General features: G+C 39.6%; 1 protein-coding gene across 1 annotated transcript; it reads left to right on the top strand.

The window, feature by feature from the left end:
• Nucleotides 1-30,963: 30,963 nt before the first annotated feature.
• Nucleotides 30,964-55,612, top strand: LOC137294558 (uncharacterized). The gene is made up of 4 exons (XM_067825603.1): nucleotides 30,964-31,072; nucleotides 54,293-54,427; nucleotides 54,876-54,987; nucleotides 55,569-55,612. The coding sequence occupies exons 1-4, from the start codon at nucleotides 31,030-31,032 to the stop codon at nucleotides 55,576-55,578; spliced, it is 300 nt and encodes a 99-aa protein (XP_067681704.1). The 5' UTR covers nucleotides 30,964-31,029; the 3' UTR covers nucleotides 55,579-55,612.
• The last annotated feature ends 16,477 nt before the right edge of the window (nucleotides 55,613-72,089 follow it).

The raw sequence follows: 72,089 nt of genomic DNA, 5'->3' as shown, positions 1-72,089 counted from the left end.
TACCAAACTGATCATCAAGAACTACCATGAGAAGTGTTTGCACGGAGGAACCAATGCTACTTTAGCAGCGATCAGTACCAAGTTTTGGATAGTGTCAGCCAGGGAAGAAATTCGAAGATGGGAGAGAGAATGCTCTTGGTGTCGCAGAAGAAAGGCCAAACCTACACATCAAATTATGGCTGATCTACCGCCTGTTAGAGTGAAAGCATCATGTCGGGCATTTGAACAAGTAGGGGTGGATTATGCAGGTCCTTTTATTACTCTCCAGAGTCGTGGCAAGAGTAGGCAAAAGAGATATCTTTGCCTGTTTACTTGTTTAGCAACCAGAGCTGTACATCTTGAGATTGCTTTTGGATTAGATTCGGATTCTTTTTTGAGAGCATTGTTTCGCATGGCCGACAGACGTGGTATGCCAAAACTGATCATATCAGACAATGGCACAAACTTTGTAGGTGCAATCAAAGAAATGAAGGGGCTGATTTCGGATCTAAAATCAGACAATGTCAAATCCATCTTGGCAAACAAAGGTATCACTTGGCGATTCAATCCACAACATGCTTCACATTTTGGTGGAGTATTTGAATCAATGGTAAAATGTGCCAAACGAGCAATTGTCGCCATTTTGAGTTCCAGCAGTATTTCCGACGAGGAACTGATGAGTGCCTTCACTGGTGCTGAGGCCTTCATCAATTCAAGGCCACTCACGTATCAAAGCTCTCATCCTGAAGACATTGTGCCTTTGACTCCCAATCACTTTATCCATGGTCAAATGGGAGGGGAGTATTCGCCAGATTTAGACGCCTGTGATCGCCATCCACGTAAGCGTTGGAGAAGGGTCCAGGAACGTCTCAGGCACACTTGGCAACGATGGATGAAAGACTGGTTACCATCACTGAATGTTCGCAAAAAGTGGTTCACTCCAGCTAGGGATGTGCGAGTGGACGATGTTGTGATGGTAATTACCCCAGAAAACCCAAGAGGAACTTGGCCTTTAGGTCGGGTTGTCAGGACTCATCCAGGGAAGGATGGTCATGTCAGAGTGGTTGGTATTCAGGTTGGTAAGAGCAACATTACCAGACCAGTGACAAAAATCTGTCCCCTTCAGTGGGCATAGACAGGGACAGGTGACAAAATGTATATATCAGTGTATATAGCTTACGAAATGGTAGTGCAGAAACATTTTAGTTCGTTTCATATTGATAGTATGTTAAGGTTGATAGATATGAATCTATCATAAAGGGGGGGGGGGGGGGGGGGGATGTTCGGGAGTGTTCACAAAAACGCATCTCGTTCAGTTAGTGCTTATGGAATAAACAAACATTCGTAGGAACACATCCATTTCGTTCATTCCATAGACACTGACTGCACGAGATTTACATGCGAGTCAACTTACAGGATCCCAGATTCAATATTAAACATTTTGGTTAGTTGGTTTTTCAACATCGCAGATGACAGACGTTTTGAGTTAGGTTAGGTTTATATTTTGGTTTAGACAATCAGTTGGGGTTTTTTTAAGTAAAGAAAGTTAGAAGTTAGACATTTCGAGGTTAGATTAGTGTGGTATTAGTCGGGTTTGGAACATTAGCAGAGTTAGCAATTAGATACTAGGAGTTAGTAAATTTAGCTAAATTCCTAGAAATTCATCAACAAAAAGTTTGATCATTTAATGAGTCCTTCACACATTCCTGTTTACGCATAGGTGTTATCATATTTAGTTCTTCAGCTGCTCATTAGAAATAATTGTTATCACGTTTAGTTCCTCACAGACAATAAGTGTTATCACGTTTAGTTGATTAGATATATTCACACAAGAACCTTCAGAACACAGTGTTTCATATAAAGCCCAGTTAGCCTTTTTAAAATTCAGCCTTGATGATGGAGGAACATCCGATGGAGTTACAGATTTTAGTATGGTAGGAAAATGGTCACTTCCAAAGAGGTCATCGTCGACTGTCCATTCTAATTCATTTAGTAGTTCTGAATTTGTGAGTGACAAGTCGAGAGCAGAATAGGGCCCTGTCCCAGGGTGTAAATATGTGTTGGAACCATCATTATAAATACATAAATCATCGTCAGAACAAAAGTCCTCCAACAATTTACCTGTAGCGTCTGTAGTTACACTACCCCAGAGTGGGTTGTTCCCATTTAAATCTCCCATTATAATACAAGGCTTCGGGAGTTGGTCACATAGAGCTTGAAGATCGGTTTTGGCAAACGTCGAAGACGGCGAAATATAAAGAGAGCATAGCGTAAACGCTACATGTAATGTAATTCTCACTGCAAGAGCCGGTATATTAGTAATAAGTGGAACAGGGCTTTGAATAACGTTTTGTCTGACTAGAATGAATGATCCGCCAGTGGCCCTATCACCCGGAGGTGAAAAACAATGATATGCATTAAAATTACGAAGGTCAAATGTATCTGTCTGTTTTAAATATGTCTCTTGGAGACATATTGCTGAAGGTGTAAAATCTTGGACTAATAGATGTAATTCATGTAAATTAAATTAGTCCTCAATCCTCTGCAGTTCCACTGTGCAATATTAATGGAATAAACTATCTTTTGGGGGGGATTTATTGGGGATCTACCTGCACTCTTTTGGAGGGCACAAGCTAGGCGCCCTAGAATGGACGTTTTCAGAAACGTCCATGTCTTCAAGAGACACATATTTATTAAACAATTGAATTTTATTTTGTGATCCTTTAGGAGCTCTGCCACTTTGTTGTTTTAAAGCATCAGGCATCAGCTGTCGATTGAGACTTTGAGTGTGACTGAAATGATGATGATTTGTGATCAGAAGAAGACTTTGATGCACTAGGAAGTGATTCCTCAGTCTGAGATGATATAGCAGGGTGTAGCATCTGTGGAGAGTCGCAATTTACCCAAGTCAAGGTAGTCTGGCAGCTTGTGGATGATTTTGTTATTTTAGAGCTAGACTCTGATGATGTTTTTGCTACTGTAACTTAACTCTCTGGAAGGTCAGACCTCTTCACCAGTTTTTCTTGCCTCAGAATAAGAGATATTTTGAGTAAACATTATTCTGTGTATGTCCGTTTGCTCTTTCCAAATAGGACACTGTTTCGAAGAAGATGAATGGTCGCCTGAACAGTTGGTGGATTTTTTGAAATCACTGTCACAATCTTCTGTTGTGTGTGTTTTCTCACCACATGTACAGTGAGCACACACAGCAGACAATGTGCAAGTATTTACACCATGTCCTTATTTCTGGCATTTAAAACATCTGAGCGGGTTGGGGATGTAGGTTTCAACTTGCATGTTACAATAACCTGCCTTTACTGATTTAGGAGCATTTGGACATGAACAAGTAAACAGATACGTATTTGTTTGGAATGTTTCATTGTTTTTTCGGGTTGAAAATCGCTTTACACACAGCACACCTTGATCTTTCATTTCTGATGCAATGTCAATTTCGAACATATCAGCAAACAATCGATTACGATCTTTGATGATACCTGTACTTGTATTCAAGGTTTTGTGTGTAGAGACCGTGACCGGAATGGCCACGAAAGATTTAATGTTCATCAGATTTGTTGCTTGCTGCTTTTTCCCGCACTCGACTAGCAGGACACCCGAACGTAAGCGTGTTACGTTCTTCACATCCCCAACAATACCTTGAATACCTTTGGATACAGCAAAGGGGTTCAACTTTAACGGTGTCTTGTGAGGAGTCTCAATCACAATGAAACGCGGCCAATACTCAATCGATGCAGACGGTCTATGGTCAGTATCAACAGGGTCAATATCAAGTGGACGTTTTTTTTTTTTGTTGGAGTTTCATAAGCCATAGTTAGTGTAATATGGTTCATCATCCGAGCTCCCCACCCACGACGGATGATCACAAGGACAATGCTAAAGCAAGCGGGCCTCCAGCTTGCAGCACCAAGGATACCCGGATGATATACTCCAGCAGAAGAATTATAAATAATTAATCTACCAGACTGGCCCATGAGCCAACGCCTTCTGGGCATACGACTCTAGGCAAAAGTTCAGAACTTGAAAAATGCATTTTAAAATCAGAAAAGCTCAATGAACAAATAGGCCAAGACCGAGAGTAACAGTCCAAATAAAATTTGTGCAATGACATATATACATATGTATATATACACTCCATGCATGACCAGCCGCTTGGTTGAACCGGGCCCATTCAACTACCCGTCTAGGCGAAGTCAGGGCCAAAGTGGTGTATTGAGCAACAGGAACACGGTTGCTAGCCCCTATTGCCCTCAACCACCAGGATCCCCTCCTCCGCCGACACAGGGCCGCAACCCACGGCAAACGGGTTGGTGGACCACAACAGGGGTGTCGGCGAGCTCTTAGCGTTACCCAGCACCCACCACGAGGAGGTGGCTCGCAACGGGTGCCGAAAATTGGAGTGAGTGAGTGCACTCAGCAATATTCCAGCTATATGGCGGCGGTCTGTAAATAAACGAGTCTGGACCAGACAAGCCCTGTGATCAACAACATTAGCATCGATCTTTGCAGTGGAGAACCGGTAACATGTGTCAACCAAATCAGCGAAACTGACCACCTGGTCCCGTTAGTCGCCTCTTACGACAAGCATAGTCGCCTTTTATGATAAGCATGGGTTTATGAAGGCCTATTCTATCCGGACCTTCACAGGTCTTGGAAATGGGAAACGCACAAAATATAGAGAGGTTTAGAAGGAAAAACTTCATTTCTCGATCAACCAAACGTGGTAATGAATGACCATGAATGTAGTTCAGAACAATTTGCCCAAACTGCAGACAAATATAATGAAAACATTGTGTGAATGCTGAATTTCAGGGTACATTGGGACCTTTTGGATGAGAAATTATGACATGAAGTTGGCAACCCTATTGCAACCATATTTTCGCTTCTTATTGGGTACTAGTAATTGTGATGTTTGGAACTTCTGCAACATTGTTGTTTTGGAGCTCAAAATGAAAGTAGTGGTGTGTGCTATGAGGGGTGCCACCGGTGGTGCACTATTTCATAGTGATTCATAAATACATTTTATGTCATCGTATCGCATGTTGACAATCACAGGATCGTCCGTTCCAAACAACGTCATACAGGTGTAATATTGCTGAAGGAAACATATGCTTATGGTTTAGTAGCAATGGAAAAGGTTGCCCCACCTTTGTTTATATTGCCTCCTGATGTACCGATGGTCTGATACTGTACAATAACGGTCCAAAACCTTCTCCCTTCCACTGAATCACTCACTTGAAATACATGCAATCAGTGAAACAGCTGTAGAAGTACCATCTCTGGATCAACGAATAGAGGTACAAAATAGTCTTTTTTACTGTTTTTGAGAGCACTTTTGATATAGAAGGAGAGGACTGTTGTTATGGATATGCGACTTCTTTACAGCGACATTAGCATACATTGAAACGTCGCAAAAACAGAACAAAGAAGTTGTATGTCCGTAAGGTATTCCTAATTGTCATCTACCCAGTTTCTAGACTGTGAAGACACTCTTGATATGCCCTCTATATGACGCTGAACCTTGTTTATGTTATATATTTTTATTTGTAGAAACGTGTCAGTTCAACCACAGGCAAACTGTGGCGCAAATAGCGTTGCGCAGCGTAGAGGATATTACCAGTCTTCTTATATGCGAGCGAAGCGAGCAAAGGTTGGCAACCCACTTCCCTCGCCTCGTTTAAAAAAATAACTTTTTTCATGTCAAATTAAATATCGCTACCATCGAAGGTACACTCTCATTTCCTCACTAGGTTATGCTCTCAGATTTCCATCCCCATATTTAATAATCACTCACGTGAAATATGTTTTATTCAACATTTTAAGCGCAACTCGTGGTACATCCCTCCATTACCCCTACCAGCTTCCGGTTCAACGGAGTGAAGGAACAGGTTATTATTCCGTGTGGAATAGAGTTACCTCCCCTGGTTCATACGACAATTGCGTCAGCAGTGTTTCTATTGTAGAATAAATGTTACAAAAAAAACTAACAATAAGGACCACAGTTAAGACACATAAACCCAAACAGGGTCATGACAGAATTCCGCAATATGGTATTTCTTTTTTATTTCTGCATATTCTTGTTCCTCCACTCCGTTGAACCGGAAGCTGGCAGGGGTAATGGAGGTAAAGAATGATCTCAATACCACGAGTGGCGGATAGAATGCTGAATAAAACATATTTCACGTGAGTAATTATTAAATATGGGGTTGGAAATCTGAGAGCACAACCTAGTGGGGAAGTGGGAGTGTACTTTGGATGGTAGCGATATCTTATTATGACATGAAAAATATTTTTTGAACCGAAGCGAGGGAAGTGCGTTGCCAACATTTGCTCGCTTCGCTCACATATAAGAAGATTGGTCACAAATGGGCCATTAGTAGAAGGCTATCTGTGTTTATCTGCATGTTATGACTTAACCACTCACGGGAAGAAAACTCTTGCATGCAGCTGTTGTACATGGAATCACAACATCGTGACTCTAAATCTTGGGATTGGCGTTGGCATCACGAGTCAAAGATACAATATAAGAGGATCGACAGTATGACGACTTTACTCTGAAAGCATTTGTTTAACCCTCAGACATGAAAGTTACACTGTTTCTCGTCATTGTCAGCGCCTCTGTTGGTGAGTAAAAGATAGTAACTGTGTGTATGTTTTAGGTAGTGAGATTAAATATTTAAACACTTTATAGAATAATAGTGTCTCTCTATTGCTCGTTTTAGGTGGTTTATGTCAGTGAATAGATGAGAGGGTGAACATTTGGCGTCACAAGGGCAATATTCCAGTCAAAACTGACAGGAAATTATGAAATATACATCCTGGATAATAAGATTAAGAAGCCAGTAATCGATCGACAGTAAAATACCTGGACTATCACACATTAATACGTAAAACAAGAATACTTAGATACTTAGATCACCATGCTAGAGACCATGGGAACTTACAGTGCTTTGCTACCTGCATCGACTTTAGATGGATTTACACTATCCCTTCAGATGTTGATAATTATGACCAAATTTGCTAAGCATTAAAAAGAAGAAATATTCTACGAATAAAAAAACCGAGTTATAAATTATATATACTTTGATTGCTCTGAAACTGACATATGCTTTCGGGAGAACAATGATTTTATAGTACCTTAACCCCATTTGAGGCCACAGCCACTGACAATAACAATTTCAGGTACAGGCACAAATGTTAGTTTATCAGTTTAAAAGAAATCACTGACATGTTGACAATACATATTTAATTAAAACTTTTAGGTCTATCATTAGAGGTATTGACATGATCATATCCAGGGTGTGGTATAGATACAGCTGTAGCATCACGCCAAAATGAAAGAAATTTACGAGATGTTCAAATGTCGTATAACATGTCCAACGTTGTCTCTAAAACTAGTATTTTGAAATCTCTTGGTGAGTGAGGTAGGACCACATGAGCAACAAACATAATAAAAAATATCTTATTCACTTTTGGTTTTGGGTTTGTATAGCTCTCGCAGGATGTCGGTGATAGCAAGGCATTTATGCAGCAGTTTAAACTTCGGCATTCTTATAATCTCAAACAATCATGGTCTGCCACTGTTCATAACCTTTCAAATTCATTTGCTTGTAAACGCATTAAATTATTACTGCACGAAGAAAGGCACCTATCATTACCAGTCTCTCCAATGTAAATCTCTTCTAGCGAGGATCATGTTTGGCAATTTTGGGTTTGGTATAGGAAGATATAATGACATACCAATGTCTGACAGAGTTTGTTTTTACTGTAAATTAAACTGGTAGATATGGAAATACTGAACTAAGAGACAGACTCTGTATTTACTGTGAATGAAAAGGGTTGGACTATATTGAAAACGAATGGCATGTCATATTTTTGTGTAGTTGTTACAAAGATTTAAGAGCCAAATACATTGCTAAATATATACAAGAACCCGATACTGTACACACTATGGTAAATCTGCTTCAAAATGAACATTATGATGTTATGCATAGCATCGGTTTGTTTTTGTCACACGTAAACAATATTATAAAATGTAGAAACAAATGAGCGCTATATATACATCCTATTTCATGTGCACGTGAAAGGTGTAAACTATTATCTACATGTATTATGGGCCAGTGGCCTCCTTACTGAATAAACTGTCTGTCTGTAAATTAATAAAACAGGAACTGTTTTGAAGATGAAAACATGGCCTTTTGACTAAATAATATAATGATGCTAGAAATGGGTTTATTGCTCCTTTCTGTATGAAAACGTCAGCAAACAATACAAATAGTATTACTCAACACTAAAAGTAAAAGTATTATCATAAAGGTTTGTAAAGTTTTCAAATGTACACATAAAATTAGAGCTGCAATTTAAATTGTGTGCTATCAGGTGGCGACGGAAATAGTATTCATTTTTTTCTGTTCCTTCCTAGCTTATATGAGGTCATAATTAAACCTTGGATTACATATATGTGTATTTGTAGAGAGGTTTAGAATACATTCATCGGCTATTTTGTTTACTTCATCATAGAATAATAGTAGTGATTAAGGGACATCAATAAAATGAACTCAAACAATTCGGAAAATGTTCACTGCCAAACAGATGGTTGTGGACTGGCCATATGTACGGGTATGGGTGTATATGTACCACTATAGTCCATCTCATCTACACGGGATGCTCAAAGCACTTCTTTGTTTTTCCCTCGACGACTGGATGTCAATCTCAACGGCACATCGTAATTTATCAACTCCCTGGGGATGATACAACTCTTGCAGTCACTAGGCACGCCAAGTTAATGTGGCTTTCCCATCCGTTCGAGGTACCCACTGGTGGACTGGGACGTATGCAGTACTTACTTCATTCTAATTGTCCACTAGGACGTGGTGTATTTGGACCAAGCTTGAGTGACTGGATGACGTGACTTCTTTGTACAATGGCCATATTCTATATTCAGTTTCGAAATCTGCGCGGGATATTTGATTAAAATATCATTCAGTTTCAGATTGCGCTATGTTTAGTCGCGAGTGGAATAATACTGTAGACAACAGTACACTGTCACAAGTAGTTGACGCAAATAAAGTTGCTGAAACAATCGATGACGTGACTCTCTCACAAACAATGAAACCTAAATCAGCAGTGTTACAGTGATTGTTCGAGTTATTATTGTTGAAGACGGGCGACTGTAACAACACTGAAAAAATCTGCACACAAAGTTGGGATATTTACACCCGATCACACTTGGGCTCGATCACGTCCCCAAGCTCGTCGGTTCACAAGCCTGGCGCCCAAGACAGCTCGACCAGCAAGCCCACCGCGGCCCAAAATTCAAATTCATTTAACCATTCAAAGGTCTGCGTAGTGTGAACGATAAATCCACCTTCCTTTACTAGCATGTTAATGTGCTTTTTTTATTGATAATTAATTATACAGAGATGGTTGTAAGACATATAATCGTCTACTGTCTTCCCATTTCTGTTTGTGTCGAAAGTACCCCAAAGGGGTTCATGAGCGTCCAAGTCACCCATGATGATACAAGTCTTCAAGGGGTGGTCACAAGAAGCCTGAACAGCAGGCTCCTTAATTCCACATGACACTGTTTGTTTTCGAAAACCTTTGCATTATGTATTTCGTGTTGATATATGAAGGTATTACAGCAATTGGCTGTGCGCCAACAAAAATTAGAAGGCGATTCTATAGGATAGTAGTTTTGTTAACAGCTGAATAGGGTTTCATTTCTGTTGTGGAGATCCTATTCATAACGGTTCGGCCTCATGAGTGAGTGAGTGAGTTAACATTTAACGTCACATCGGCAATATTGCAGCCATATCGTGACGAGAACATACGTGTCAAAAAGAATATATATGTATATTATGAAGACCCTGTCGATGAAGGACAGTAAAACCACTAGACTATCACAGTTAGTATTAAAACTAGCGTGGAAACTTAAAAAATGATTGTATCATTATTTGGACAGTACATTATAAAAACAGGCCATAGATCGCCAACAACAGAGGGTAGATCACCATACCAGGGACCATGGGGACTTACAGTACCTCTGCTACCGGCATGGTCCCTGGCTGGATTTACATCATCCCCTCAGCTGTTGGCGACTGTATGCAAGATTAGCCACAAATTAAAATGACACATATTCTACGATTAAAAAAGTGGAAGATCAAATCTGACTTAAACCGTTTTGGGACTTACGTACCCTCTCAGGAGGACAATAATTTTACGGTACTTCAACCCCCTTCGAGGATACAGCCACTAACAATCTTAGTTGCTAATTCAACTTCCAATCATAAAATATTAATCTATTTACAAGTCATGTAACAAGTCTAATTCTTTTAAAAACGCAATGATTAAATGAGCACTGACATTACTAAAAAGATCATTCATAGTTCTTGATTTAAAATACTGATCCCTTGTGATGGAATATTCCACACAGTCAAGCAGGACATGCTTGACTGTGATTCTTTCATCACAAGGGATACAAAACGGAGGATCTTCACCTTTAAACAAATACTCATGTGTATATCGTGTGTGGCCAATACGACATCGTCGCATGATGACCTCTTCAAATCTGGACTGACAACCCAAGTGAGTGTAACCAATGTAGGGTTTTATTTCATGTAGTTTGTTGATACCTACTTGAGTGTCCCACTTCTTCTACATCAGATCACGGATGTAAGACCTAATGTTAGCTTTATAATCAGTGTACGGAATAAGAAGTGGTGTCACAGATTGTTTGAGTGCTGCCTTAGCAGCAAGGTCAGCCAGTGTATTCCCAGAAATGCCCACGTGGCTGGGTAACCAACAAAATACGATGTCGTATTGGCCAGTAGCAAGATCATTATGCAATTCAATAATTTCTATTAAAAGTGGATGTTTGCAAGAAATATTTTTAATAGCCTGAAGGCAAGAAAGAAAGTCGAAATAGATTATATATTGTTTACGTTTAGGGTGTCTTTGAATATATTTAAGAGCCGTTAGTATGGCGTTTGCTTCAGCTGTGAAAATAGAACTGTTGTCTGGCAATCTAGAAGATATTGTTCGGGATCCAATGACAGTGGCACAAGCTACTGCGCCACCATCCTTGGACCCATCTGTAATAAGGGTTTGTAATTGCTATATTTAGTTTTTAATTGGTTATATTCTTGTTTATACTGTAATTCATTAGTTTCTGATTTTTTAAATGAAGTTAATGTTAGGTCGACTTGAGGCCTAACCAACTGCCAGGGAGGAGAAGAAAGAAGACGAGAGGGAGCTATGTTTTTCAGCTCGATGCCGGCCAAAGAAAGAAAGGGTTGAATTCTGTGCCCTAGAGGTGGAACCAGAGAAGACTTCTTGTCATACAAATCCACATAAAGTGGATTGAACACACAGTTATATGCAGGGTTAGATTCATTAGAGTATAATTTAGTAATGTATTGTAAGGATAATTTTATACGACGTTGTGTCTCAACGTAGAGACTGTCAATAGGTGAAGTGCTGAAGGACCCAAGACAAAGTCTTAGACCTAGGTGATGAACAGAATCTAATAGTTTCAGGTTGCTTTTGCAGGCTCCACCATATACAATGAAACCATAATCAAGTTTGGATCGCACCAATGATCTGTATAAATGAAGGAGGGTAGTTTGATCCCCTCCCCACTTAGAATTGGAAACAACCTTCAGCAAATCTAGTGCCTTCAGGCATTTAACTTTAAGAGATTTAATGTGTGGTAAGAAGGTTAAATGAGAATTGAAAATTACACCCAAGAATGTAGCCTCCTTTACAACTTTGATTGGAGTGCCATTTAAAGATAGTTCTGGGTCTTTATGCGGTTTATATTTTCTACAAAAGTGTATACAATTAGTTTTTGTTTGAGAAAATTTAAAGCCGTTTTCAAGGCACCATTTATTTATTTTATTTAAACACAACTGTAATTGCCGTTCAATGGTGCGCATATTTTTACCACGACAAGAAATATTAAAATCATCCACAAAACGTGATCCATCGATTGAATCAGTTAAAACCTTTGAGAGACTGTTGATCTTAATACTAAACAGAGTGACCGACAAAATACTGCCTTGCGGGACACCCTGATCCTGAGTATAATGGTCAGACAGGGTTGAACCCACGCGGACTTGACATTGCCTGTCATTTAAAAAGTTGGATATAAATTGAGGCAGGCGGCCTCGTAATCCAAAGTCATGTAAATCTTTTAAAATCCCATGTTTCCATGTCGTGTCGTATGCTTTTTCTAGATCGAAAAAGATTGACACAGCGTGTTGTTTATTAATTATGGCATTCTTAACAAAAGATTCTAAACGCACTAAATGATCGATGGTACTTCTATTTTTACGGAAACCACATTGTATATCTGTTATTAGGTTATTAGTCTCCAAGTACCAAACAAGTCGATTATTTATCATGCGTTCCATGATCGATGGATCAGTATGATCACGTCCAGGTTTAGGGATGGGCACAATTATGGCATCTCGCCACGAGGCAGGAAATTTTGCCCTTGTCCAAATGTCATCAAATATATGCAAAAGTGTCTCTAAACAGGATTCTGGCAAGTGCTTCAGAAGTTGATAACGAATACCTCCGGAAGCAGTATCGTGAGCTTGGTCAAGGGCAGTATGAAGTTCATGTATTGAAAAGGTTTCATTGTAGTCTTCCCCATTCTCTGAAGTAAAATTAATATATTGCTTTTCCTGCTGTTTTTGATATTTTTGGAATTCAGGTACATAATTTGACGAGGAAGAATGTTTCGCCAAAGTGTCACCAAGTTTATTCGCAATATCTGATTTATTAGTCAATAACTGATTCCAATCTTTAAGATGGTGAATACTAGGTTTAGAGCCCTTACCTTTTATTTTCTGGACCATGTTCCATACCTTTGAAATTGGCGTACGTGAATTTATTTTTGAAACGTAATTTTGCCATGACTGGCGTTTATTTTGTTTAAAAGTACGCCTTGCTTTAGCATTTAAAATTTTAAATTTGTTTAAATTATGGACCATAGGATGGCGACGGAAATACTGTTCAGCTTTCTTCCGGGCCTTCCTAGCTTGTTTGCAGTCAGCAGTAAACCATGGTTTACGTATGTGTGGATTTGAAGTGGACTTCGGGATACATTCATCAGCTATTTGAAGAAGTTCTTTAGAGAAGATTTTTATCGGATCAGAAACATCAACAAAAGCATCAGGTGTTAGTTTTGCAGAGCAGCGAATTTCATACAAATCCCAGTCAGCTTTAGCAAAATTCCATCGTGATGATGGAGGGACATCAGAAGGTGTCACAGATTTTAGAATGGTAGGAAAATGATCACTTCCACAGAGGTCATCGTGGACTGACCGTTCGAATTCTGTAAGCAAATTAGAATCAACTAGTGATAAGTCAAGGCACGAATACGTGCCAGTGGCAGGATGTAAATACGTGTGAGAACCATCATTAAAAATGCACAAATCATTATTCAAGGAAAACTCTTCAAGTACTTTGCCCTTGGTATTTGTATCATGAGAACCCCAAATTGGGTTATGACCATTTAAATTACCCATGATAACACATGGCTTAGGGAGCTGGTCATATAGAGCCTGGAGTTCAGACTGTTAAAGTGAATAGGAGGGTGGCATATACAAAGGACAAAGAGTAAACACTATGTTTAATGTAACTCGGACTGCAACAGCTTGAAGGGGCGTAGCTAGAGGAACAGGACTGTGAATCACACCCTGTCGCACTAGTACTGACGATCCACCAGTAGCTTTAACTCCCGCGGGAGAATAGTGATGATATGAATTGTAAAGCCGTAAATGTATCTGTTGTCTTAAGGAAAGTTTCTTGTAAACAAATTACCGATGGTTTGTAATCTTGAATTAATAACTGCAGATCATTGAAATTATTCTGAAGTCCCCTACAATTCCACTGTATAATGTGACTTGCACTCATGGTGGGTTAATGGGTGAACGAGAACGTGAAGGAAGAACATTCCTTTTGGTTTGATCGGCCTCATGAGCATCAAGAAAAGCACAAAAATATGAACAGTATGTCAACTGTCTGTCTCCAACGTCTGATGTTTATCAGTTACATACACTTGCTCCCGTGATAAATAACAAAAACTTGTGATGTAGGCCAAGGTTGCAATGAAATAAAATGTTTTTGTAGTAGGTATGATTTTGTAACAGCGGACTAGGCGCTGGTTGCCAATGAACACAGAACAGCTACTGGGTTGTAAGTCAACAACTATCTCTTTGTTTACCTTAAAGTACAGAGTTCAGCAGTCAGTTTCCAACTCTGTAAACATTGTAACATATTATTAAAATATCTGATAAATTACAACATCCATACTAGAAATACCTAATATTTATATGTGAATAATATAGATAGGGAACAATAGCTACAGTTAAACTGAAATGATTAACTGGTTCAAACTACAATGTATACTCGGGAGGCCGTCACATTACTCTACAAACTGCCAAGGCACGAAGTCAGTATACAATATGTACACCTGAGCCATCGGTGTCTGGCAATGAGCTGACAGTTTGCAAAGTCAAGATATTGCTGGAATATTGCTAAAAAGGGCATAAAACCCCTCTCACTCACTCATACAAGGGTCAAGATTTGGATGAGGCCAAGTGTTTTCCGTCGCGGTTGATTGATTCCATCCCTGCATTTGTGTGGTTACGGCAGAACTTGATCAAACTGTCTACATTTGAAGCATCGGAGAGTGAGTGTGTGTAGTTTTACGTCACCCTCAGCAATAGTCCAGCTATATGGTGGTAAATAATCGAGTCCGGACAAGATAACCAAGTGATCAACGGCATGAGCACCGATTTGCGCTATTGGGAATCGATTGATGTGTCAACCAAGCCAGCGACTCTGAGCATACGGCCTCGGAAGCATCGGGAGGACTTTGTACATACAACTAAAATCCGATTTTAAAGCACCCAATTTCTAAATACTTCAAAATGCTTTACCCCCGGGATAGTTCTTAGTCACTTGACAATGTCCTCCTCATTCATGTCAGAAGAACAATGGGTCCTATCTCTGTAGGAGTTATGTGCACTGAAACAACAAACGGTATTCACAAACTGTTTCACTTTCAATAGATTGCCCGATAATTGACCCGCTCTTAGTAGAATGTACACGGAGACATGTTGGAGACCTGTACATCTTTCACCTCCCCCCAGACACTTTGAATGCTTGGATGTTGCTAATGAATTGCGTTTTTTCGGAACATCGAGCCAACAGTGTCAGAAAATTCTTCTAGAGATGATGTAGATTCTACATACCTACGTTTTTGTTTCGATCAACCAGATAGAATGGAAAGACCCATGGTGTAGAAAAAGTGATCGAGAACCCTGCTCCCCAACAACCACAGAGTGTGAAGAAGGACGGTTCAGCGGAAGCAAGCTTGCTTCACCAGGGTTACAAGAGGTTCTACTTAGCCGATTAAACCTTGAAGTGTTGTCGAATTTAAAAGACGAAATGACAGGCTTGTTCGTATTGGACACTTTTTCTGGAGAAACACAGAATTCATAGTTCGGTATTGACAGACTGAAAAATATTAACATCGGAACTCGAAAGAAATATGTGCAAAAATGTGCACAGGGCCTGGCATCATCAGCTGATTGATGGAACCAGGGCCATTCTACCACCTGTTCAGAAGAAAGGGTCGAAGTGTGGTACGCAAAGAAACACTATTCCTGAAACTCAGTGCTCTCAACCAAATCATCCATCGACGCAGTGGCGCAACCCACGGCAAACTGGCTGTCCAATTTGGTCGCCTCTTACGACCAGCAATGGGATGCAGAGATCTTATTCTGCCCGGGTCCAAGAGTGGGAGGAGCTATTAGCGTTCTCCACCACTCACTCCGAGGAGGTTGATCTCCAAGAGTGCCACTTTATGTCATGTTATTATTACCCACGTCCACGAGACAGTGCGCTCAATTCAACAGCCTGAATACACAACCTAAGCTGCATAGTCACCTCAGCTGAACGTGACACTTTTCACATATCGACCTTGTTCTTATGGCAAAACCCAATCGCATATCCACTTAAACAATTATGTGCGAGCACTTCTTGTCCACTCCCTCGACACTTGAAAGTGAGGCAAGAGGTAATCTGCTGATGGTTGGACGAGTTCTTGTTTTCGAATTTGATGGCGGTGAAGACGGTTTTACTAAATTATATAAAGGTTCAAGATCCTTAAAGCAGAGAGAAAGCCGGTTTGCGAAACGTGTGATTGCGCAAGATATACAAGATTTGCAAAATTGTGTGTTTGCACCCCGATGTCTATCGTAAGAACGCGGAAGTTTAGTTTACCATGTATGCGAAGAATAAACTGTCAAATGAAACAGTGGTTTAACAGAGGTGCCGACTATGGAGTTCGGTCCGTATTGTTCACACTGATTAGTATGGAAGCACGCATATACTATGCCTGTTATATTCCGCATATTCATTTTTTTTAAAAATTAGGTATTCCTATTCACTTTAGTTGGGTACAAATACCAATTTTTCCGAAGCCTTTAGTGAGAGACAACATTAAAAGAAAGGCACACATACATAATAATTACATTACGTGCTGGGAATTGTAGACTACATCCAGGAATCGCCACGAAATGCAAGTTCTGCATCACAGTGAGATAAAATCATAACAATGACAGCGTTGGTAATGTTGCATAACATTTACTATTACATGAAACCCTGTTGATATTTTTCGAAGAAATATATTAATATCAAATAAAATATCTATCGTAAAAAATGTTTTGTTGAATAGTCTATTAACGAGATCGATGGCTTTCCAAAACAGTCTAATAGATGGACATTCAAAGTAAGCATGATAGATGTTTTCACTTACCAAAACATATAATGAACACCATCCACTTTTTGATAAGACGTGTTTGCGTATCAACATACACCTAAACTTTAAACAATGGAAACAATGGCAGTAAGAGAGGAAGTGGATTATATAGTTTGAACTAGAACCTGTCAAACACGCTCATATATTAACTTACTCAGTTCTACAAATACTGCAGAACCAGTCGTGACCTCCACAGCGGAACACGTGTACTGGAAGTTAAAGGTCACATACAACGTAAAACACAACTTTGCAGATTCTTCGTTGTTCTTTCGACATGTCAGCCCCCCACGTTAAGTGAGTGAGTGAGTCAGTTAATATTTAACGTCACATCGGCAATATCTCAGCCATATCGTGACGAGAACATTTAATACTGAAATGAAATATATGTCTATTATAAAACCTGCCAACGAAGGACAGTAAAACAACTAGAATATCACAGAGTAGAATATAAAACTAGTAACTATACCTAAAACAATTTATCTATAGAGGACAATACAAGATAAAAATTTGCTATAGATTGTTAACAACTGAAGGCAGATCACCATACTAGGGACCATGGGGACTTACAGTACCTGCATGGACCCTAGCTGGATTTACATCATCCCCTCAGACGTCAGCAATTTGGGAAATCTAGCCATGCAAATAAAAAGACACTTATGCTACGATTAAAAACATGGAAAGTTTGAATTTACTTTGAATGTTTGTGGACTTACGTACCCTCTCAGGGGGACAATAGTTTTACGGTACTAACAAGCACAGTTATGAATTTAAACTGCCAATAATAAAATATTTATCTATTTATAATGCAGCCAATAAATCTAATTCTTTTAAAAATGCAATGATTAAATGAGAGCTTGTGTTATTAAAAAAGATCCTTCAGAGTTTGTGAATGAAAATACTGATCCCTTGTGATGGAATACTCAACACAGTCAAGCGAAACATGCTTGACTGTGATTCTTCCATCACAAGGGATACAAAACGGAGGATCCTCACCTTTAAGCATATATTTATGTGTATATCTTGTGTGGCCAATACGACATCGTGACTGGGTAACCAACAGAAGACAATGTCGTATTGGCCAGTAGCCAAAGTATTATACAGTTCCATAATTTCAATTAAAAGTGGATGTTTACAAGAAATATTTTTAATAGCGCGAAGGCAAGAAAGAGAGTCGGAATCTATGATATATTATATACTGTCTACGTTTCGGGTGTCTTTGAATATATTTAAGAGCTGTTAATATGACGTTAGCTTCGGCCGTGAAAATAGAACTATTGCCTGGTAATCTAGAAAATATTGTTCTGGATCCAATGACAGTAGCACAAGCAACTGCGCCACCGTCCTTGGACCCATCTGTAAATAAGGATTTGTAATTGTTATATGTATGTTTTCCCTACGTTAAGACAAAAAAAACCCACATATGATCAACAGTTTGGTGACGGTTTGTATTCGGCTGAAATATCTTCTCCAGTTCATTTTAATTTCATCTGTGATTCTCTTAAACCATACAAGGCAATATGACCGTCTCATTTATACTACAACGAAAGTTTAGATCAGCACATTTAGCTGAAGCTGACAAGGCATGCATTGTGGGAATGTAAACATTGCAAATATTACCGTGTTTCTGCAAAAGTTTGAGTCGAACTATGACACCTTTCATCCTTCGGAAAACATAAACGTAATGTTTCCAGTAGTGATGTTAGCTGTGTGATGCAACAGGAAACCACGAAACGGGATGCGATGAAGCAGTTTACTGTGGGAGGCTGTACGTGGCGATGGCATCTGACATCCATCGTGACGTCGGTTACATTGTGACGTAATGCAAAAAGGTTCAATTACGAGGGGGCAGCCTGGAATGGCGCAGTGACATCAACACACTGTGACGTAATGCAAAAACTCTGATAAAGTATTGTCGGCGCCTTTGATCTTTCACCAAAGCATCTTAGAATTTTCGGTATACACTTATCAAATCATCAAAAATGCCAATTCAAGCGATTCAAACGATTCAAAGGCAAGGGCAAAGGAATCAGAGGCAAAGGAATGATTAGGCGTCGTTACACATGAGTGCACACCCACCGGCACTGGCTGGGTTCGGTATCGCGGCTGTTTCGAGGTAAACCGAAATGCAAAATATTGCACTTTTGATTTGCGATTATACACGTATAATGTGGTTTGTTTGTTTGTTGTTTCACAAATCACTAATGCATTTTATATATCATGAACAAGTGATAACCGTGTTTTAATTATGTTTGATGTTTTGGTTGCATATGACCATTAATGATACGCGATTTCTGTCTTTATATCAGCTGTGATCTACAGCGAGCCGTGCACAGATGACAGTGACTGTACCCACGTGACATGTGACAGCACCTCAAGACTCGCTTGCTCACATGGACTATGCACCTGTCTGGTTGCAGCTAATGCTGGTTCCTGCTTTTCAGGTATGCTAATTAACAAAATAACAACCTCGGTAAGAACAGTAGGCAAATTTCATCCGTGAATGTATTATTCACGTAGGATTCAAAAAGAGGAAAAAGAATGACAGTGCCTTTCAGAAAGTGATAAAATGTGAAATGTGATAAGTACACTTTCTAAGTAAACTAAAAAAATGCTAGTTGTTTGAGTTGTCTTGTAGTCGAACCGAAACATTCAGACTAGAGACATAAAGAAATCGACTTTCTCACTCAGCAACCGAGGCTTTAACAAACATGAAGGTCAATATTTCAATTCGCTGAAGTCCGTTTTTTGTGGAAGCGTCGGTGGCTAGACATGAACTGAACGGTTTGCCGGGAATCACTGACCAATCGTAAGACAGAATCTCTCCTATTACACATCTTAGGGCTGTAATTGTACTGTGGTGCTCAAGTTAAGAGAGACGTTTATATTTCAGCCACATGTTCCGCCCGTGCCGAGTGCAACAGCTGTCAGTGCAGACAGACCCATGCAGACCGTCACTGTTACGACGGCCACTGTCTTTGTGGACATGGATTTGGACCTGGCGTGTAAGTAATAGGGAAGGTTCTTCAATTCTCAACAATAGCCAGTAAGGAGTTGTTCAGTGACTTGGTTCGGCGCTGGTGGAAATGGTGCACAAGATATGAAACTGAACTCAGCTTCATTGATTCGAGTCACCAAGATCAACTGGAGAGCATGTTCTTTGTGTTTGTCATTTTGACGCAATGCTTTTACAAAAAGTGGAAACGTTCACGACGTTTCCTGGGCATAAGAAACAACCAAAATGGTTTCTTTCTGTGTATAACATCATGATAGACTATTAATTCGTTTGTGCCGTATGCGCTTTTGAAATTATTGTTAGTCTCGGTGACACAAAAATGCAAAACTCTTCCATAAGCCTGTGTTGACATTTTTACGTTTACCTGAACTGTGTCTTGGCCTAGTTTCGAAGTAAGTCCCAGCAAAGAATTTAGATCTCTGTAGATTTAGATTTCTTTGGACGGACCTGATGTAAATGGGTATTGACACGTGGTGTTAGCGTGTCATTTTACAAAAGTTAATTCATATCCATATCACAGATCTTTCTGAATGTTGAATTTATGGAGAAAGAAGTTTGAAATTGACGCTCATAACTTACTTTTCTTTCAGCGGAAAATAAAGAAGCTCTCATGGAAATTATTCATACTATGTGGATACCATATGGACATGTATGATACATTTGATGCAATAAACTGGTTTGTTTTGATACTATTTCCATGCTTCAGTTTATGGGATATACCTTCCATGTTTCCGGGTTTATTGCCTATCCTCATCAACGATAGTATACATGGATCTGGATCTGGATCTGGTTTTGCTACTTCTACATGGCTATTGCATTTCACTGAACAAACCTCCGACCGGCGTCAGCCATGGTGAAATTAATGAATGTGGCGGTCCGTAGACTTTGTCAGTTCCTGCCAAGGAGGTTCACATGTGTGATTACATGTACTTATCGGAACCCTCGTGGGCGTGCGTGTCTTGTGACATGGCATTCACTGTTGTCGTATGTCTACAGACAACATGTCTATGACCATGTTTAATGTCATCCTTGTCTTGAAGAACTGAAATATACACGTTCAGCTGAACCCAATAAAATATTCCAAATGGATATCACGGAATGCTTGCAGTTGATCTACGTTCTTACCCCTGTCCTCACGGGTTAAAACTATACCACTAGTAATGAGTAAATGTGTTCACAGATTCTTGTACAGTAGCTGTTCGAATCGTTTTCTAATCAGCACTTACATGTAAGTAGAGTTTGTGATCAACTCCAGTAATCAGTGTTGTCATTATGGCCACAGAGCATCAGGTGTCTATCAAGATGTTAAATGCCATCCTTGTGTTAAGAACCCTTGACTCCCAACCGAAATGTAGGTTCCAGCAGACCACTGCCAAGTCTCAACGGAGTCTTCACAAGAGGGCTGTATGCTAGTGAATCAATGTTTCACATGAATAATACTTCCGCATACCACAAGTTACATATAAAACATGTAAAACGCCGAAGTGTGTTTAGCATAGGTTGCTTGAATCTGCGTTCTTGTCCATCTGTTAAATTCTCACGAGGTGATTTGACGCTGTCAGCAACAGAGGGACCTTTGACCAGTGACTGAAGATTGTAGTACACGTCCCGCAATCTGTGGAAAACCTTATCGCGAATAGCATGGGTTGCTTGCACTTACATTCTTGTCCACTTGTCAAATCATCTCGAACTGAATTGACCCTGCTAATAAGTAAGGGGAGGAAACGTCTTTTGAATTCTTGAAAGAAAGAAACATAATTATTCAAAACATATGAAAGAGCACGAATTATCTTTGAGATAGGTGAGTCGACAGTCCGCCCTAATTGTGATCTACGTACAGTCTGCGACCTTAAGTCTGTTTTTATACTGTATCGTCTTCTGTAATTGAATCGGTTACGATTTAAATACCAGTTTCTCAACCAGTCGTCTACATGTTTTAACGCCCTTCCTTGACAGGTGTTTATAATATATGACTTAATGTAGTCACAATATGGCTGACATATTGCCGATGTGACTCACTGACTGACTGACTGACTGACTCACTCACTCACTGCTATGGTCACTGTACAGTAAACTGTACACATGATATATGTATTAGTGAGTTAAAATTTTAGCCATATAGTGACGAGAACAAAGTTAGAACATTTGATAAATATCTGTCACGAAGGATAGCAACGTACCACAAAAGTCTAGTCTAAAAAGCCGTGGCCTGGGATAGGATATTGGCCTCCAGTAACCCATGCTTGTCGGAAAAGGCGACGAACTTAATCGGGTGTTCAGGCTCGCTGACTTGGTTGACACGTCATCGGTTATGATGCTCGTGCTGTTTATCATTGGATTGTCTGGTCCAGACTCGATTATTTACAGACCACCACAATGTAGCTGGAATATTATCTTTGGATTGCACCCTTGTCGGGGTTGATACATGTATTAGCTGTCCTCAGCCGGGTTGTCCAGAAACTAGGATGGTAAAACCGGTTTGAATACCACAGTAAGATATCTACTCCATTACCCGTTAATGTATGTCAGTGCCGTTTTCAGGACAAGTACTGTTCTTTCAACTGGAGATATTCCAGGGCGGACGTTATCTTGCACACTTCAGTGACTAAATGTGCCGCAAACTGTTTGGTTAATGGGGTTGAATGCACTTTTCAGAACAAGCGTGGGCTACTAAGATCTGCTAGAAGCTTACACTCGCTTTTCTGGGGCTCTAATACACCATTCATACGACCACATTTTTGCAAATCCGCTATATGGTATAAGTAAAAGTTCTTGGGGTGAGTATTTCTGTCTCTGTATGTGAAAACCGTCGTATGGACGTTGTTAACAATTGACAGGCGAGATATGAAGTGATGACGTCGGTTGAACCTATTAACACAGGCCAAATGTCATGTGGAGATGAAGATCAGATGTATAGGATCATCTCTGTCTGAGTCTCTGAAGATGTGGCGTACATCAATATATAGAGATAGAAAATCCAGAGGGGACATTTCTTTTGTAACTATGATGAATGTTTATTCGTTTGACAGGTGTAGTTATGTTTTAATGCTTCTGAGTGAGTGAGTGAGTGAGTGAGTTAATATTTAACGTCACATCGGCAATATCTCAGCCATATCGTGACGAGAACATTTAATACTGAAATGAAGTATATATATCTATTATAAAACCTGTCAACGAAGGACAGTAAAACAACTAGAATATCACATATGAGAATACAAAACTAGTAACTATACCTAAAACAATTTATCTATAGAGGACAATACAAGATAAAAATGGACTATAGATTGCTAACAACTGAAGGTAGATCACCATACTAGGGACCATGGGGACTTACAGTACCTTTGCTACCTGCATGGACCCTAGCTGGATTTACATCATCCCCTCAGCCATCAGCAATTTGGGAAATCTAGCCATGCAAATAAAACGACACCTATGCTACGATTAAAAACGTGAAAGTTTGAATTTACTTTGAATGTTTGTGGACTTACGTACCCTCTCAGGGGGACAATAGTTTTACAGTACTTCAACCCCCTTTGAGGATACAGCCACTAACAAGCACAGTTACCAATTTAAACTTCCAATAATAAAATATTTATCTATTTACAATTCTGTCAATAAATCTAATTGTTTTTAAAATGCAATGATTAAATGAGAGCTTGTATTATTAAAAAGATCCTTCAGAGTTTGTGAATGAAAATACTGATCCCTTGTGATGGAATACTCAACACAGTCAAGCAGGATATGCTTGACTGTGATTCTTCCATCACAAGGGATACAAAACGGAGGATCCTCACCTTTAAGCAAATATTTATGTGTATATCTTGTGTGGCCAATACGACATCGTCGCATGATGACCTCCTCAAATCTGGACTGACAACCCAAGTAGGTGTAGCCAATATACGGTTTTATTTCATGTAATTTATTAATACCTACTTGAGTGTCCCACTTCTTCTGCATCAGATCACGGATATACGTTCTAATGCAAGCTTTGTAATCTGAATATGGAAGAAGAAGTGGTGTCACAGATTCGTTGAGTGCTGCCTTGGCAGCAAGATCAGCCATCACATTCCCAGAAATACCTACGTGACTGGGTAACCAACAAAAGACGATGTCGTATTGGCCAGTAGCAAGAGTATTATACAGTTCAATAATTTCTATTAACAGTGGATGTTTACAAGAAAGATTTTTAACAGCCTGAAGGCAAGAAAGAGAGTCGGAATATATTATATACTGTTTACGTTTCGGGTGTCTTTGAATATATTTGAGAGCTGTTAATATGGCGTTAGCTTCTGCTGTAAAAATAGAACTATTATCTGGTAATCTAGAAGATATTTTTCTGGATCCAATGACAGTAGCGCAAGCAACTGCACCACCATCCTTGGACCCATCTGTAAATAAGGATTTGTAATTGTTATATGTATGTTTCAGTTGATTATATTCTTGTTTATACTGTAATTCATTCGTTTCTGATTTTTTAAATGTAGTTAATGTTAGGTCAACGTGTGGTCTAACCAACTGCCAAGAGGGAGAGGAAAGAAGACGGAAAGGAGCTATATTGTCCAGTTCAATACCAGCAGCAGCAATTAACGGCTTTATTCTGAGCCCAAGAGGTGGAACAAGAGAAGACTTTTTGCTATACAAATCCTCATAAAGAGGATTGAAGACACAGTTATATGCAGGGTTAGATTCGTTAGAGTATAGTTTTGTGATATATTGTAAAGATAATTTAATACGGCGTTGTGCAAGAGATGGTTCATCGGCCTCAACGTAAAGACTGTCAATAGGTGAAGTTCTGAAGGACCCAAGACAAAGTCTTAGACCTTGGTGATGGACAGGATCAAGAAGTTTAAGATTGCTTTTGCTGGCTCCACCATAGACGATGGAGCCATAATCAAGTTTAGAACGAACGAGTGATCGATATAGATGGAGAAGGGTAGCTTGATCCCCTCCCCATTTTGAATTTGAAACAACTTTCAACAAGTCAAGTGCTTTCAGGCATTTAGTTTTAAGAGATTTAATATGTGGTAAAAAAGTTAAATGTGAATCAAAGATTAGACCCAAGAATTTGGCTTGCTTCACAACTTTAATGGGCGTCCCATCTAGAGACAGTTCAGGGTCTTTATGTGGTTTGTATTTACGACAAAAATGTATGCAGTTAGTTTCGATTTTGAAAATTTAAAGCCGTTTTCAAGACACCATTTATTTATTGTGTTTAAACATAACTGCAATTACCGTTCAATGGTATGCATATTTTTACCACGACAAGAAATATTAAAATCATCCACAAATAACGATCCATCAATTGAATCGTTTAAAACTTTTGATAAACTGTTGATCTTGATGCTAAAAAGAGTGACAGACAAAATACTGCCTTGTGGAACACCCTGATCCTGATTGTAATGATCAGACAGGGTAGAACCCACACGGACCTGGAATTGTCTGTCGTTTAAAAAGTTGGCAATAAATTGAGGCAAACGACCTCGCAAACCAAAGTCATGTAAATCCTTCAAAATACCATGTTTCCAGGTTGTGTCATATGCTTTTTCACGATCAAAAAAGATAGACACAGCATGTTGTTTATTAATTAGTGCGTTTTTCACAAATGATTCCAGTCGCACTAAGTGATCGACAGTACTTCTGTTTTTACGGAAACCACACTGTATATCTGTGATAAGATTATTAGTTTCCAAGTACCAAACAACTCGATTATTTATCATGCGTTCCATGGTCTTGCAAACACAGCTAGTTAGTGAAATAGGTCGATAATTGGACGGATCCGTATGATCACGTCCAGGTTTAGGTATTGGTACTACTATGGCGTCACGCCATGATGGAGGAAAGTTACCCGATGTCCAAATATCATCAAAAATATTGAGAAGAGTTTCTAGGCAGGATTCCGGTAAGTGCTTCAGGAGTTGATAATGTATGTTATCAGCTCCTGTAGCAGTGTCATGAGCTTGATCAAGAGCAGTATGGAGTTCATGAATAGAAAACGTTTCATTATAATCTTCCCCATTATCAGAATTGAAATTAATAGTTTTCTTTTCTTCTTGTTTTTGATATTGCTGGAATTTTGGAACATAATTTGAAGAGGAAGAGTGTTCAGCAAGGGTTTCACCTAGTTTATTAGCAATATCTGATTTATCAGTAAGCAATTGATCTCCATGTTTAAGATGATGGACAGTAGATTTAGTACCTTTACCTTTGATTTTCTGGACCATGTTCCATACCCTGGACATGGGTGTCCGAGAATTTATTTTGGATACATAATTTTGCCAAGATTGGCGTTTGTTTTGTTTAAAAGTACGCCTTGCTTTAGCATTTAAAATTTTAAATTTATTTAAATTATGCACCATAGGATGGCGACGGAAATAATGTTCTGCTTTTTTCCTTGCCTTCCTAGCTTGTTTGCACTCATCGTTGAACCATGGTTTTCTTTTGTGTGGAACTACAGAGGAATCTGGTATACACCTATCAGCTATGGAATTCAGTTCATCAGAAAAAGATTTAATAGCATCAGGAACGTCAATAAAACGTTCGGGTTTACGTTTTTCAGCACACAGTGTTTCATATAAAGCCCAGTTAGCCTTTTTAAAATTCCGCCTTGATGATGGAGGAACATCAGATGGAGTTACAGCTTTTAATATAGTAGGAAAATGGTCACTTCCACACAGGTCATCGTGGACTGACCATTCGAATTCATTTAATAGTTCGGAATTTGTCAATGACAAGTCGAGAGCAGAATAAGTCCCTGTACCAGGGTGTAAATATGTGTTGGAACCATCATTATAAATACATGTCATTGTCGGAACAAAAGTCCTCTAACAACTTACCTTTAGTGTTTGTATTTACACCACTCCAGAGTGGGTTGTGGCCATTTAAATCTCCCATTATAATACAGGGCTTCGGGAGTTGGTCATATAGAGCTTGGAGATCGGTTTTAGCAAACGTCGAAGACGGCGAAATATAAAGAGAGCATAACGTAAATGCTACATGTAAAGTAATCCTCACAGCAACAGCCTGCATATTAGTATTAAGTGAAACAGGGCTTTGAATAACGTTTTGTCTCACTAGAATGGATGATCCTCCAGTGGCCCTATCACCCGGAGGTGAAAAAGAATGATATGCATTAAAATGACGAAGGTCAAATGTATCTGTTTGTTTTAAATATGTCTCTTGGAGACATATCGCTGAAGGTGTGAAATCTTGGACTAATAGCTGTAATTCATGTAAATTAGTCCTCAATCCTCTGCAGTTCCACTGTACAATATTATTGGAATAAACTATCTTTTAGGGGGATTTATGGGGGATCTACCCCGGACTCTTTTGGAGGGCGACAAGCTATGTGCCCTAGAATGGACGTTTTCAGAAACGTCCATGTCTTCAAGTGACCCATATTTATTAAACAACTGAATCTTGTTTTGTGACCCTTTCGGGGCTCTGCCACTTAGTTTTTTCAAAGGATCTGGCCTTTTAGGTTTAGTTTTAACGGTTTCCGAAGATTTTGGAGTTGACTGAGAAGATGCCCCATGATCAGAGGATGCTACTGATTGGATTTGGGACGAATGTGACTCTGGCGTTTGGGTAGATATTGTAGGTGAAGTAATCAGAGGAGCTTCTGATGTAATCCACGTCAAGTCAGTTTGACAGCTTGTGGTTGATTTTGTAATCCTTGCTTCTGACGGTGTTTTAGTTATAGAAGCATAGCTTTCTTTAGGTTCAGAACTTTGGACCAGTTTTTTGGCATCTGCAAAACTAATGTTTCGGGTGAATTTTAGTTTGTTGATCTCCATGTGAAACGTCCAGACAGGACATTCTTTAGAAAAGGATGAATGGGCACCAGTGCAGTTTGTACATTTCTTAACGTTACTGTCACAATCTTCTGTTGTATGTGTCTTTTCACCACAGTGAGCACAAATAACAGACAATGTGCAGGTATTAACCCCATGGCCGAACTTTTGGCATTTGAAACATCGAAGAGGGTTTGGAATGTACATTTCAACCTGGATGTTACAGTATCCTGCTTTCAGTGATTTTGGAACATTTGGAGAAGAGAAAGAAAACAAATATGTGTTTGTGTTGACAGTGGCATCATTTCTACGGGTTGTAAAACGTTTGACAAAAAGGACACCTTGCTCCTTCATCTCTGAGGCGATGTCAAGTTCTGACATGTCAACAAACAAACGTTCACGGTCCCTGACAATTCCTTTGCTCGTGTTAAGTGTTTTGTGAGCCGAGATCGTAACTGGGATGCCGACAAAAGATTTTGTGCTCATAAGATTAGTGGCTTGCTGTCTTTTTGCACACTCAACCAGAAGGGCACCGGAACGTAATCGCCTAATGTTTTTAACATCACCAGCGATGCCTTGTATACCTTTAGCTACGGCAAAAGGATTCAACTTTAAAGGGGTCTTGTCAATAGTCTCAACAACAAGAAAACGTGGCCAGTAATCAATTGAGTTGGGCAGTCTGTGGTCAGTTTCAACGGGATCAGTATCAAGTTGACGTTTGCTCTTTTTTTGAGGGGTTTCGTAAGCCATGTTTAGTTAGTTAGATTTCATCATCTGAGCTCCCCACCCACCACGGAGTATCACAAGGACAGTGCTAAACGCAAGTGGGTCTCCGACTTGCAGCACCAAGGATACTCAGATGATATACTCTAGCGGAAGAATTATGAATAACTAATCCACCAGATTGGCCCCTGAACCACCGCCTTCTGGGCATAAGACTCTAGGCAAAATTCAAGTACAAATTATCATATTGCAAAATCCAAATAATGTCACTGTAATAATAAGGCCAAGTCCGAAAATCAAACAATTCCAAATAAAATTTGTGCATTGACATATATATAGTCCATACACAGGGCTTGGCATGACCAGCCGATTGGTTGAACCGGGCCCATTCAACCACCCGTCTAGGTGAAGTAAGGGTCCAAGGGGTATGTTGGGCAAAGGGAACACGATTACAGGCCCCCAGTGCCCTCAACCCCCAGACTCCCGCCCTCCACCGGCACAGGGCCGCAACCCACGGCAAACGGGTTGGTGGACCAAATATCCCCCCGGGTCCACAACGGGGGTGTCGGCGAGCTCTTCGCGTTACCCAGCACCCACCACGAGGAGGTGGCTCGCCACGGGAGCCTAAAGCCTCTGAAGACAGATACGTGGAAAATGAAAATGAAAGAAATGAACATTCATTTTATTCCTACGACTGATAGTGTTTGTGAAGTAAAGCTTCATTTATGTCTTTTCAGAAATATACTAGTATTCCATATGCCTGAGATAACTGATGACCCCTGTTACTCAGAAATTAATGTTGTTCAACTATATGTTTTTCTATTTGTTTATTGTTACCCTAACCTCGTATTGAAGCGTAGAAAATATACTTTTACTCGTGTGTAAGTTTACTTACATGACAAAATTTCCACACGTACAAAACTTCGTCGTTTAAATGGGGCTTAAGTTAACGCTCATCACACACCGCATGTGCGTTTGTTTCACTGTTCCAACTGCTGCATTTACCCATGATTATAATGCGAACCAGTACTAGCAATTTGCATCTATGACGACCAGCAATGGGGTGCTGTGGACTTGTATGACCCCGGATCATCGTGAAGCGCTGTTGGTGTTACCCTTCACCCACCACGAGGACGTTGCTCGTCAAGGGTGCCGTATTATTCATCCGAGAATCAGAAACGCTTAAAGGTCACATGCAACCAGAAAATCAAACATAATTAAAACACATTTATCACTTATTCATGACATATAATATACATTGCTGCTTTTAAAAATACAAATAAACAAAATTATAAGCGTACAATCGCGATTCAAAAGTGCAATATTTTGCACTTGGGCTTACTTCCCCCGAAACGAAGCCCTCGGGAGACCGAACCCAGTCATAGCGGGTGGATATGCACTCAAGTGTAACGACGGCTTCCGATTGGCTGTTTCATTTGCTGATATGCTGAGGGTTCATTGTGTATACAGAAAGATAATCTGTTTGATGGGCATTTTAGAAGTATAGCCAGTCACAAAAAAGTAAGATTCTTTATGGATAAAAACTTCTTTTTGTGTACTTGATGCGTCGTTTCAGTGTGGATTCATATATTTTTGTCAAACAAAATCATATACACTAAAAGAAGTCGTTATCCATGAAGAATGTATATAGAGATGTTGAGTTTGGAAAATACATGTCTGAATTTTCGCTCGATCCAATCAAAAATTATGTCAGTAGAGATGGTAAACTACTGCGTGGCTGGAATCTGTCATTCGTCCAAGTACAAGGCAGGACTTGAAACTGACAAGAGTTTGCACCACTTTCCGTCAGATCCACTCATCCGAAAAAAATGAATGTAGTTTGTTTGCAACCCACAGACATAAAAACATGTCATGTGTATCACACCAGCCTAATTACATAATGTGGCAGACATGGGACTCGGGTGCACGAGTCATAAATCAACTTATTTTGTTTATGTCGTATAGTCTGATAGGTGTTAAGTTCAAATTGCACGTGGTCAATGATTGAAGCTGTGTATTGCATGTTGTCTTTAGCAGACAGGCAGACAGATATATAGGTGTCAATAAACCAGACACTGAGCTTTCTCTGTGGCAGAGACTGCTTACCACATCATCAACCATCAACAATTTTTTTACGTAACGAGTAGATTATTTACTTGTTCGTGTACACAACCAAGATTACACTACTGCTCATGACCTCAGACGCTGGGCATGCATACTGCTTCAAGCTCCGCGAACCTATTCACTGCGCACAGCTGTTGAATCCAGTTTCCCCCCTGCGCTGGGGGGAATTTAGTGAAACGTTTGAACTCCGATTTCGCGGGCTTTTTTAAACTTTAATTGGTTGAATTGGCATTTTTTATGATTTGTTTCGGTAAGTGCATACCGAAAGGTACCAGAATCTGCAAAGTTGTGTTTTACGTTGCATGTGACCTTTAATTCTTCCCAAATTAGAATGTAACTAACAGTCCAGACAGACTGTGCCAATTACCTGTCGCGAGGTTTCATGGATGAACGCGTTCAACAACATTGCGTTGCCCTGGACCAGCAAGTGCTGTGCATCACACGTGACTCTGGCTCACGTGATTGGGGTTGGTTCACGAACACAAGTATTTAGGAGGATGAACCGTATGGATACACTACTCTGAAAGCACTTCGTCCCACCATCAGACATGAAAGTTACACTGTTTCTCGTCATTGTCAGCACAGTTGTTGGTGAGTAGCAGCATTCACTTATTATTACAGTTAACTAGCACATTAGATGTGATCTGATGTTTAACAAAACATTCAACATTCACCCGAATTGCTCCTTTTCCAGTCAACCAGGATCTTCCTCGTGGTGGGTCGTTCACCCCCGTCGTGGACTCGGGGGCATATTTGGTCCACCAACCCGTTTGCCGTGGGTTGCGGCCCTGTGTCGGTGTTGAGGGCATGGGAGCAGGACCAGTGTTCCTAATGCTCAACACACCACTTCGGCCCTAACTTCACCTAGACGGGTGGTTGAATGGGCCCGGTTCAACCAATCGGCTGATCACGCCAAGCCCTGAGCATTACTATATGTAATGTTGCACGAAATTTTGAAAATTGTTATTTGTGTATTATTAGGTCTTGGTATATTTTTGGACCTTCGGCATTTCAATTTTACAAATTTTACAAGTCCTATGCCCAGAAGGCGGTGGCTCATGGGCCAATCTGGTGGAATTATTAATCTTTTAATTCTTCTGCTGGAGTATATCATCCGGGTATCCTTGGTGCTGCAAGCTGGAGGCCCGCTTGCTTTAGCATTGTCCTTGTGATACTCCGTGGTGGGTGGGGAGCTCGGATGATGAACTATATGACATCAACCATGGCTTATGAAATGCACCCCCGCAAAAAAAACCCAAAAAAAACCCAAAACAAAACAAAACAAAAACAAAAACAAAAAAACAACAAAAAGCAAAAAAACACGTCCACTCCTGTTGATACTGACCACAGACCGTCTCTGTCGATTGAGTATTGGCCACGTTTCCTCGTTATTGAGACTCCGGACAAGACACCATTAAAGCTGAACCCTTTCGTAGTATCTAAGGGTATTCAAGGTATTACTGGGGACGTTAAGAACGTTAGACGCTTACGTTCAGGTGCGCTACTAGTTGAGTGCGGAAAGAAACAACAAGCAACCAATCTGATGAATATTGAATCTTTTGTGGGCATTCCGGTCACTGTCTCTGCTCTCAAGACCATGAACACGAGTAAAGGTATCGTCAGAGATCGTGATCGATTGTTTGCTGATATGTCCGAACTTGACATAGCATCAGAGATGAAAGATCAAGGTGTGCTATATGTAAAGCGCTTTTCAACCCGAAAAAACAATGAAACCATCCAAACAAAGAGCTATCTGTTTTCTTTTTCATCGCCAAATGTTCCTAAATCAGTGAAGGCAGGTTACTGCAACATCCAAGTTGAAACCTACATCCCCAACCCACTCGGGTGTTTTAAATACCAAAAATATGGGCACAGTGTAAATACCTGCTCATTGTCTGTTGTGTGTGCTCACTTTGGTGAGAAGACACACACAACAGAAGATTGTGACGGTGATTTTAACCAACTGCTCAGGCGACCATTCATCTGCATCGAAACAGTGTCCAATCTTGAAAGAGCAAATGGCAATAAACAGTATAAAGTTTACCCAAAACTTCTCTTTTTTCTGAGACAAAATAACTGGTGAAGAGATCTGACCTTACAGAAAGTTATGCTACAGTGGCAAACACATCATCTGTGCGCAGCTCTAAAATAACAAAATCATTCACAAGCTGCCAAACTACCTTGACTTGGGTCTATATTGCGACTCCCACAGCTTCTATACACAGACTGAGGAATCACTTCCTGGAACATCAAAGTCTTCTTCTGATCATAAATCATTTTCGCAGTCACGCACTGGGTCTCAATCAAAACTATGTATCTAAAATGAATTCACGTACGCCGATTTCTAAGGTATGGAATACGTATGATCCAGAAAATCAAAGGTAAGGGCTGTAGATCTAGCACTCAACATCTCAAAGACGGAGAACAGTTATTAACTAATAAATCTGATATTGCTAATAAACTTGGTGAAACACTGGCACAACACTCTTCTTCCACAAATTATGTACCACAGGTATCAACAACAACAAGAAAAGAAATCTTTTCACTTCAGATAACGGGGAAGATTATAACGAGGTATTTTCAATTCATGAGCTCCATACAGCTCTTGACCAGGCCCACGATACCGCTACAGCAGCTGATAACATACATTATCAACTTCTGAAGCACTTACCGGAATCCTGTTTAGAAACCCTTTAAACATTTTTGATGATATTTGGACGTCGGGGAAATTTCCGTCATCATGGCGAGATGCTATAGTAGTCCCAATACCTAAACCTGGACGTGACCATACCGATCCTTCAAATTATCGCCCAATTTCTCTCGCAAGCTGCCTTTGCAAAACCATGGAACGCATGATAAACAATAGACTAATTTGGTACTTAGAAACCAATAACCTCATAACAGATATTCAGTGTGGCTTTCGTAAAAACAGAAGTACCATTGATCACTTAGAGCGTTTAGAATCTTTTGTCAAAAACGCTATAATTAATAAACAACATGCAGTGTCTATCTTTTTTGATTTAGAAAAAGCATATGACACTACATGGAAACACGGCATTTTAAAAGATTCACTGTAACATGACTTTGGATTGCAAGGTCCATTGCCTCAATTTATATCCAACTTTTTAAATGACAGGCAATTTCAAGTCCGAGTGGGTTCTACCCTGTCGGATCATTATAATCAGGATCAAGGTGTTCCACAAGGAAGCATTTTGTCTGTTACTTTATTTAGCATTAAAATCAACAGTTTATCCAAAGTTTTGAATGATTCGATTGACGGATGACTTTTTGTGGATGATTTTAATATTTCTTGGTAAAAATATGCATACTATTGAGAGGCAACTGCAGTTGTGTTTAAACAAAATTAATAAATGGTGTCTTGAGAACGGTTTCAGATTTTCTAAATCAAAAATTAATTGTATACATTTCTGTAGACGATATAAACCACATAAAGACCCTGAACTGTTTCTAAATGGCACTGTTATTAAAGTTGTAAAAGAGGCCAAGTTCTTGGGATTGATTTTTGACTCGCATTTAACGTTTCTCCCCCATATCAAATCCCTTAAAGCTAAATGCCTGAAGGCTCTTGACCGTTGAAAGTCATTTCTAATTGTAAGTGCGGAGGGGACCAAGCTACCCTCCTACAACTCTATCGATCATTGGTCCGTTCGAAACTTGATTACGGCTCCATCGTATACGGTGGAGCCTGCATAAGCAAACCTTAAACTTCTTGATTTTGTACACCACCTAGGTTTAAGACCTTGTCTTGGATCTTTCCGAACTTCACCTATTGACAGTCTTTACGTTGAAGCCGATGAACCATCTCTTACACAACATCGTATAAAATTATCCTTACAATACATTACTAAATTATATTCTAATGAATCTAATCCTCCATATAACTGTGTGTTCAATCCACTTTATGAAGATTTCTATGACAAGAAATCTTCTCTTGCTCCACGTTTAGGGCACAGAGTGAAACCCTTTCTTTCTTCGGCCGACATTGAGCTGGAAAACAAAGCTCCCTCCCGTCTCCTTTCTTCTCCTCCTTGGCAATTGGTTAGGTCACAAGTCGACCTAACCTTAACTTCTCTTAAAAATCAGAAACTAATGAATTACAATATAAACAAGAATATCATCAATTAAAAACTAAATATAGCAACTACAAATCCTTTTTTACAGATGGATCCAGGGACGGTGGTGCAGTAGCTTGTAACATCCAGAACAACATCTCTATTTTTACTACAGAAGCAAACGCCATATTAACAGCTCAAAGACAACCTAAATGTAAACAATATATACTCTATTCAGACTCTCTTTCTTCAGGCTATTAAATATATTATTAAACATCCCCTTTTAATTGAAATTATTGAAATGTATAATAATCTTGCTACTGGCCAATACGACATCGTCTTCTGTTGGTTACCCAGCCACGTAGGCATTTCCGGTAACGCAATGGCCGATCTTGCTGCCAAGGCAGCACTCAACTAATCTGTTGCACCACTTCTTATTCTATACTCTGATTATATATATGGATCTTACATCCGTGATCTAATGCAGAAGAAGTGGGACACACAAGTAGGTATAAATAAATTACATGAAATAAAACCGTATATTGATTACACCTACTTGGGCTGTCAGTCCAGATTTGAAGAGGTTATGTTAAGACGATGTCGTATTGGCCATACTAGATATACTCATGCGCACCTGATAAAAGGTGAGGATCCTCCGTTTTGTATCCCTTGTGATGAGAGAGTCACAGTCAAGCATATCCTGCTTGACTGTGTTGAATTCACCATCACAAGGGATAAGTATTTTACAGTTAAAACAATTAAGGATCTTTTTAATTCTCATTTAATTATTGGTTTTTAAAAAGAAATTGATTTTTTTGGTTGAATTATGAATATCATGTTGTGTAAATAGATGTATTTTAATGATTGGTAGTTTGGATTAGTAACTTGAATTGTTGGTGGCTGTACCCTTAAAGGGGGTTGAAGTATTGTAAAAGTAATGTTTTCCTGAGAGGGTACGATAGTCTAAAAACATTCACAGTAAATTTAAATCTACCAGTACTTTTGCTATTTTAATTTTGGCTAACTTTCCGTACAATCGTCAGCAGCTGAAGGGATGGTGTACATCCAACTGAGGTCCATGTAGGTAGCAAAGGTACTGTAAGTCCCCATGGTCCCTAGTGTGGTGATCTACCTTCTGTTGTTGGCGATCCATAGTCTGTTTTTATATTGTATTGTCTAAATAGTGATATTAGTTTTAAATTTCCATGCTAGTTTTAATTCAAATTGTGATATTCTAGTTGTTTACTGTCCTTTGTCGACAGGTTTTATAATGTACATATGATCTTTTTCATTGTTGAATGTTCTCGTGACGATATGGCTGAGATATTGCCGATGTGACGTTAAATATTAACTCACTCACTCACTCACTCAAGCCGGATCTTATAGAGTGAGTGAGTGAGTTAATATTTAACGTCACATCGGCAATATTTCAGCCATATCGTGACGAGAACAGATTGGAAATTGAAATGGGAAATGTGCATACTATAAAAAACTGTCGTCAAAGGACAGTAAAACAACTAGAATATCACAGCTACGGATAAAACTAGTGTGGAACGGTAAACTGATAGAACTATTTGGACAAGACAAGATAAAACACGGGCTATACACATCACCAGCAGCTGAAGGTAGATCACCATGCCAGGGTCCATGGGGACTTACAGTACCTTTGCTACCTGCATGGACCCTGGCTGGATTTACACCAGCGCTTCAGACACTGGCGATGATAGGGCGATTTAGCCAGAATTTAAAACAACAAACACACTACGACTAAAAAGTATGGTTGAGCAAAATCGACTTTGAAAGTTTTTGGGACTTACGTACCCTCTTGGGAGGACAATAATTTTACGCTACTTCAACCTCCCTCGAGGGCACAGCCACTAACGATCGCAGTTGCTAATTTACAATACCATGCATAAAAGATATATTATCTATGTACAAAACATATTCAGAATTTATGTAGCAATTCTATTTCCTTTAAAAATTCAAGTATTAAATGATGATTAACGTTATAAAAAAGATCCTTTACAGTTTTCTCATTGAAATATTTATCCCTTGTGATGGCAAAATCAACACAATCAAGCAGGATATGCTTAACAGTGATTCTCTCATCACAAGGGATACAAAACGTAGGATCCTCACCTTTTAACAAGTGTTCGTGAGTATATCGCGTATGGCCAATGCGACATCGTCGTATAACAACCTCTTCAAATCTGGACTGACAACCCAAGTGGGTATAACCGATATAGGGCTTTATTCCATGTAATTTATTGATACCTACTTGGGTGTCCCACTTCTTTTGCATTAGATCACGGATATATGATCTTATGACAGCCTTATAATCAGAATAGGGTATGAGAAGTGGTGTCACAGATTTGTTGAGTGCTACCTTGGCAGCACGATTATACAATTCAACAATGTCAGCTAAAAGTGGATGCTGAGAAGATGCATTTTTAATAGCCTGGAGGCATGAAAGAGAGTCTGAATAAATGATATATTGTTTATATTTAGAGTGTTTTTTAATATAGTTTAGGGCTGTTAATATGGCATGTGCTTCTGCTGTAAAAATGGAACTGCTATTTGGTAATCTAGAAGATATTGTTCTGGATCCAATGACAGTAGCACAAGCAACTGCACCACCGTCCTTGGACCCATCTGTAAATAAGGATTTATATGTACTATACTTACTTTTTAATTGATTATATTCCTGTTTGTATTGTAAGTCATTAGTTTCTGATTTTTTATATTTACTTAATGTAAGGTCAACTTGTGGTCTAACCAGTTGCCAAGGGGGAGAAGAAAACAAGCGAGAAGGATTGATTATCCAGCTCAATGCCAGCAGCAGAAAGAAAAGGTTTAACTCTCAGTCCAAGAGTCGGAACAAGAGAAGACATCTTATTGTACAAATCCCCATACAGGGGATTGAAGACACAGTTATATGCAGGATTGGACTTATTTGAACACAGTTTAGTGAGATACTGTAAAGATAATTTAATACGACGGTGGCCAAGAGAAGGTTCGTCTGCTTCAACGTATAGACTGTCAACAGGAGAAGTTCGGAATGATCCAAGACAAAGTCTTAGACCTTGGTGATGGATAGAATCAAGTATTTTGAGGTTACTTTTACAGGTTCCACCATAGACAATGGAGCCGTAATCCAGTTTAGATCTGATGAGTGACCTGTATAAATGTAGGAGGGTTGTTTGGTCTCCTCCCCACTTTGTATTTGAAACGACTTTCAACAAATCGAGCGCCTTCAGGCATTTGGTTTTTAGGTATTTAATATGTGGCAGAAAGGTTAAGTGTGAGTCAAAGATGAGACCAAGGAACTTAGCTTCCTTGACAACTTTTATGGCTGCACCATTTAAAAATAAGTCAGGGTCTTTATGAGGTTTGTATTTTCTGCAGAAGTGAATGCAGTTTGTTTTAGATTGAGAAAATTTAAACCCGTTCTCAAGGCACCATTTATGAATTTTGTTGAGACAGATTTGTAACTGTCTCTCAATGGTTCGCATGTTTTTGCCACGACAAGAAATATTAAAGTCATCCACGAAAAGAGAACCATTGATTGAATCTGTTAAAACCTTTGAATGACTATTTATTTTAATACTAAATAAAGTCACAGACAAAATACTGCCTTGTGGAACACCCTGGTCCTGTTGGTAATGATCAGAGAGGGTAGACCCTACTCGGACTTGAAACTGTCTGCCCGTTAAAAACTGTGATATGAAATGAGGCAAACGACCTCGTAAACCAAATTCATGTAAATCTTTTAAAATACCATGTTTCCATGTAGTATCATAAGCCTTTTCAAGGTCAAAAAATATAGATACAGCATGCTGGTTATTAACAATAGAATTCTTAATGAAAGATTCCAATCGAACCAAATGGTCAATAGTGCTTCTGTTTTTACGGAAACCACACTGGATGTTAGAAATCAGATTATTGGTCTCCAAATACCACACTAAACGATTATTTACCATTCGTTCCATAGTCTTGCAAACGCAGCTAGTTAATGATATAGGTCGATAATTAGATGCATCTGAATGGTCTTTACCAGGCTTAAGTATAGGAACCACAATAGCATTCCGCCAAGAGGGAGGGAATGTTCCTGAAGTCCAAATTTCATCAAATATGTCTAAAAGTACCTCAAGACATGAATCAGGCAAATGCTTCAAGAGCTGATAGTGAATATCATCAGCCCCTGTTGCTGTATCATGAGCTTGCACTAGAGCAGTTTGTAGTTCATGTAAGGAAAATACTTCGTTGTAGTCTTCACCATTGTCAGAGTTGAAATTAATGATTTTCTTTTCTTCTAACTTCTGGTACCTCTGGAATTCAGTAAGATAGTTTGATGAAGACGAATGTTTAGCTAATGTTTCACCAAGTTTGTTTGCAATATCTGAAGCATCTTCCAAAATGTGATCTCCGTCTTTAAGGTGTTTAACGCTTGTTTTGGAACCCTTGCCCTTGATCCTTTGTACCATATTCCACACCTTTGATACAGGTGTGCGGGAGTTAATCTTGGAGACATAGGCTCTCCATTACTTCCGTTTATTTTGCTTGAATGTACGTCGAGCTTTAGCTCTGGTTACTGTAACATTATTCAAATTATGTACAGTTGGATGTTTGCGAAAATATTTTTCCGCCTTCTTCCTGTTTTTCCTAACCTGTTTGCAATCGCCATCAAACCATGGCTTACGAATGTGTGGATGCACAGAGGACTTAGGAATTGTTTCGGTAGCTATAGCATGCAGTGTATCTGAAAACAATTGAATGGGGTCAGCAATATTCTGGAACGTTTCATGTTTGAGTTTCTCAGTACACAATGATGTGAATTTAGACCAGTCAGCCTTTGAAAAATTCCACCTTGATGAGGGTGGAACATCAGATTGGTTATTGACTGAGAGAAGTGTTGGGAAATGGTCACTTCCACATAAATCATCATGAACTGACCATGAAAATTCATTCAGAAGATCTGCATCTGTGAGTGTAACGTCCAAGGCAGAATAGCTACCTGTAGCAGGGTGTAAATATGTGTGTGTACCATCATTAAATATGCAGAGACTGTTGTCAGAAATAAAATCTTCTATTATTTTACCCTTGGTATTGATAACATTACTCCCCCATAAAGGATTATGTCCATTCAAATCACCCATGAGTATGCAGGGATGAGGAAGCTGATCATACAGAGCTTGAAGGTCAGATTTCTGGAGGTTTGAAGATGGAGGGATATACAAAGAGCATAAAGTAAACGCAATGTGTAACGAAATCCGAACTGCAACAGCTTGAAGGTTAGTAGTGAGATCAACAGGGCTGTGTATTATACCCTGCCTCACCAAGATAGAGGAGCCTCCAGTGGCTTTGTCACCCGGAGGAGAAAAGGAATGGTGAGAGCTGTACTGACGTAAGTCAAATTTATCAGTCTGCTTAAGATATGTTTCCTGGAGACAGAAAACTGATGGTTGAAAATCTTGTACTAATAATTGTATTTCATTTAAGTTGGTCCTAAGGCCTCTGCAGTTCCACTGGATAAGTGTATTATTCATGTTACATTAGGTGGTAACACGGGCGATCTGTTCCTGGACCGTGGCGAATGACTTTTTTGGCGCACACGGTGGTGAGGAGTGACATCCATATCTTCCAGAAGTTGATATTTATTAAATATTTGTACCGGATTCCGTTGACTCTTTGGAACCCGATCTGACTTTTTTGAATAGTTCACTGTCTTGCTAGCATTCACGATAACAGGTGATGGTGAACGAGATTGTGGACGGGATTGTGATGCTGTTTGCGTGGAAGCAACAGTTTGCATTTCACACGTAGAATAAGTCTCAGTATTCACCCAAGTGATTTCAGTCTGGCATTCAACTGATTTAACAGTCTTAGTACGTTGACGGGTAACAGCTGCAGAGTATGACACAGTTGCAACTGGAGTGTTGTCATGTGCAACCAAACGTTTAGCCTCTGTGAAAGTAATGTTTCTTTCATGTTTAAGTTTCACTATCTGATGTTGTTGTTGCCAGACAGGGCAAGATTTTGATGAGGCAGCATGATCGCCAGAGCAATTAACGCATTTAGGGTTGTTTGGACAATCTAACGTGTCATGAGCAAGTTCTCCACAGCGATGACATTTCTTGCTGTTGGTACAAGATTTAGCACCATGACCAAACTTTTGACATGAGTAACACCGAAGCGGGTTCGGTATGTACTTATCAACATTGATATTGCAGTACCCTGCTTTGATGGATGACGGTGGAACAGGAACAGAAAAGTTGAGCAGATACGTGTTTAAGTTTACAATCTGACCATTTTGCCGACTTGTAAAACGTTTTACACCTGTTACACCCTGGTCTTTTAGTTCAAACGCTATCTCATCTTCAGACATGTCTAGCAGACAACGTTCTCGGTCTCTGACAATGCCTTTAGAACTGTTGAGAGTTTTGTGTGGAGACACAGTAACAGGTACGGACACGAGATGCTTAACAGCTAAGAGTGTAGATGACTGAAACGCTGATTTGCATTCAAGTAATATAAGACCAGATCGCATCTTTTTCATTGACACAACGTCACCAGCAATGCCATAAATCGCTTTTGACAGGGCAAACGGATTCAGTTTCAACGGACCATCATCTGAAGAAGAAATCACTAAATAACGAGACCAATGGTCAGATTTGCCTTTGGAGACTGTGTCATCATCAGAAGATGAACTATCCTCTAAAGTACGTTTGAGTTGTTTTGGGGGTATCATGGTAAAGTCATAGAACTTCATCATCCCAGCTCCCCACCCACCACGGAGTATCATAAAGACAATGCTATATGCCAGTGGGTTTCCTACTGACAGCACCAAGGATACTGGGATGATATACTCCAGCAGAAGTATCAATTCAAGATCAATAAATCCACCAGATTGACCCATGAGCCATCGCCTTCTGGGCATTAGACTCTAGGTAATAACAGTTTGGTTAATGTGGCATCAATATATCAATAGATATTACTGGTCTACAAGCTATATGACAAAGGCCCATTTACAAACATTTGAAAAAGTCACATTTGAGCAAAAACAATGACAATGCTCAGGGCTTGGCATGACCAGCCGATTGGTTGAATCGGGCCTATTCAACCTCCCGTCTAGGTGAAGTCAGGGCCAAAGTGGTGTATTAGGCAACAGGAACACAGTTGCAGGGACCTATTGCCCTCAACCACCAGGATCCCTTCCTCCACCGACACGGGCCGCAACCCACGGCAAACGGGTTGGTGGACAAAATATCCCCCCGGGTCCACTACGGGGGTGTCGGCGAGCTCTTTGCGTTACCCAGCACCCACCACGAGGAGGTGGCTCGCCACGGGTGCCGGATCTTATAGAAAATGAACCATCCATGTTGTTAAATATGCTTTGAAAACTAAATTTCAAATACATAAATAATAACTGTAACTAACATATTTTGATTTCACCCAATCCTGATAATTGAACTGTAGTAACGATTTTTTTTCAATTTTGAGGAATATACAAAAACGTATCGAAAAGTTCAGTCATCATGAGACCAATCTAACTGCTGCACTTGTCAGAGTTGCGCCATTCGCACGGATGACACGTGTCATTCCTCGTGTGTGTGTGTGTGTGTGTGTGTGTGTGTGTGTGTGTGTGTGTGTGTGTGTGTGTGTGACGGAAACATTGTGATGGCGATGCTCTGCATTAGGTGATAAAAAGTGAGGTCAAGCTTTGTTTTCCATACATCAACGCCTAAGAATGCTGACAGTAACGTTTAGATCTGGATAACTGCACACCATATCCTCAAAGTACCTTTTCCATGGAGCCTGCACCACGTCAGACGTAACTGTCTGTGCACATGTGTGAGGAAAGGATGTCTGATAGGACCAACATACCGCCTGATTCAGTACTGACAGAGAGCCCGAACCAGTTAAACCAGTTCACAAAATTCAATGATCATACTACAATTATGAAACTTATACACCAATTTGTCTGTTCTCAGCAAGTGGACATGCGATCCCTATCTTTTGTTAAGAACTTGCTTACCATGTGTGTCCCAGTATGATCAACTGTTAGACAAATATTTTACAAATCGCTCTTGATGCAAATTTCATGTACTTGGTGTATAGGCTGCGAAGCCACCTCAGCTTTACGTGAAACTACTGACAATACCACCTCACACTCACAAGAACCCAATCCCGTATCCACCTCCCTCAAAAGAGAACCAAATTATGTACCCATCTGAAGCTTACAAGAGCCCAGCTGTGTACCCATCTCACTCTTACAAAAACTCAATCATGTACCCATCTCGCACTAACGGTAACCCAATCACGAACCGATCTCACTCTTGCGGAAACCCACTCATGTACCCGCCTCATCCTTAAAGGATTCCAATCATGTACCCATTTCATTCCTAAAGGAACCTAATCACGTATCCATGTCACTCTTACGGGAACCTTATCTAGCCATCTGTCTAAACTGAGTTAACGGGGTGCATATTTTGAACAAATGCACTGTCGATTGAAACACTCCATGCTCTTCAATGGCTCAGTGTAAGAACAAGAAAGAAGTCCAAAAGACGCTCTTCAGTCCGACTTCACATACACGCTCATTCATCCACTTGTGTAACAGAAAAAAAACTGTTGTTAAAAGGTCTGACTCACATACTCGACAGAGGATCATTGCTAATATGTTAATATGATACTTCTTTCCTTGTATCAGCTGTGATCTACAGTGATGTACCCTGCAGTGCTCATCGTAACTGTACTCACCTGACCTGTGACACTGTGACAAGAGACGAAAGATTCTCAAAGGCTGCCTGCTCTTATGGAGTATGTACATGTCTGGCTCCAGTCGAAACTGCGTCCTGCCTTCAAAGGACGTGAATGGTCGATGAAAATAAATGTAGGGAGTCTGTCTTCCAGAAGCACTAGACTGCTGTCTTTGGGCGCTTGAATCAAACATGGTACTGGCGTGTTTCAGCATCTTTGTGTTTCGCTGCTTTTGAAAATGGTTCATTTCACTCTGTCTCAATGTATATAGAAACGGTTGCTTCACTGCATTAACGTGCCGTTTAAAGTGCCCATTAAGCACTCAGAAAGTTGTGTTTACCTTAGAATATAAACGACATCACGCCGTTTAAGCTTATATATGACTACAACATTTTACGGCGTTCCCATACTTATTGCTTGTAGTATATATTTTGGATTGTTTTAATGTTAAGTCGTATCTGCGATTCCATCCAGTAATCTCAGCGTGAGGCACCAAACCAGCACACAAAAAGAGCTATTTAAAAATATCACTATCCCAAAGTTCGTCCTTTTTGGTGCTGACATGAAGTTATACAACTGGATAATTGTAAAGATTCACTGAACAAGAATTCGACAGAAGCTATCTAAATCACACCACTGAGAGGTGCATATGTACTGTGGTGATTAAGAGGGACGTTCATATTTCAGCTCTGTGTTCCGACCGCGAAGTATGCGACAGCTGTGAATGCAGAGACACCCATAGAGAACTTCACTGCTTCGAGGGCCTCTGCACTTGTGGACATGTTGCAAGTTGACCTGGTGGACCAGACGTGTGAGTAAGTATACCAAGAACCATTATTGACGGATCACCTGTGTATGAAGGATGTGGAGCATGAATGTATCTTAACATGCCCTTTATAAGTGACCAAATGTAACACATATTATATTTGCGATTAAACTCTCGCATCGAAGTGCCAATATTTACAGATGTAGTGATTTTGTTTGACTGAGTCTAACGCGAACCCAGGCTCTCATAGTTAGACGCCTCATCACCACTAAGCCAAAGCGTCGTCCACAAGCTGATTCTATCAAAACAAAAATATGAAGGTCAAATGAATAGATCACTAAGCACCTTGCGGCAGAAGGAGGTTGGTGACTTTGTGTATGGAAACAATGTGAAATGTTCATCAGCCATTAGCATAAGTTGTTCATCGTGACTTCCACAGTTGGGAGCCACAGAAGTTGGTGAACAGATTCAGAGTCTGAGTATTTTACAGGTCCTACTGAATATTTTCAATTTCTGATGAACCAAGTTTAGAAATGTTACTCATCTCTTCTTGTTAACTTTCAGAGGGAAGTAGAGATGGAGAAACTCCCATGGAAAGTTTCCACATCATGTGGATACACACAAGTACACACGTTAAATAAACCTGTTTGCACGAATGACTAGCTTGTGTTGAAACTGACTTCTACTTATGGAATTACTACCTATGGAATTAAGGCGTTACCTACTTACACCTGTTGAATATACCCCATGGCTCTTCCGGGTCTCTCCGTATCAGATCCACCGCTAGACAATAAATCGCATATATGACATACAACATACAAACTTGCATTTCTCTACATAATATAGCAACAGTTGCGCCCAATAAGGGGCAAAAGTAATGCTGTTTACACTCCCTGTGGCCCAATGGACTGATCGACTCTTTGTTTTAATATGGCTTTGCATGACATAACTAAGCCGTTTTTAGGAAATTATAAATAGGTTATTACACAGTACCAAAACTGGATTCCACGGTTATTTGAGACATCTTCGTTGTCATTACTCTCTTGAAACAGCTTGATAAAATTCAGAGGGATAATAATGAAATACTTTCAGCGTCACTGAAAGAAGCCAGTTTCGTGCATTGCCCGTCGTCTCTCTCAAGTTGTCCGATGGTCTGAAGCATTTGTAATCTCTACTTTATCCATCACACGGACCCATGAAGGTCCCTTGGTGGAACAGGCCTTCACCAACCCATGTTTGCCACAAAAGGCGACTATGCTTAAGAGGCGACTAACGGGATCGAGTGGTCAGGCTCACTGACTTGGTTGACACATGTCATCGTTGATCGATGCTCATGTTATTGATCACTGGATTGTCTGGTCCAGGCTCGATTAGTTACAGACCGCCGCCATATAGCTGGAATACTGCTGAGTGCGGAGTAAAACTAAACTCACTCACTCACTCCATCACACGGGATAAATATTTCAATGTGGAAACTGTAAAAGATCTTTCTTTATGATGTTAATCATTGTTATATAATTGAATTTTAAAGGAAACAGAATAGTTAGATAAATTTTGAATGTGTTTTGCACATAGATATTTATATTTTAAACATGGCAGTATAAACTACAACTTGTTAGTGAATGAGTGCGTTAACATTTAAAGTCACACTGGCAATATTACAGCCATATCGTGACCAAAATAAGTTGTAAATCCACCAGAATACATGTAAATTGTAACAATCTGTCAACGAAGGACAGTAAAAGCAACTTGCACATCACAGTTATTAAAGATCACATATACTCTAATAGGGTACAAATGCAAAATCACTTGCTGACATCGGTATAAATGAAACCCCGGAACTACTCATTTCCACCTTTGATTTACTTAAATCGACCTTTTTGTCAACGGTGCACAATTCTCAGCCTCAAACGAAATTTCAACCAATCACGTAATTTTAGGTATAGATATGAGGGTCATGCAGAATTCATCTACATTTCAGGGGGTAAACTATTTCGTTTACAGGTTTGTACAACCCTGAAACCGCGACAGCTGTTGTGCAATATGGAAGCTCTATGTTCTCACAATCTACTATCATTTAGTTTTGTCTCCTGCTTTGCCTAGTTTTCGAGTTACAACCCTTGTTTTCATAGACGATTTTGTCAAAATCACTTGGTGTTGCTAGGTTGTATTCAGTGTTGGGTGGTATAAACCTACACGTGATTTGTCATCATTCACTTGATGATCAGATAATGAATTTATAACAGGTATAATTAGTGGTAACGCCACTTAGATTACCCTTAGATTACTTTATTTCCTCCACTGTAGGAGATTAGATGCTTATTACATCGATAAGACAGCATGAGTATATACACTGAGAAGAGAGTTGGTGTACTGATATGGAAATGTGAAGTTATGGTATAGATAGGATAGAGGTGGGAGAGGAAAAAAAACATGTATATAATACACCGGCTCAGTGTTTATATTGTATGAGCGCTATTGCGCTGGCACGTGAGCAAGAGACACAGAGTTCAGTTGATGCTGGATCGGCGTTTATAGGGCAATCTAGTTTTGCTGTGCTTGCGTGTGAGACATTGCATTAATAGTTATGAGGCGTTGATAAAGATGATGATGATGATGATGATAACACGCTGATTGATTCATTACTTTTATACGGATTTCAATGGGGATTTATCAAAAGCTGGTGTTTATGTATGTACATTTACTAATCTATATTGAATACACTCTGTCGTGTCTGTGTCTATGTAAAAACAACACCCTTCTTTCAAAGGATTAACCGTCACTACATTGATTGCTCATTATTGGCTAACTAAATGACGCACATTATGCAGTTAGTTGCCAGGTGTGCTATCTTGGGTGACCAATGAGATTATACAGCAATGGGAAAAACCTGAAACGATACATTTCGTATATTGGTAAATCTGCAGATGAATTATATATATCTCGTTTTTGTGGATATTGATGGATACATTCCTCGAACAATGTAAGAGCCTGACATTGCTCCTATAACTTTAACTTGTTTTAACTTTAATATTTGAATTTTGTTTTTATTAAGCTGTCGTAGCTTTCAACGGAATCTTCCATAGCTGATGAGTGTATACCACATTCCACATGGTTCAACGATGACTGCAAACAAGCTAGGAAGGCAAGAAAAAAAACCCAGAACATTATTTCCGTCGCCATCCTATGATGCATAATTTAAATAAATTTTAAATTTTAAATGCTAAAGCGCGGCGTACTTTTAAACAGAACAAACGCCAATATTGGCAAAATTATGTTTCAAAAAACAAATTCTCGGCCACCCATGTCCAAGGTTTGAAACATGGTCCAGAAAATTAAAGGTAAAGGTACTAAATCTAGTGTCCATCATCTGAAACATGGATATCAATTGCATACTGATAAATCAGATATTGCAAATAAACTGGGTGAAACCCTCGCTAGACACTCTTCCTCCTCTAATTATGTACCTAAATTCCAGCAGTATCAAAGACAACAAGAAAAAAGAACTATCAATTTTATTTCGGATAATGGTGAAGATTACAATGAAACATTTTCTATTCATGAACTCCATACTGCTCTTGATCAAGCCCATGACATTGCTACATCAACTCCTGAAGCACTTACCAGAGTCCTGTATAGAGACGCTCTTATATACTTTTTGATGATATTTGGACTTCAGGTACTATGGCGTGACGCTATAGTAGAACCAACAGCCAAACCTGGACGTGATCATGGGGATCCATCCAATTATCGTCCGATTTCATTAACTAGCTGTGTTTGCAAAACCATGGAAAGCATGATAAATAATCGACTTGTTTGGTACTTGGAAACAAATAACCTTATAACAGATATACAATGTGGTTTCCGTAAAAACAGAAGTACGATCGATCACATAGTGTGTTTGGAATCGTATGTGATAAACGCACTAATTAATAAACAACATGCTGCGTCTATCATTTTTGATCTCGAAAAAGCATATGGAAATATGGCATTTTAAGAGATTTACATGACTTTTTCTTGCGAGGTCGTTTGCCTGAATTCACAGCCAACATTTTAAATAACAGACAATTTCAAGTCCGCGTGGGTTCTGCCCTGTCTGATCATTACAATCAGGATCAGGGTGTTCCACAAGGCAGTATTTTGGCTGTCACACGTTTTAGTATCAAGATATACAGTTTATCGTGAAGAAGAAGCATGATTTGTACAAGTGTTCTGCCCATGGCCAAACTTCTGACAGTGAAAACATCTCCGTGGATTTGGAACATACATGTCAGTTTTCATACAGAAGTCGAAAACTAATTGTATCCATTTCTGTAGAGAATACAACTCACATAAAGAATCACAACTGTTTTTAAATGGCACTCCTATCAAAGTTGTTAAGAAGGCCAAGTTCTAAGGTCTGATTTTCGACTCCCATTTAACCTTTCTTCCACATATCAAATCTCTAAAAACTAAATGCCTGAAGGCACTCGATTTATTAAAAGTTTCTAATTGAAAATGGGGAGGTGATCAAGCTACCCTCCTACACCTATATAGATCACTTGTTCGTTGGAAGCTTGATTATGGCTCAATTGTCTCTGGTGGAGCCTGCAAAAGCAACTTAAAACTATTACATTCTGTCCATCATCAAGGTCTAAGACTTTGTCTTGGCTCCTTTCGAACTTTACCTGCTGACAGTCTGTACGTCGAGGCTGATGAACCATCTCTTGAACAGCACCGTATAAAATTAGCTTTACAGTATATAACAAAGCTACATTCGAATGAGTCAAACGCTGCATGTACAATAACAATCTTCTCTTGTTCCGCCTCTTGGTTTAAGAATAAAACCATTTATTTCTGCCGCCGCCATTGAGCTGGATAATATAGCTCCTTTCCGTCTTCTTTCTTCTCCTCCTTGGCAGTTGGTTAGGCCACAGGTTGACTTAACATTAACTGCATTTAAAAAATTAGAAACTAATGAATTACAATATAAACAAGAATATAATCAATTAAAAACTAAATATAGCAATGTGGCAATTATGACTCCTTATCTACAGATGGGTCCAAGGACGGTGGTGCAGTAGCTTGTGCCACTGTCATTGGATCCAGAACAATATCTTCTACATTACCGGATAGCAGTTCTATTTTCACAGCTGAAGCTAATGCCATATTAACGGCTGTTAACTATATTCAAAGACACCCTAAATGTAAACAGTATATATTAATCTATTCCGACTTTCTTTCTTGCCTTCAGGCTATTAAAAATATTTCTTGTAAACACCCACTTTTAATTGAAATTATTGAATTGTATAATGATCTTGCTACTGGCCAATACGACATCGTCTTGTGTTGGTTACCCAGCCACGTAGGCATTTCTGGGAACGCAATGGCCGATCTTGCAGCCAAGGCAGCACTCAACAAATCTGTGACACCACTTTTTATTCCATACACTGATTATAAAGTTAACATTAGATCTTATATCCGTGATATGATGCAGAAGAATTGGGACACTCAAGTAAGTATCAACAAATTACATGCAATAAATCCTTATATTGGTTGTACCTCACGCGACGATGTCGAATTGGCCACACAAGATATACACATGAATACTTGCTTAAAGGTGAAGATCCTCCGCTCTGTATCCATTGTGATAAAAGAATCACAGTCAAGCATGTTTTGCTTGACTGTGTTGAATATTCCATCACAGGGGATAACTATTTCAAATCAAGAACTATGAAGGATCTTTGTAGAAATGTTAGTTACCATTTAATCATTGCGTTTTTAAAAGAATTAGACCTATTACATGACTTGTAAATAGATAAATATTTTATGATTGGAAGTTGATTTAGGAACTAAGATTGTTAGTGGCTGTATCCACGAAGGGTTGAAGTACCGTAAACGTATTGCCCTCCTGAGAGGGCACGTAAGTCCTAAAACAGTTGAAGTCAAATTTGATCTTCCATTTTTTTTATCTTAATTTGTGGCTAATCTTGCATACAGTCGCCAGCAGCTGATGGGATGGTGTAAATCCAGCTAGGGACAATGCAGGTAGCAGAGGTACAGTAAGTCCCCATGGTCCTTAGTATGGTGATCTACCTTCTGTTGTTGGCGATCTATGGCCTGTTTTTATATTGTACTGTCCAAATAGTGATACTGTTATTTTAAGTTTCAGCTGTGGGTTATTGCTTTATGAATGGTCGGAAAATGCTCACTGCCAAACTGATGGCTGTGGACTGGCCATATGTTCGGGAATGGGTGTATCTGTAGCACTATAGTCCATCTCATCTACACGGGATTCTCAAAGCACTTCTTTGTTTTTCCCTCGACGACTGGATGTCAATCTCAACGGCACATCGTAATTTATCAACTCCCTGGGGATGATACAACTCTTGCAGTCACTAGGCACGCCAAGTTAATGTGGCTTTCCCATCCGTTCGAGGTACCCATTGGTGGACTGGGACGTATGCAGTAGTTACTTCATTCTAATTGTCCACCAGGACGTGGTGTATTTGGACCAAACTCGAGTGACTGGATGACGTCACTACTTTGTACAATGGCCATATTCTATATTCAAGTTTCGAAATCTGCGCGGGATATTTGATTAACATATCATGCAGTTTCAGACTGCGCTATGTTTAGTCGCGAGTGGAATAATACTGTAGACGACAGTACACCGTCACAAGTAGTTGACGCAAATAAAGTTGCTGATACAATCGATGACGTGACTCTCTCACAAACAATGAAACCTAAATCAGCAGTGTTACAGTGATTGTTCGAGTTATTATTGTTGAAGACGGGCGAATGGGCAACACTTCCTGACCTGTCAAACTGCACGCTCAGTGTTAATCACGTAAGAGGTGAATATGCACAGCGTAGCCGATTTGTTTGACGACAGAGTTGGCATTATTTTCATGAAAAGAGTAAAGAAAATATTGTTGGCTATCTTTTCAGAAGGTTTACGTCCATTTGAGTTATGTTTGCTAAAAGTAGGCTTGGCTAACATTGGAAAGAAGCAGTCAGATCGAGACATCCAACCCTGGTGTAACTATGCGAAACATCACGGCCAAGATCAAATGTGACTGCAGTCGGGGCAAAGTACAATGTGAATGACCTAGCATACTGCACGTTGCTGTACTCTCAGTTAGGTGTTTGCAAGTATTCATCATGTGGCCATCATCTGGTCATATACCACCAGATTCATGGGTTATTTTATGTACACGGTATTGTGTACTGTACACTAGGGATTGTGACAACACTGAAAAAATCTGCACACAAAGGAGGCTCTAAGATTTTTACACCCGATCACGCTTGGGCTCGATCACGTCCTCTCAAGCTTGTTGGTTCACTAGCCTGGCGCCCAAAACAGCTCACCCAGCAAGCCCACCGCGGCCCAAAATTCAAATTCATTTAACCATTCAAAGGTCTGCGCAGTGTGAGCGATAAATCCACCTTCCTTTACTAGGATGTAAATATGCTTTTTATTGATAATTAATTATACAGAGATGGTTGTAAGACATACAAACGTCTACTGTCTTCCCATTTCTGTTTGTGTCGAAAGTACCCCAAAGGGGTTCATGAGCGTCCAAGTCACCCATGATGATACAAAGGGTGGTCACAAGAAGCCTGAACAGCAGGCTCCTTAATTCCACATGACACTGTTTGTTAACGAAAACATTTGCATTATGTATTTCGTGTTGATATATGAAGGTATTACAGCAATTGACTGTGCGCCAACAAAAATTAGAAGGTGATTCTATAGGATAGTAGTTTTGTTAACAGCTGAATAGGGTTTCATTTCTAACTGGGACTGTTGTGGGATCCTATTCACAACGGTTCGGCCTCATGAGCATCAAGAAAAGCACAAACATATGAACAGTAGGTTAACTGTCTGTCTCCAACGTCTGATGTTTATCAGTTACATACACTTGCTCCCTTGATAAATAACAAAAGCTTGACATGTAGGCCAAGGCTGTAATGATATAAGACGTTTTTGTAGTAGGCATGATTTTGTAACAGCGGACTAGGCGCTGGTTGCCAATGAACACAGAACAGCTACTGGGTTGTAAGTCAACAACTATCTCTTTGTTTACCTTAAAGTACAGAGTTCAGCAGTCAGTTTCCAACTCTGTAAACATTGTAACATACTATTAAAATATCTGATAAATTACAACATCCATACTACAAATACCTAGGATTTATACGTGAATAATATAGATAGGGAACAATAGCTACAGTTAAACTGAAATGATTAACTGGTTCAAACTTCAATGTATACTCGGAAGGCAGTCAGATTGCTCTACAAACTGCCAAGGCATAAAGTCAGTATACAATATGTATTCCTAAGCCATCAGTGTCTGGCAATGAGCTGACAGTTTGCAAAGTCAAGATATTGCTGGAATATTGCTAAAAGGGGCGTAAAACCCGTCTCACTCACTCACTCATACAAGGGTCAGGATTTGGATGAGGCCAAGTGTTTTCCGTCGCGGAAAAGTGAGTGAGTATAGTTTTACGACACCCTCAGCAATAGTCCAGCTATATGGTGGTAAATGATCGAGTCCGGACCAGATATTCAAGTGATCAACGGCATGAGCACCGATCCGCGCTATTGGGAACCGACTGATGTGTCAACCAAGCCAGCGACTCGGACTATACGACCTCGGAAGCATCGGAGAGGACTTTGTACATACAACTAAAATCCGATTTTAAAGCACCCAATTTCTATATACTTCAAAATGCTTTACCCCCGGGATAGTTCTTAGTCACTTGACAATGTCCTCCTCATTCATGTCAGAAGAACAATGGGTCCTATCTCTGTAGGAGTTATGTGCACTGAAACAACAAACGGTATTCAGAAACTGTTTCACTTTCAACAGATAGTTGACCCGCTCTTCGTAGAATGTACACGGAGACATGTTGGAGACACAACTTTGCAGATTCTGAGTTGTTGACGTGTCTGTCCCATACGTTAAGACAAACGTTACTAAAAAAACACATGATAAACAGTTTGGTGAAGGTTTGTATTCGGCTTAAATATCTTCTCTGGATCATTTTAATTTCACCTGTGACTTCATCCATACAATACAATATGACCGTCTCATTTCTACTACAACGAAAGTTTATATCAGCACATTTAGCTGAAGCTGACTAGTCATGCGACATTCCACGACTGCATATTGGGAATGTAAACATTGCAAACATTACCGTGTCCCTGTAAAATTATGAGTCGAACTATGACACCTTTTATCCTTCGGAAAACATAAACGTAATGTTTCCACTAGTGATGTTAGCTGTGTGATGCAACAGGAAACCACTAAGCGGGATGCGACGAAGTAGTTTACTGTGGGAGGCTGTACGTGGCGATGACATCCATCGTGACGTCGGTTACATTGTGACGTAATGCAAAAAAGTTCGATTACGAGAGGGCAGACTGGAATAGCGCAGTGACGTGAACACACTGTGACGTAATGCAAAAAGTCTGATAACGTATTGTCGGCGCCTTTGATCCTTCACCAAAGCGTCTTAAAATTTTCGGTATACACTTATCAAATCATCATAAGTGCCAATTCAAGCTATAAAGTTGAAGAAAAAAACCCGCGAAATTGGAGTTCAAACGATTCACTAATTTCTCCCCAGCGCTGTGGTTTCAACAGCTATGCTTCGCTGCGCTCATAACGAATGCGCAGTGACTTGGTTCGCGGAGCTTGAAACAGTATGCCTGCCTGTAGTATGAGGTCGTGAGCAGTAGTCTAATCTTGGCTGAGTACATAAATAAGTAAATGATCTACTCGTGCCATATAAAATACCCAAAACATGTTGATTGTGATAAGCAGACTCTGTGACAGAGAAAACTTAATGTCTAGTATGTCTGCAATGCACAACTTCAATTACTGACAACATGCAATTTGAAATTAACACCTATCGGGCTTATAAGTCATAAACAAAGAGCCGGCTTAGCGTGTCGGCAAATGAACCAGTAGCCAACGACAAGACGTCGTTACACATGAGTGCACATCCACCGGCCCTGACTGGGTTCGGTATAACTGGTGCTTCCTTTCGAGGTAAACCCAAGTACAAAATATTGCACTTTTGATTTGCGATTATACACGTATAGTGTTTCACAAATCAATAATGCATTTCGTATATAATGAACAAGTGATAACTGTGTTTTAATTGTGTTTGATGTTTTGGTTGCATGTGACCTTTAATGATATGCGATTTCTGTCTTTATATCAGCTGTGATCTACAGCGAGCCGTGCACAGATGACAGTGACTGTAACCACGTGACATGTGACAGCACCTCAAGACTCGCCTGCTCACATGGACTATGCACCTGTCTGGTTGCAGCTAATGCTGGCTCCTGCTTTTCAGGTATGCTAATTAACAAAATAAAAGCCTCGGTAATTACAGTAGGCAAATTTCACCCGAGAATGTATTATTCACGTGCAATTCAAAAAGGCAAAATAATGACAATGCCTTTCAGAAAGTGATAAAATGTGAAATGTGATAATTACACTTTCTAAGTAAACTAAAAAAATGCTACTTGTTTGTGTTGTCTCGTAGTCGAACCGAAACATTCAGACTAGAGACATAAAGAAATCGAATTTCTCACTCAGAAAATGAGGCTTTAACAAAAATGAAGGTCAATATTCCAATTCGCTGAAGTCCGTTTTTTTGTGGAAGCGTCGGTGGCTAGACATGAACTGAACGGTTTGTCGGGAATCACTGACCAATCGTAAGACAGAATCTCTCCTATTACACATCATAGGGCTGTAATTGTACTGTGGTGCTCAAGTTAAGAGGGACGTTTATATTTCAGCCACATGTTCCGACCGTGCCGACTGCGACAGCTGTCAGTGCAGACAGACCCATGCAGACCGTCACTGTTACGACGGCCACTGCCTTTGTGGACATGGATTTGGACCTGGCGTGTAAGTAATAAGGAAGGTTCTTCCATTCTGAACAATAGCCATTAAGGAGTTGTTCAGTAACTTCGTTCGGCGCTGGTGGAAATGGTTCACAAGATATAAACTGCACTCAGCTTTATTGATTCGAGTCAGCAAGATCAGCTGCAGAGCATGTTCTTTGTGTTTGTCACTTTGACGCAATGCTTTTACAAAAAGTGGAAACGTTCACGACGTTTCCCGGGCATAAGAAATACAACCAAAATGTTTTTTTTCTGTGTATAACATTATAATATTTATGAATTATTGTTAGTCTACGTGACACAAAAATGCAAAACTCTTCCATAGGCATTTTTAGGTTTACCTGAACTGTGTCTTGGCCTAGTTTCGAAGTAAGTCTCATCAAATGTATTTAGATCTCTGTAGATTTAGATTTTCATTGGACGGACCTGATGTAAATGGGTATTGACACGTGGTGTTAGCGTTTAATAATAGGCGTGTCATTTTACAAAAGTTAATTCATATCCATATTACAGATCGTTCTGAATGTTCAATTTATGGAAAAAGAAGTTTGAGAAATTGACGATGATAACTTATTTTTCTTTCAGCGGAAAATAAAGAACCTCTCATGGAAATTATTCATACTATGTGGATACCATATGGACATGTATGATACATATGATGCAATAAACTGGTTTGTTTTGATACTATTTCCATGCTTCAGTTTATGGGATATCCCTTCCATTTTTTCCGGGTTGATTGCCTATCCTCATCAACGCCGGACTATATTCATTATTCATACTATGTGGATACCATATGGACATGTATGATACATTTGATGCAATAAACTGGTTTGTTTTGATACTATTTCCATGCTTCAGTTTATGGGATATCCCTTCCATTTTTTCCGGGTTGATTGCCTATCCTCATCAACGCCGGACTATAGTATACATGGATCTGGATTTGCTACTTCTACATGGCTATTGCATTTCACTGAACAAACCCCCGACCGTCGTCAGCCATGGTGAAATTAATGAATGTGGCGGTCCGTAGACTTTGTCAGTTCCTGCCAAGGAGGTGCACAGGTGTGATTACATGAACTGTTCGGAACCCTCGTGGGCGTGCGTGTCTTGTGACATGGCATTCACTATTGTCGTATGTCTACAGACCATAAGTCTATGACCATGTTTAATGTCATCCTTGTCTTGAAGAACTGAACCCAATAAAATATTTCAAAAGGATATCACGAAATGCTTGCAGTTAAATCTACGTTCTTACCTTTGTCCTCACGGGTTAAAACTATACCCTAGTATTGAGTCAATGTGTTCACAGATTCTTGTACAGTGGCTGTTCGAATCGTTTTCTGATCAGCATTTACATGTAAGTAGAGTTTGTGATCAACTCCAGAAATCAGTGTTGTCATTATGGCCACAGAGCATCAGGTGTCTATCAAGATGTTAAATGCCATCCTTGTGTTAAGAACCCTCCCATCCGAACTCCAATCCGAAATGTAGGTTCCAGCAGACCACTGCCAACTGTCAACGAAGTCTTTACAGAAAGGATGTATGCAAGTGGATCAATGTTTTACATGAATAATACTACCACATACCACAAGTTACATATAAAACATGTGAAACGCCGAAGTGTGTGTTGTGTGTGTAGCATGGGTTGTTTGAATCTGCGTTCTCGCCCATCTGTTAAATCCTCACGAGGTGATTTGACGCTCTCAGCAACAGAGGGACCTTTGACCAGTGACTGAAGATTGTAGTACACGTCCCGCAATCTGTGGAAAGTCTTATCACGAATAGCATGGGTTGCTTGCGTTTACATTTTTGTCCACCTGTCAAATCATCTCGAACTGAATTGACGCTGCTAGTAAGTAAGGGGAGGAAACGTCTTTTGAAATTCTTATGCTTCATATTAATTAGTGGCCAACTGTGGCATTTATCCATACTTGTCTACACATACTATAATAAGGGTTCAAATGGGATTGACGGTAAAATTAGCACTTAAGAGTTTTCAATCATAAGCCATTAATCAGGTAGATCAACAGTATATTCCAATATGCAATACGCTTGTGTGGTGTTAGATGACAAGTTCTCGTATAAGATACAGAGGAAACACTTCATATTTGGAGTAATTAATCGTGCTGATGAGTGACCATGAATATAGGTCCAGGTAATTTGCCGAAACTGAAACAGGGTTCATCTGAAGTTTCCAATCATAACGTTAATGTGCATGCAGGATTCAAAAGCTCCAAGGAAACTTGCATCACCTCTTTTTTCGATGCAATATTGGGGTTGGAAAGATTCTTGAGAGGCATTGAAGTTGGTGAATATAACAAGACGAGTATATGGATGACAACTTCATTATTGTATAACACGACGTTTCTGGGCTACGTCTTGCCCCTTCTTCAGGGGCTAAAAGTGGCAGTATATACTCGTCTTATTGGGGCTGGAAGTTGATTTCCATAAGCAACGAGACGTGCTCCCCTTATGGGCGACCTATTTGTTTATGAAGTACTGCATAATTACTGCTGGGGCTTTCAAAAAAGAAACAGGGAAGTTTGATTAAGACTTAAAATAGCTTCCGATATGCTGTTATGACTTTTTCCAGTAATGCAATCATACTAATTCCTTTCCACTGATTCCTTGAACCCTAAATTAACCATTATTTCATGGTATTGACATAGTACATGCAATCAGTACATGCTCAAGGCATGTCCCCTCGATGATTGGATAACAATTTCATAAGCCCTTCATATTAATCAGCTCAACTACACGGAGAGCATACATACAACTCTTGCTGCCTCTAGGCCCACCATGTTATTGAGATTTTCTCATCCGTAAGAGGAATCCAATTACAACTGGGCTGGGACACATAATCACAGTACTTCGTCCAGGGCTTACTGTACGTTGCTGTAAACGCAGCTAGGTTGTGGCAAAACTGAAAGCGTCTGGACGCAAAGTTGCCTCCAAGGTTTTCACACCCGGCCCCACGTGTGCTCGATCCGTCTTCGCTTCTAAACACTAGCCTGGCGCCTTAGACGGCTCGGCCACCATGCAAAACAACCTGAACATTTCATATTGAGATCAAAACAGCCTGAGCGTATCATATTGAGATCAAAACAACCTGAGCGTATCATATTGAGATCAAAACACAGAGGTGACTAAACATCCATAAAACTGTCAAACAATAGGAATAACTTCCACTCTCAAACGTTATGTTGAACAATATTAAGTTCTCAAGCCTTTGGTGTTTACATTGAACCTTGTGATGCAGTCCCAAACTCTTTTATCAAAATGCGAATCAAATGTTCTGATTACAAAAAATGAGACTGTATCCCCATTTCACCATCAAATACTCCTCTTTATGAAAAATTATCAAGGGGTATCTTTCATTCTTCACCTCACTCCCATATTTAAACAAAAGTGATATGATGACAAGGTCCCCGGCCCCACACATTTGAAGGAACAAGTAATCTGATAGTTACATAAAGACTTAGTGCAACTTAATGTATAATCTGTCCGTGCGTGTACAAGAGTATTTATTGAGCTATCACAACAGTAACGCGGGATTGGGACTGTACTTCTGCGTCAGGCACACCAATACCAATAAGTCAAAGGGAAAGTAAAAATTCTAAAAAAATCCCCGTCAGCAACTTAAGACAGAAGTCGACAATCTTGTTCTGTGCACAGCTCATGTAAGGATACCATATCGTGACAAGAAGATACTTGAAATAAAAAAGGAATATATTTATATTATGAAAAACCTGTCGACGAAGGACAGTAAAACAACTAGAATATCACAGAGAGAATTATAACTAGCATGGGAAGTTATCACTAATAGCTCTATCTGGACAGTAGAATATAAAAAATATAAACAACTGAAGGTCGATCACCATACCGGGAACGTACATTACTCTTGCTACCTACATGGACCCTAGTTGGATGTACATCATCCCTTCATCTCCTAGAGATTGTAAGAAATGTTAGCCAAAACTAAGACAACAAGATTACTGCGTATGTCAGGTTTTGCCATTTGGCAGACGGGTCTAGAAATCTATAGATCTTTCTGTAATAGCTTGACACCCGCTATATTCATTGCAATTGTGCGTTAAGCGAGGGCGCCCCCTCGAGTGTCGAAAGAAGATCGCGAAACACGACATATGACATCCTCATCAGCAGAGGCGTCTTTTCCAGCTGTCAGTTCTTAGACATAGTTATGTTTGGTCTTCATTCGCAGTGCAGGCTTTATTGCGTCAATAATTCTTCAATTATCGTGGACAATTCAAGCTGTGCATTTTCTATGTGGTTGCGTTGAAACTGTTCATTTCGTGAAATGTTTACGTTTAAGCAACTGTCCATGCAGTTGCATGGATTCTAAACGATTAACTGTTGAAATCTCACTGTTGTTGATGCCCACAGATCTGGCAATACAAACTGTAGTGGATACCCTCAACATGCAGTCTGAGGCCGATTGGTGGCATGTAGAACTTGCCGCACGAGCATGCTGTACGACAGAGCAAGTACTGCACGACGGAATATAAGGAGAGTAGTGTTGCAAAGTATAGGTGATTTGATGTGTCCAATAATACTGATTAATATTTATATATCCAGTTGAACGATTTGGTCTCAAAACTCTAGACTGGTTATTGTACTAAGTTGCGCAATAGGACGGAACCCAGTCTGTTTCTCTTTCTACTTTGTTTTCGGTGTGCTTGACAACGACTATATGTTACTTATCCACTTGTTCAACTTCAAAATTCATCTCTTGAAACCATAAACACATGAAACTAATACATATATACAGATGATAAAAGGTTAAGCAACCAAGTATATTTGTGATGATTTCTTCGTGATTTGCATCAAACACATTCAACAGAATGAAACCATAGATCATGGTGCACGTAGATAGTGAAATCCGTGAAGGTACTTTCGACTTGCGCAAGTTGGATACTGGTCTTGTACGCGTCATTACACTGTAAACATGGCACGGATGCTTCACGATGGCAAATGATAGGGACATGTCTGCTTTCCTCATGCCTAAGACAAATTTCAGAGCACGTTAACTTTAGTACGTCAGTGGTAAGCAGACTTATCCAAACACAGAATGGCAGGTGGTGTTAAGAACAGACCAGTGCATGTGACGATCGCCGTTTGGTTACAATAGCGAGCCATGATCCTACCATTCGGTAAACCAATGTTGCAGGCGGATTTACGACCCGAAGACTACTCAAACGCTCACGTCAGACACCTGGACCTATGCACGACCGATTCTTCTGTTTCTTAATCTATAAACCACGTGTCTGTTTTGACAATGATATATATCACTCTCTATATATAATTCGAAAACGAACAGTCCATGCAGGCAGCAAATGTGCTGTACGTTCTCCGAGCCCCTGGTATGGTAATCTGTCTCAGTTGTCTGAGATCTCTAGCCCGTTTTTATACCTTTTTGTCATGAAATGGTTAAGATGTGAAATGTTTAATTACTAGTTTTAACATATATGTATGTCATGGTCATAGAGGTCACTTTATAGATGTCCCTTAAAAGAGATTATTAACCTCTGATGAATTGACCAATACAACTGATGAAAGTGTCCCTAGCCTTCCTACCCCCTCTTTAAATCCACATATATGTAAACCATGTTTAATAATGACTTAAAAGAAGCTAGGAAGGTTAGGGTAACAAGGTGGGAAGGCACGAAAGCTGAATACTATTTCCGTCGCCACCTAGTGTTGCACAGTTCAAATAGTGAGTGAGTGAATTTAGTTTTTCGCCGCGCTCAGCACTAGTCTGGACCATACAACCCAGTGATCAACAACATGAGCATCGATCTGCGCAATTGGGAAAAGATGACATATGCCCACCAAGTCAGCAAGCCTGACTACCCGATCCCGTTAGTCGCTTCTTACGACAAGCATAGTCGCCTTTTATGGCAAGCATGGGTTGCTGAAGGCCTATTCTACCCCGGGGCCAGTTCAAATAAATATTCAATTTTAAATGCTAAACATTGGCGTACATTTAAACATGATCCAGGGTGAGTGTGTGAGTTCATATTTACCGTCACATCGGCAATATTGCGGCCATATCGTGAGGAGAACAATTCACTTAATAAAATGAAATCATCTGGAAGAGTAAAACCTGTTGACAGTGGACAGTGAAAATACTGAACTATGACAGATATGAACACAAAACTAAATGTAAAACTAAAACACTATAATGAAAGTAACATAATACAATATAAAACACGGGCTACAGATCACACAAAATCATACAAAGTGCCTTCAGGCATTTATTTTTAAAGTATTTAATGTGTGGTAAGAAAGTCAGAGGAGAATAAAAAGTAAGTCCCGACAACCTGGCTTTCTTTACAACTTTGATGGGTGTGCTATTTAGAAATAATTCTGGGTATCTATGCGGTTTATATTTTCTGCAGAAATGTATACAGTATGTTTTGGACTTAAAAAATTAAAACCGTTTCCAAGACATCATTTATGGATTTTATTTAGGCATAATTTTACCTGCCTATCTATGGTATGTATATTTTTACCCGGGTAAGAAACATTAAAATCATCCACGAAAAGTGTACCATCAATAGGATCATTTAGAACTTTAGACTTTTCATTTTAATACTGAATATAGTAACAGACAAAATACTCCCTTGTGGGGCAGCCTGATCCTGATCGTAATGGTCAGACAGGGTTGAACCCACTCTACCTGTCTTTCGAAAATTGTGATATATAATGAGGTAAACGACCTCTCAAAACGAAATCATGTAAATCCTTCAAAATGCCATACTTCCTAGCAGTATCATACGCTTTCTCCAGATGGAAGAAAATTGATACAACGTGTTGTATATTTATAATAGCATTCTTAACATAGGACTCTAATTGTACTAAATGATCAATAGTACTTCGTTTTTTTCCGGAAACCACAGAGAATATATGTGATAAGAGTATTCGTTTCTGTTACATGTGTGTATTTTCTGTATATTTTGTTATTAATTGCGTTATAATTATTATTTGGTCACAACGTTTAGTGTTTTAAATAATAATCATGATGGGTCATATTTCGTTTAATAGATGGTCAAAACTTATAAGATTCTGGCAGCAGGTTTTCTGGAAGTTATCTGCCCTTGGATATATATATACACACACACACACACACACACACACACACACACACACACACACACACACACACACACATCATCGCCTGAATCTACATTAACCGCTGTCAGACCGATCACTGTGTTTACATTCTGCATAACTGTTTCTCTCTCGCACTAAGACGTTCGTGAGTTTGCTATATTGTATTTTTGTGACCTATTGCCTTAGATTTTGCTTCATTTGTATTGTATTTGAAATCGGTATTGTGAATCTGACATGTGACTTTGTATAACTTGCCCTCTTTTGTTGCCTCATATTTCCACACAGGACAGTCTTTAGAATATGCCATTTGGTCATCTTTGCAATGTAAACACTTGATAGTGCTTGTGCATATTTTGCCATCACGATCAGGTTCTCCACATCGGAAACAAGCTAACTTGTTCCTTCAAGTATTTTGCCCGTGGTCAAACTTTTGACAGTTAAAATAAAAACATACAACCTTCTTAGAAAGTCGTAAAACCGGGGTGTCAAAGTTAACAGATATGTGTTAGATAGGAACACACGATCATCTTTACGATATGTAAATCGTTTGGTCTCAGTGACACCTTGACTTCAAAGCTGAGATACAATGTCTTCAACAGATTCATCTGCGAGACTTCGGTCTCTGTTATGGATTAGTGCTTTGGAGTGAGTGAGTTTAGGTTTACGCCACACTCAGCAATATTCCAGCTATATGGTGGCAGTCTGTAAATAATCGAGTCTGGACCAGACAATCCAGTGGCCAACAACATGAGCATTGATCTGTGCAATGGGGAACCGATGACATGTGTCAACCAAGTGAGCGAACCTGACCGTCCGATCTGTTAGTCGTCTTTTATGGCAAGCATAGGTTGCTGAAGGCCTATTATACCCCGTCACCTTCATGGGTCTAGTCCTTTGGAAAAGTTATTGGTCTTGTGTGCTAAACATGCAATTGGAATATCAGCTAATTTGGTTGACGTCGTGAGGTTAATGGCCTGGGACTTCCTGACATATTCAACTAAATGACCTCCAGACCGCAACTTGGTAACTTTTTTCAAGTCACCGACTTTACCCTGTAATCCCTATTCAGAAATGGGCTCGTTCACCCTTTGCTTCCAGAACAAGAAAGCATGGCCAAATATCCCTTTAAGAACATAACAATTCAGTAAAAAATCTTCAGGGTCAAGCTCAGAATCAGATTTTGAAAGTTGCCGTTGTGTTTTTATTGGATTTTGCTTCCCCATAGGGAATTGTAAATTGGTTCATCAAATCTGTTCCCTGCCCACCATGGAGCTCCAACAAGGGCGATGTCACATGGAAGTGGTATTCCAGCAAAGTGACATCTAAAGGTTACAGAAATGATATACTCCAGTTAATCCAGTGGATCAACCAGATTGGCCCATTAGCCACTACCTTCTGGGCATAAGCTCTAGGCAAGAATATTAATTAACTTCATGAACACAGGAGTATTAAGAAAATGAATGGAAAAACACAGTAAAAATGCATGCTCCTGTCCTCGGCATGACCAGACGATTTCTTGAATGGGCCAGTTCTACCTCCCGTCTAGGTGAAGTAAGGACCGAGGTGGTGTGTTGAGCAAAGGAACGCTGTACAGGTTCCATTCGCCCTCAACCACCAAGATCCCTAGAATAAGTGTATATGGATGACAACGTCTTTAATACTGGAACACGACGTTCGATACAGGTTCTTGTATCGTTTTCAAAGTGTTCAAAGTGTAAATGATACAGGGAGAGAACACAGTAAAAACCAACCCACACCAACCAGTATGTCCACTCTCAGTCCAACCACCCCCACGAGTGAAGTCAGGTATTATCTCCACACTTTCAAGAAGAGCTAAGAACGTATGTTCTATAAGACTGCACGAGGAGATCAACCACCTGAGAGATGTTTTTGTCAACCTTAATGATTACCCACCCCAGCTAGTGAACAGGACAATTGCAGCAACGTTATCGCCACCTGCTACCAAACCCTCTCGACCTGAATCGGCTCCAATAAAGATTTCCATCCCATACATCGGCAAACCCTCCCACCAGATCAGCAGACTTCTTAAGCAACAAGCAGGAATAGACACCACCTTCACTACCTCTGTCACCATCAACACCCTCCTACAGGCCAGTGGAAGAAAACACCCGCAAGCCGTAAAACCCAACCCCAAGGATGTAATCTACAAAATTGACTGCAATTGTGGGCACTCATACATAGGAGAAACATCCAGGCCTGTCGACACCAGAATCAAGGAACATCAGAAATCTACCATCAAATCGAACCAGAAATCAGCAGTTTCAGATCACATAGCGGCCCATCCTGATCACCAAATCAACTGGTCTGACTACACCGTCCTCTCAAAGAACCAATCAGACTTTACCAAAAGGAAAATAACTGAAGCTATCAACATCAAAAGATACCGACCCCTGATAAACAGACCAAGGTTACACCATTCCCACGGCTTACGATGAGCGCATCAAACCACTCTAGCCTACTGTACAAACAACCCACTCTGTGCACCTCACTGGCTTACTTAGTTATCATCACATTGTTAACTTGTATTCATACCAGGCTCATTGCACTACTGGCTTCCATGTTATCCTTGTATCCATTGTTAACCCTTTGACTTTATCATAACTTGTTAATTAGTTTATGTATATATATCGCCTGTTCTCTCCCTGTACCATTTACACTTTGAAAACGATGCAAGAACCTGTATCGAAACGTCGTGTTCCAGTATTAAAGAAGTTGTCATCCATATACACTTATTCTATTTACTTCCAACTTCTAAAATATGCCTCTCAAGCACACCAAGTTCCCGCCCTCCACCGACACAGGGGTGCAACCCACAGCCAACAAGGTTGCCCAATTTGGTCGCCTCTTACGACCAGCAATGGAGTGCTGTGGACACATTCTGTCCCGGGTTCACACTGGAGAAGAGCGCTTAGCGTTACCCAGCACCCACCACGAGGAGGTGGCTCTTCGCGGGTGCCACATGATCCAGAGAAGGAGGCTGAAGGGAGGGTGTAAAACGTATGGAGGTAGCGTTGTTACTGAAGTCGCCATGGTCTTTGAAAAACAGCAATATCAGTAATAGAAAAAATGCTTTGCTTTTTTTCGCATATATATCTACAATTTGTGTAAAGGTGAAGGAACAAATTTAATGGATGATCAACTTCTATATTTTCACAATGGCGACGTTTCGGTATGGATTCTTATACCGTTTTCAAGCATATGGGAGGACAAGATGTAATAGTTTATATACAGATACATGATATATTGCTGAGGAGATTAACGATAACACCAACATAATTGAGGGATCAGGGCATATTTCTACCTAACCAAATCGACACTTGAATAAAAAAATATTTATCTCTGGCTTCCGTCACTAATCCCCCATTAATTGGTTCCCACAACGTTGTAATCCCCCACCCCACCCCTGACTTCCCACTAATTACTGGTTATATCAACAACTAGTTATATCCTTTGTTTTTGTTATCCCATCTCAATTATGTTGGTGTTATCGTTAATCTCCTCAGCAGTATCTCATGTACCTGTATATAAACTGTTACACCTTGTCCTCCCATATGCTTGAAAACTGTACAAGAATCCACACCGAAACATCGTCATTGTGAAAAGAAATTGATCATCTGTAAAATTTGTTCCTTCACCTTTTGCTCAGCAACTTTTAAAATGCCTCTAAAACAGTTTACAATTCATGTGGTAAATATGTAAAAGTGCGAAATATCCGTTAACTTACGTTCGGCCTACCTACAGTTCCATTGGTAGGGAGATACTAAGCGTAGAAAAAGGACTGAGGAGAGATTAGTGCAGAAATCAGCAATGCGGTCCAAAGCGACCTATTTGGAACAGACCATGGCTTAATGACAAGTAGTGTGCGATGATATTGTATTACAAATGACACTTTTAAATGTCCATTTTGAGATTAAACCTAGATTCATTTCAAACTATGGCTGACGTAATATAAGAACTAAATAAAGATAAACACATAGAAAAGACCGCCTCAAATGCAAACACCAGGACGTGTGTCGCAGACTGTGGTTGGGATCGGGATGGGGGATAATGATATCAACTGAAAGAAGAATTCTTCGGGGGAATTAAACAGCATGCTATACCAAAGTACGATAAATATCCAGTCCTGTCGATTTTCAGTTGGTCATGCCAAATATATGTTTTATACAACAGCTGATTTCTATGGTTGTCATACACTTTTACACAAACTTTATGAAATAAGAATGAAGATTTTTATGGATATCAACTTCTTTATGAGAGAACACAACGTTTCGGAGTTAATGCTTACTCCTTCATCAGGTGATTGAGAAAGGGATACAGAGGTGTATATATATGTACAGGTAAAACAATAACAAAGTAACAAGTGGAATGAGTTAACGAAAGCTAGTGTAAACAAGCACTGATAGGAAGCCGATAGTTATGATAACAATGATGGAAGCCAATGGTAATTCATTACAGTTGATTGGATCAACTGTATCCCTTTCTCAATCACCTGATGACTATCCCTTTCTCAGTCACCTGATGAAGGAGTAAGCATTAACTCCGAAACGTTGTGTTCTCTCATAAAGAAGTTGATGTCCATAAAAATCTTCATTCTTATGTATTTTCACTTCTAAATGACATTCAAAGACTTGAAACTTTATGAAAGAAAGAAACGTAATTATTCAAAACATATGAAAAAGCACGAACTATCTTTGAGATGGCCCCTTAAGCCTGTAGGCAGCACAAGCATTTCATGCTAAGTGAGTCGATGGTTCGCCCTAATTGTCATCTACAGTCTGCGACCTAAAGCCTGTTTTTATATTGTATCGTCTTCCGTAATTAAATTATTTACGATATAAGTACTGGTTTCTCAATTACATCACTCGTCTAGATGTTTCAATGCCCTTCCTTGACAGGTGTTTATAATCCGCTTTCAATTACTATAAATATATGGCTCAATGTAGGCACAATATGGCTGACATATTGCCGATGTGACTCACTCACTGTAACGGTCACTGTACAGTAAACTGTACACATGATGCATGTATTAGTGAGTGAGTTAAGATTTTAGCCATATAGTGACGAGAACAAAGTTAGTACATTCGATAAATCTGTCACGAAAGATAGTAAAACAATAGCAACGTACCACAAAAGTCAAGCCTAAATAGCCGTGGTCCGGGTTCGGATATTGGCCTTCAGTAACCCATGCTTGTCGTAAACCGCGACTAACGGGATCGGGTGTTCAGGCTCGCTGACTTAGTTGACACGTCATCGGTTATGATGCTCGTGCTGTTTATCATTGGATTGTCTGGTCCAGACTCGATTATTTATAGACCACCACAATGTAGCTGGAATATTGTTGAGTGAGTGCGACGTAAGGTTTAACTCCTTCACTCACGTCTGAGCACTGATCATATACAATTCTATATATGCAACTCGTTATGACATATATTAACATTAAAACACGGGCTTTGGGCCGCCAACAACCAAAGTTAAGCCACATCATCGGGGTTGATATATGTATTTGCCCTTCTCACCCCGGTTGTTCAGAGACTTGAGTGGTAAAACCGGTTTGAATACCACTATAACATATCTCCTCGATTACCCCTTAATGTATGTCACATTTGTGAACAGACTGTCTAATGTTCTTTCAACTGGAGTCATTCCAGTGCGGACGTTATCCTACACAGTTCAGTGACGAAATGTGCTGCAAACTGGTTAATGGGGTTGAATGCACTTTTCTGAACAAGCGTCGGCTAATAGAATTTGCTACAAGCTTATGTGACCAGCTCTTTAAATGACAACCAACGCTGGTAGGGGTGAGGACGTTTTATTACTCAGTTACGAATCCACAGGGATTCCACCAACAAAAACCCATCCTGCAACATGTGATAATATCAGTATAAACATCAAACTATTCTTGAAAATGTTGTATGACATGGATTAACATTCAAGTTGCATAAATTGAATTAAATTAGTCACGTATTGCAATACACTGGGTTACAACATTCACACCATACAGTGAGAAAAATAAATAGTATATTTAAGAAAATAAACCTTATCCATCTGTGGAAAGGAATGGCAGTTTAATTTACACTGTTTGGCACCTGCAAATAACATTTGCCAAATTCATACCACTGCAAGGCATACAATAATTGAAATACTTTAAGTACTTGTTATGTTGAAATGATTTGCTAATTATTTGTAATGTTTCTTAAATTATATTTAAACAGTGTAAATGATAACATTTTATCTTAAGTGTATTTGAATAAAAGAATATCAAATTAAACTAACCTGTGGCAATTAACACTGTTGTTTCTGTGCTGTACTGTTGCTGGATACTAAGTGCCATGTGCCTGGACACTCAGTGTATTAATATCCCAAAAAATAGATAGTACCCAATCAGAGACTTAATCTCTGGTCACATTACCCCCAATATGAAAGTGAGGCCCGAATGAACTACCTCGCTTCCTTAGTGATATAAATGTTCAACAAAGGGGCATAATTTAAATGCACCTCAACCACATAGAATTTTCTACCACACACTCAACAAAACCTCTTATGAGTTTTGAACATAAAATTTCAAATAACCACACTGTTTATTGAATAACCCTTCACCAAAGAAACTTTTAAACATATTTTTGGAATTTAGCAGTTTATACTTTTTATTTGCATGATTTTATAATTACATAAAACACCCTCACCTGACAACAATAAAATCTGTCATGTCTCAATTGACATCATTCCTGTTACACTTAGACTTGCTTTTTGGGGCTCTAACAAGTTAACGCTCATCACATACACACGTGCATTTATCCACTATAACGCAAACCAATACTAGCAATGTGCATCTATGACACCAGCAATTGGGTGCTGTGGACCTACAATCCCCCGGATCATGTAAAGGCCTATTAGTCTTCCCCGGCACCCATCACGAGGAGGTCTCGTCAACGGTGCTGTATTATTCCTCTGAGAATAAAAAAACCCCGCTTAATTCTCCTAAAATTAGAACGTAACTAACAACCCAGACATGGACTGTGCCAACTACCAGTAGCGAGGTTTCATGGATGAACGCGTTCAACAACACTGCGTTCCCCTTGTCCAGCAACCTTTTTTCAATTCATTTTTTTTAAATTTCAGTAGACTCTGGCTCACGTGATTAGGAGTGGTTCACGAACACAGGTATTTAGGAGGATGAACCGTGTGGATACACTACTCTGAAAGCACTTGGTCCCACCATCAGACATGAAGGTTACACTGTTTCTCGTCATTGTCAGCACTGTTATTGGTGAGTAGATATAGTAACAGAATTCACTTATTATTACATTTAACTAGCACATTAGATGTGATCTGTTGTTTGACAAAACATGCAACATTCACCCGACTTGCTCCTTGTCTTCCATACGGGGTATCCAGGCATTTTTCAGGAAACCCGGATCTTTCATAATAAGAGCTCTCCATAGTGTTACATATGCTTTGAAACCCTACGTTAGAGTACAAAAATCATAACATTTTTATTTCATCCAAACCTCATAACTTTACTTTAATAATGAACTGTTTTCAATTCGAGGAATATACAAAAACATACCGGAAAGTCACCATGGCATGAGACCAATCTTGTCACAGTTGTCTGTGTTGTGGTAGTATGGGTCACAACTGGCGACCACATCAGTTCCTTTTGAAACTGCCACCCTCACGGATGACACGTGTCAATCCTCGTGGAGAGCCCACGTCAATTCTAGCAAGACTTCGAACAGAAGGATCTCTCGGCGGCCAAGATTATACCGAAAATGTTAAAGATCACATATACTCTAGGGGGTTCAAATACATAAATCACTTAATGGTATCGTTATAAATGAAACCCCGTCATTAAAACTACTAATTTCGATCTTTAATTACCTTAAATCGACCTTTTTGTCAACAGTGCACAATTCTCAGCCGGGAATGAAATTTCAAACAATCAGAGCGGCGAGGTATGAGGTATAGATATGAGGGCCTATGTAGAATTCGTCTACGTTTCAGGGGTAAACTATTTTGTTCACAGATTCGTACAAACATGAAATCGCGACAGCTGTTGTGAAAAATGAAAGTTATATGTTCTCACAATCTACTACCGTTTAGTTTTGTCTCCTGCTTAGCCTAGTTTCCGAGTTACAACCCTTGTTTTCACCCTTTCTGTCAAAATCACTTGGTATCGCTAGGTTATAATCCATGTTAGGTGGTATAAACCTGCACGTTACTTGTCATCATTCTCTTGATGCTCAGTTAATAAATTTATAACAGGTATAATTAGTGCTAACGACACTTAGACTACCCGACAAAGATCCCCATTTGGAATATCTAGTGTCTGGATCGATCAAAGGATTTACCGATAACACACTGAGTGATTAAATTCTTTATGCGGATTTAAATGGGGATTTGTCAAAAGGTAGTGTTTATGTATGTACATTTACTAATATATGCCGAATACACTCTGTCGTGTCTGTTTGAAAACAATACCCCTCTTTCAAAGGAGTAACCGTCAATACATTGATTGATTGCTCACCATTGGCTAACTTAATTACTTTTTTAAACGAATGACGGACATTCTGCAAATAGTCGCGGGTGTGTTATCTTGGTTGACCAATGAGACTACACTCCAGGGTGAAAAGCCTGAACGACATCGCTTTTTCGTATATTAGACTGTAAAAAGACACTTGGGAAATCTGCAGATGAATGGTATATCACTCGTGTTTGTGGATATTGATGGATACATTCCTCGAACAAGATAATAGCCTGACATTGCTCCTATAACTTAAATTTGTTTTAGTTTTAATATTTGCATTTTCTTTTTATTAAGTTGTCGTAGCATTGAACTTAAATTGTTTTCGTCGTGAAGTGTAATGATACAGACAAAATACATTACGGCATGCGTGCGAATTATGATTCACAAATGTCTAGATATTACATTCCTGTTATACATTCGCTATATGTATCAGCAGATCGCTTCTTTTTATCAAGTTTCAAAATGCATACAAGTATGATTATGAAGTAATCAAGACTATAAGATCAAATATGAAGACGTACATTGACAAGTGTCAACACACTGGTGAGTGTGAACTTTTACAAACCAAGTGAATTTAGCAAGTGAAGAAATTTATCGCGCAGCATTTTCACTTCGACCCCTCACCTTGCTTCAGTGGAAGAAGTCGTTATGTTACAGTTTGTGTCATGCAAAATCCTTATGGTCATGATTCATGTATACATATTTAACTACTATAAGAAAGTAGCTTTGATTTTCTATCGTGATGAAAACAAACCATAATCTCAAAAAGTTAAACGGACTTTACCCCGTGACTTCACCATTTTCAAAAATGGCGGGGCCCTGTCTAAAGATAAGTCTATTCAAATTTGTTTTTACCGACTTTCAAAATAAAAATTACTTTCTTCTAACATATGTTATCTTCTTTTATTGTTTGGTTTATGAAAGGTGAGAAAGCGTAATTTAAATTATTGTAGAAAAGTCGCCTAGTGCATTGTGATCAATAATTTTTAAGCACCTCAATATTTCCATTTGAACACTATTAAAGATAACATATGTCATTTGTCATCACAGGAACCCGATATCGCACTGTAGGTTAAACGCAGACCATAGATATACACTCATGTCATATACATTAATAGAGTAAAGGAGCAGCAGCTGCCATATTGGATTGTCGTGCCGACATCGACTCGCTTCGATTTCAGACTGAAATGTACGCTAAGAATTCGGTGACATTCGAAACTATGCGCACATACCTCTCAATTATACATGTCCCCACACATCCTGTCTGATTTCCACGACATAACATCCATTTTATTAACTTTAATGCGTCCTCAAACTCGAAAATCAAACCAAAACACCTCTGGGGTGAACGTTATCCCGCACTCGCAGTCTTCAGAAGTTTTGGGGGCAGTTCTCAGTTCAATGTATAGAGTACACATACTTGTTAA

The sequence above is a fragment of the Haliotis asinina genome, chromosome 8 (assembly GCF_037392515.1).
Source record: "Haliotis asinina isolate JCU_RB_2024 chromosome 8, JCU_Hal_asi_v2, whole genome shotgun sequence".
Taxonomy (NCBI): domain Eukaryota; kingdom Metazoa; phylum Mollusca; class Gastropoda; order Lepetellida; family Haliotidae; genus Haliotis; species Haliotis asinina.
Note: the sequence above shows the minus strand (reverse complement) of the source record. Positions and strands in the feature narration are given on the sequence as shown.

Bases quoted from the DNA above. Each gene is read 5' to 3' on its own strand.
- LOC137294558 (XM_067825603.1), top strand. From the start codon at position 31,030: ATGAAAGTTACACTGTTTCTCGTCATTGTCAGCACAGTTGTTG. The intron at 31,073-54,292 runs GTGAGTAGCAGC...TCTTTATATCAG, and splicing joins CATTGTCAGCACAGTTGTTG to CTGTGATCTACAGCGAGCCG. The intron at 54,428-54,875 runs GTATGCTAATTA...TTTATATTTCAG, and splicing joins TGCTGGCTCCTGCTTTTCAG to CCACATGTTCCGACCGTGCC.